The 56143-nt window shown below is 37.6% G+C and overlaps 5 protein-coding genes across 7 annotated transcripts; 3 read left to right on the top strand and 2 right to left on the bottom strand.

Annotated features, from left to right (window-relative positions):
* Positions 1–6688: 6688 nt before the first annotated feature.
* Positions 6689–22014, bottom strand: LOC115973825 (dicer-like protein 4). Its single transcript, XM_031094066.1, has 12 exons — positions 21840–22014; positions 16496–16577; positions 16095–16360; positions 15720–15994; positions 15233–15642; positions 14869–14969; positions 11094–11311; positions 10740–10949; positions 9542–10003; positions 9189–9461; positions 8046–8372; positions 6689–7008 (listed from the first exon to the last, which is right to left on the bottom strand). The coding sequence occupies exons 1-12, from the start codon at positions 22012–22014 to the stop codon at positions 6871–6873; spliced, it is 2937 nt and encodes a 978-aa protein (XP_030949926.1). The 3' UTR covers positions 6689–6870.
* On the top strand, positions 21214–28910 carry LOC115977184 (phosphatidylinositol N-acetylglucosaminyltransferase subunit A-like). Of its 2 annotated transcripts, XM_031098885.1 has the most exons (9): positions 21215–21393; positions 23786–23922; positions 24452–25024; positions 25886–26040; positions 27172–27262; positions 27399–27515; positions 27766–27869; positions 28309–28399; positions 28484–28910. In XM_031098885.1, exons 2-9 carry the CDS (start codon positions 23803–23805, stop codon positions 28589–28591), a joined length of 1359 nt encoding a protein of 452 aa, XP_030954745.1. In that variant the 5' UTR covers positions 21215–21393; positions 23786–23802; the 3' UTR covers positions 28592–28910. The 2 variants fall into 2 exon arrangements, with proteins under 2 accessions (XP_030954746.1, XP_030954745.1); XM_031098886.1 differs by lacking the exons at positions 27766–27869; positions 28309–28399; positions 28484–28910 and adding an exon at positions 27620–27758 and having other exon boundaries at positions 21214–21393.
* Positions 28911–30870: 1960 nt separating this feature from the next.
* Positions 30871–33617, top strand: LOC115977183. 2 transcript variants are annotated; one of them, XM_031098883.1, is made up of 2 exons: positions 30871–31759; positions 32757–33617. In XM_031098883.1, exons 1-2 carry the CDS (start codon positions 30908–30910, stop codon positions 32859–32861), a joined length of 957 nt encoding a protein of 318 aa, XP_030954743.1. In that variant the 5' UTR covers positions 30871–30907; the 3' UTR covers positions 32862–33617. The 2 variants fall into 2 exon arrangements, with proteins under 2 accessions (XP_030954743.1, XP_030954744.1); XM_031098884.1 differs by having other exon boundaries at positions 30872–31759; positions 32752–33617.
* A 77-nt stretch (positions 33618–33694) lies between these two features.
* On the bottom strand, positions 33695–37576 carry LOC115977182 (leucine-rich repeat receptor-like protein kinase TDR). Its single transcript, XM_031098882.1, has 2 exons — positions 34757–37576; positions 33695–34266 (listed from the first exon to the last, which is right to left on the bottom strand). Exons 1-2 carry the CDS (start codon positions 37311–37313, stop codon positions 33950–33952), a joined length of 2874 nt encoding a protein of 957 aa, XP_030954742.1. The 5' UTR covers positions 37314–37576; the 3' UTR covers positions 33695–33949.
* A 5403-nt stretch (positions 37577–42979) lies between these two features.
* LOC115973824 lies at positions 42980–43654 on the top strand. Its single transcript, XM_031094065.1, has one exon. The coding sequence runs from the start codon at positions 42980–42982 to the stop codon at positions 43652–43654; it is 675 nt and encodes a 224-aa protein (XP_030949925.1).
* The last annotated feature ends 12489 nt before the right edge of the window (positions 43655–56143 follow it).

The raw sequence follows: 56143 nt of genomic DNA, 5'->3' as shown, positions 1-56143 counted from the left end.
CTGAAAAAAGTTTCTTTGGCAACCAAGAACCCAGCTCATGGGAAACTGGGACCTAATTAGGAGGGACCCTACAAAGTTATCAATTACAAAAGATAAGGATCCTACTACTTGGAAACTTTGGACGGGAGGAAGTTGGAGCACCCCTGGCATGTTGAACACCTGAGAAGGTATTACCAGTAAAGTCCCAGCCTGGACGAGCGTTACCTAGGACAAGCAGCTAAAAGTTTGTTTCGAAGTCTGTTTAAATATAAGCTTTGTGCATGTGTTAATTTCTTAAAACTATATTTAGTCTTTAAAGTTGTGTGTCGTGAGCTATGGACGAGATTATGGAGTTTGTATTTATTAAATTCCTTAATGGCATTAGCTTCTAAGCACATGCCTCACCTATGAACAATGTTTATGCTATATACATAATGTTGTGTGAATTTTTAGTATTTATATTGTTTTTATTCAAAATAATCAACAAGAAGGCTAAAAGCCCAAGACGAGTAAAATCTCTGGACGCGGAGATGTAACGTCTATAAACTTCCCCAAGGGTAAATCAAGGAAAAACAAGGCATATTCGTCCAGATAATGGACGAAGTAAAGCCCTTAATACATTTGTCCTACCCATGGACGAGGAAGTGCATACATGAATATTTCATGTCAAGCAGGACGGCAACTATAACAATCCAATTATTTGGACGAGGAAAAGTTAGGCTTATGGATAGAATGCAAAACCAGCTACCAAGTCAAAGGACGAATAAAGCTGAGGAAAAAAGTGTTGTCATCCCCAAAGACGAGCTATACTTAAAAATAACTTGCAAAATTCAAAAGGATGAATGAATACTTCTATCATGGACGAGTCAAGAGTGAAACCAATTGTTAAAAAAAAATTGTCCACATAATGATAGAAAGGAAACAAACTTTATAAAGTCCAAAAAACCCTTGTTAAAATAAAAAGCCCAAAAGGCAATTGTTTAGAAGCCCGTCCTAAAACCATGGACGAGATAAAATGTACTTGGGTTACAATAAAAAGATCCAAAACAATGGATCAAAGCAAAAAAAGAAAAAGAAATACTAAGGATAACCTAAATGTAAAGGTCTTGTCTTTAAGAAGAAGGGGCATTAGCATTGGGGTTATCTTGAGGTGGCTGATAACGCCTTAAAATGTATACTTGTTATATATTTATATGGGTGTTATCTCCTTATTATTATACTTAATTTGTATAATTAAGTCATGATTTGCATTAATCCCTATTATTTATCTTTACATAATTTCTTGAATAAAATGCTATTCATTGTGTGTAATTTTATACTTTCAGGAAATTATGTGAGAAAGATGAGTTTACAGGAATTTGTGAAAGAATGGAGGCCAAACTAGAATTAAAGTGGAGCTAAAGGACCATGCTTAAATTTCTAAGGAGGTGTAGCTGGAGTGCTTGGATCGTCTACCATGATTGGAAGCTTCAAATAAGGAAAGAAATCAAAGAATCAGAATCTGAAAAGGAAAAATCTGATTTGAGCACTGATCAGTATTTTGGGCGTATCTCTCTCCTCAAAAATCCAATTTACACAAGGCCAGATGGGTTGGAACTGTGACTTAAATATCTACAACTTTCCAATTTTGAGTTTTTCAAAATTCTCAATTTTTGAAGGCCGAAATTAACTCACAAGTTACCGTTGTAAACCTGGACAGAAATTAAAATAGTAAATGTTTTATTTTCTTTGGACACTTTTTACATTAGGGTTTAGAAGGGAGGTTGGGCAGAACGAATTTTACAGAGCAAACCTTGTATTTTTCCTTCTCTAATGGCAGCCTAAACTCTTTGCTAGGGCTAGGGGTTATGTTTCTTCTATACGGTATGAATATTTAATGTGATTCTTTCTAGGATTTTATCAACGACATATTTGATTGTTCAATTAGATTTCTTTTGATGTATTAGTTCTTCCATGCTTTCAATAAGTTCAATCATGTTTTTCTTATTGTTTAGATGAATTTCTAATAGTTTCAAATAGAAATCAGGATTTAAAGTGAATGGGTTTTTCGGAAAACTTTTCTAACCGCATTATCAATCGAGGTTATCATGCGTTCTTGAATTGTCTCAGTTCAACCGAATTATAAGTTTTTAATTGTATAAGAACAATCAATTATGAAATAGATATTTTCTTAGATCACAAAGAATTTCATATCGATATAGGGAAACACCCCGATGCCCTAGTATTTACATTATTGATTTAAATAAGTTATCATTGTTATCCTTGTTTACAATTACCAGACAAAAATTATTCTTCATCTTCACCAAAAGTTTTTTTTTTTTTTTAAATTACATTGTCTTTGAATTTACCCCGCTCCTTGTGGTTCGACCTCGGTACTCCGAGAATTATATTGCTACGATCTCCTGCACTTGGGAGTAAGCAAGCAATGGCTGAGTGGTAGCATCGTCTTCCACATTGACATCCTCGGAGCTAGTTTGTAGAAGAGAGTTGGTAGCAGCAACCAGGTTAAGCTTAATGGAGCTAAAGTCCACTTCAGGGAAATTTTCCATAGCATCCATTCTAAAATCCTCAAAGCCTGCTGCATAATTGGTGTCTAGAAGATCAGTGTATTGCTTGGACGCCTTGAATTCAGTCACTGCATCTTCCTTTGCCTTGGAAAGAAGAGTACTCAGCTCATTGTTCTTCTTCTGTAGATGATCAAAACTAGTATCTTTTTCCACCACATCAGTTTTTAGCTCCTCAATTAAGTTTTGTAGCTCAGTTGCCTTTTCCTTAGCCTTGGCAGTTACGTCAGCCCACTTCTTGGATTCTTCTTTCACCTCCTGAATCCTCGTCTCTAACAAGACCCTCGTCTTGTCTAATCCTGTGGCCTGCCTGGACGCTGCAATAAATTTTGACATAGCCTAAAAAAAAAATGATGAAAATGAAAGTTAGATGAAAATATATATAAATATATATATTTTTCAAAAAAAGAAAAAAAAAGAAAAAAGGAAGAAACGATTACATACCTTAAAAAGATCATGAACACCAGAATGTTCAAAATCCTTTAGAGACATGTCATAGCAAGTGTTTATGTCCTCATTTGAAACAGCTTTCTGAAAATGTTCCCAAGCCAGGTCTTCATTTTCAATAATGTTTGAAGGGAGCCGTTGTGAAAGTTGGGATGTGGATGGCACAGGACTCTTGGGCGGAGGAGTCTTAGACGGAGTGGTCTCAATTGGAGTGGACGAGTCCACATCATATATTTTGACGGGTGGTTGAGACATAGAAAGGTTGGACTTGACTGTTTGGGACAACCCGTGCTTAGCCTTTTTGCCTCGTCGGTTGGGGAGATTTCCCAGATCAAGGTTTTTAGATAAAGACCTCTTTTTGTCCCCAACCAACGGACGAGCTTGAGATTGAGCCTCAGGACGACTCTCCTCACCTATAACTTCTTTTTCTTTATTTTCTTTCATTGTTGACATTCCTAAAGCAAAAGGCAATAACAATAAGTGACAAATTATAAATATATCAGGAAATATGACAAGATGTTCAAACGACCATTAGATGGAAACTTACTTCTTCGCACTATAACCTTGTGAGCAATAGCCTCATCTGATGGTTCAAGACCAAGTCCCCACTTGGCAAGACATCGTAAGGTAACCAAAGAATGAAAATCCCTATCGACGTAAAGACAAGCCCTGTGGACGCGGTCACGGTGAAATTTACTTAAGGAAGGTCGTTTAACACCTGTAAAACAAATAATAAACAAAGGTTAGAAGCAAATTAAAAAAAAAAAAAAAAGATAAAAGAAAGAAAAATGTGAAAAAGGGGAGGGACGTACCTTCAGGATGAAAGTTCCCTAAGTCCCCAGAATAAGGGGCAAAGGGTCCCTGCCAACGTCCACAGGGTTCCTTGCCCAAAAACCGGAGACAAAGATAAACTCTATCTTCCAATTCCTGTCAGACGAGGTTAGGGACTTGATTAATCTACAATCTTTACCCCTAGCTGTGAATTGGTAAAAGCCTAGAGATTGATTTATCTCTGAAGGTTTGTAACAAAAGAGGAACTCGTCCATAGTAAGAGGACGGTCCCTTCCAAAGACTTCCCTCCACAAAATTTGCATAGAGATAACTAATCTCCACGCGTTAGAGTTGAATTGACATATACCTAAACCTAACCTAACCAATAACTCTCTAGCAAATGCATTCAAAGGCAACCTAAAACCCCCCAAGAAATAAGCCTCATAGACACCTACTCCAAAACGAGGATTGTAGCACCATTCTCCACGGACGGGCAACTTAGGGTTAAGCTCATCCGGGATTTGGTACCATGTCCTAAGATTGTTAAGCCTTTGCTCATTCGTTTTGGAATGAATACCTACTACACAACTATAGACGGTCTCCTCTTCGTCCAAAGGACTAGACGGAGGGACACTGGACGGGGTACCAACTTGGGAACCAGAGGCTTTCCTAAGTTGCTCTTGGATTACTTCTAAAGGAAGCCTAGGGACACCAGAAGTATATCCCTCATTCGTAGAACTCTCCTCACTACTATGGCTACTATTACTAGAATTACTATCACCGGTTGTATCATAATACTCGTCTATAGCTTTTTCTGTACTATTGCTAGACGAAGAAATAACAGTTTCAGACATTTTTTGGAAACCAAAAACCTAAAGACAAGAAGGAAGAGAATACCTGGCTCTAGACGAAAGAGGACTATGGACGTGGAGAGACTTCTAGATGAAGGAAAATTTTAGAAATGTAAAGGGTAGAGGAGGAATTCCACTATTTATAGACAGCTGACTTGGGTATTCGAAACGACACAACCAACTAGGATATGACATGTGACTTACCCCTCAAAAAATAAACGACGAGGCTGATCACCGATAAAATTATGACACGTGGCACATCTAACTGTAGACATTAAATACACACGTCCAAGGAAATGATGCCAAACTACACATTCCTTTAGACGATCCATATGGACGAGGGGGCAACTGATGGTGTTATAAAATATACCAACTCTTAAACTCGTCCATATGGCTCGTCCTAAAGAAATGTTGGATGGCATACGGCATAATCGTCTAAGGTAAGCTCATCCATCCGCAAAGTCGGTTGGACGAGCGCCTTGTGTCTTGAACATGTTGAAGCTACTTCTGTTTTCTTGTCAGGCTACAACCCATTCCCCCAATAAACGGTTATGGAAAACAAACCCCAAATAATGTTACTTCCATGGTGGTTATGGAAGTTACCTTTGAATCCTCCGAACTCCACAACAGTAGGAGAAGTAACTGTCTCAGACAAGCACTATATAAGGGCTCTTCTACGGGAAGGTAAGGCATTGAGACACTTCCACACAAATTGGAATTTCAAAAATACTGACTTTACCATCGGAGGATTCTTGACTGGTCCTCCCTGGTCTCCTCTGATTTTGTGTTTATCTTTTCAGGACATTCTAAGTAACATTGAGATCATCAACGCCCGAGACATTCAGCTTATTGATTTCCTTGTGTTCATCAGTAGTAATCCTAAATTATAATGGATTTAAATTATTAACCTTTACATAAAAAATAGAAGATTATTAGAAGGCTAGTTATATATAATTAAAAAAGCATCTAGGACCTTGTGTAATGGACATTTAAGTGTCTTTCATGTATTAGCTTCAAAAGACTATTATTCCATATAGAATATCTATTCCCTCAATTATATATATATAAACCTGTTCAGGATCTGACCGGCATTGATGAAACCGGCCGGCGCCGAATCGATCTGACCACTTCCAAGCAGTTAGTAATAAGTTCTTCTTGTTCCTCTTCAAAACTATATATATATATAGTTTTGAAGAGGAACAAGAAGAACTTATTACTAACTGCTTGGAAGTGGTCAGATCGATTCGGCGCCGGCCGGTTTCATCAGTGCCGGTCAGATATATATAGGGTCCAATTAATATGTGCCTTAAGGGCACACATTGACAAATCCATTTTCAAAAAAGTTTTATTAGGAATTGAAAAAGTAGTCAAAACTTTTTCAATTTCCGATAAACTTTTTCTAAAATTGGTTTACTATTGTGTGTCCTTAAGGCACACATCAGTAAAATCCATATATATATATATATATATATATATATACACACACACACACACACATAAAAGTTACAACCTATACATATGATAGATTTTTGTCTCCTTCCTATCGAACATGCATGTTTTATTTCATTTGAACGTAGGGGAATAAATTTAATTGTTTTCTCACAACTTTTATATATATATATATATATATATATTTCATTAAGTGTTAAAAAAAAATATAAAACAAAAGTAATCACATGGGTATAAAAGTTGGCAGAGAAAAGGCATGATACAAATAATTTTCATTTTCTATTGATTTTAAATTTTCTATAGATGTAATTTTGTCAGTTGGATTTTTATTTTTTATTTTATGTAATGGGTTTGGTTATGTATTGTCAAAGTTATAACTATTGTACCCTAGCAAAAAAAAAAAAAAAGTTATAACTATTGTACGGTTAATTGAAGATATCTCCTAGCCAAGTAAATCTTGATTTAATGGTGATCAATTAGTCATGCACAGAATACAATTAATAGTAGTTTAAAAACTTTCTCAAAAAAAAAAAAAAAATAGTAGTTAAAAAAAAGAAAAGATAAGAAGAAGAAGAAGTACTCATTTATACCATAATCAATCTTAATAACTTATTAATTTAACCGAATATCTTAACATTTAAATAGTCTCCTACTTTCTTCTCCAAAAAAAAAAAAGTCTCCTACTTTCAAGCCAAAAAAAAGCTGTCTCTTAATAAAATCTTACTTTCATAATATTAAACAAATGCTTGGTTTTGCTTTGTATACATTTTTTTTTATACTAAAAACTTGATTTTTGTAGCAGCAGTATTTCATTTCCAGTTTGGTAATTTGGCATCAGGAGTAGTTACATCTATAGGTGTTTCATCATATCCAATTAGTTTGGCTTCCATCTTGCAGCTTGACTTCAAAACTTCCTCCAAAGATGACTTGAGCTTGTAGCCTTGAGCCTGCAAATCCACATCCACAGTTAAAGAGCTCCAGAAAATGAAGTATCATAAAAGAAAGAGTGATGGGGTAGAAGGGGGAGGAGGGTTTCTTTTGGGGGACAGGGAATTTAAGTATTAAAACTCTTCTTGAGTTGGTTAGAATATGCCTAACAAAGCAAATAAATGATAAATACGCAACAATAAAGCATGCGTGCCTGTTTCATGAGCAATATATATATGGAGTTCCTGGACAAATAAAAAAAATTGATACTTTATACTGCCACTTTATCAATTCAAAAGTATAAACAAAACAAGACAATCTGAAAAGACAAAGGGGACACAAATTGAAAAGAAAAAAAAATGAAATGAAAAAGAAGTCATTCTAGAACATCAAGGGCCATTTGTGCTAAATGAGAAAAAGGCAAGATCCCGATCTTGCTTTTAATAATCCCATTATTAGAGAAAGAATTAATTGAGAAAGAGATTTTTAAACAACAATAAGCTCCTTACTACCACTTCATACCCCAGAAACAAATTAATTGATTAATAAACTAAGCTAGTTCAGCATCCAAATGATGACACTACCAAAGCCAAGTGGGCTACATGAATCTATATAACAATTATATGGTTAAAAGGCCCGAAAAGTTCCAGCTTTAATGCATGAAAAAACATAATGGCAAGAAAACGGGTCAGCATTCACCTGATATATTAACTTTTAGAGAAGACAATCTCCACAAACAGAAAGAGAGAGAGCAGATAATTTTTTGACAAGTAAAAAATTATCTGCTCTCTCTACTACTGTGTGGAAATGGTCTTCTTTAAAATCATCTGCTCTCTCTCATTCTGCTGTAGCACATTGGCAATTCTTGATGAGAGAGAGCACATAAGCCAAATAATGATATTTAGTTTACCTGAGGTAGAGCTGTAGTCCCTACTTAGATAACAACTGATATTCAGTTCTTACAGAGTTGAAGTCAAGTAAAAAATGGAAAAAAGATAATTTAATAAACTTGAGACAACAGGAGAGAAAAGGCATAAAGTAAGCATAAAGGATTTACCTTCAACTTTGCAAATATTCTTTGTGAAGCAATTCTAATAGCTTCTTTCTTGTTCAGGTTGGTTGCAGAATCAGTTACACAAACATCTTCTCCGATCACCTGTACTTCAACTGAAAATATTCTATCCTTCTTTGATGCTGAAGTTCGTAGGACCCAATTATGAGATTGGCAAAGTTCTTTCAGTTCTCTAATAGGACTAAGCTGAAAACTGGAGAACCTCATTATTGGATCCAAAAAGGAAAGCATTATCTTCCACACAAGGTTCAAGTTAAACCCTGTATCAAGAAGAATGGCACCCACACAAGACTCTACCAAGTCACCCAAAGCCTGAGGCAATAAGTGAATCGTTAGAAACTTCACATGTAATGTTTACGGTGTAGACACCAAAACTGCTCTATTAATGATCACTGATTTTGTAGGACCTAATTGATCATGATTGATGCTGATGGATGCTGAGATTTTTAAAGATTTAATTCTCTTTTATTTTCCCATTTAATATAATAGATTAGAAGTTATTTCCTTTCCTAACACCTGTTAGGTTAAAATTTATTTCCTTTCCTTCTATCAGTTCTATGATGTAATTTGGGAGTCCTATTTAAGGGGCCCCAAATGCAAATATTGTAAGCAGTTGATTATGGATTTATAACATTTGTGTTGGGAGTTTTATTCCAGTGTTTGGTGCTGATTCTTAGGTTCATATCATGCATGTTGTTGACTCCAAACAGCTCTAGGAGCTGATACCAAGGTTCCATCTATTTTTCTGTTTTATTTGTTTGATGCTGGCTTCAAGCAAATCCTAAGTGCTAATTTCTAGGTCCTATTCCTCTGTTTTGTTCTTTTGTTTCCCAAACAAAATCCCCCTCCTAGAGTTTATCATCCCGCATCAATTTATATTCTTTCTTTTCTTTTCAATCATTAGAAATTAGACAGAACATTGATTTACATATAATGTTTACAATATTTCATTTCTTTTTAATTTTTTCTTACTTATCAAAAAAAAATTTCATTTCTTTTTAATTTGATAATTGTAGCAACATTGATATACTAGGAACTAGAAATACTTTTCAAGATATTACCATGTAAAACCCATTAGGGACACCTCCACCCCAAAAATAAAATAAAAACAAGAGTTTCAACGTTTACCTTAGGATATTTTGGCCCCTCATGAGGATTTCCTTCTGGTGCAGGATTTTTAACAGAGTCCACATAAATTTTGATGGCCTCAGTAAGGCCACTGGAATCACAGATGAGAAATTGGTGGAAGGATCTATCTACTGCAACATTTGCAAAGGCCTTGTTGTTCACAAATACCGATCTCAAATCTGTCAATTGACCAGGCTTCAACTTTGGATAAACTGAATACAGATATGATGTGATTAAGTAATCCAACACAGCATCTCCAAGAAACTCCAATCTCTGGTCAAAACCATCAAATCATTAAGCAAAGAGGAATGCCTGTTGCTTAACACCAGAAGTAGAAAAGAAGCAGTGCATACCTGATAGCTGCCTCCTCCATGCTGGTTGTAAGAAGGATGTACAAATGCCTGTAGAAGCAGACCTCTATGGAGAAACTGATGCCCTAACAAATTTTCAAGGGCACCAATGTCCATACGAGCTCTAAGTGGCATGTATCTAGTGCTTGCAATGCAGACATTTGAAACTTGTGAGGCTTCAAAGTCCACTTGTATGCCAATCCATCGAAGAAAGCTAGTTGCGGCTTTGAAGCCACTGTCAACTATGAATGCTCCAACAAGAGCTTCAACCACATCAGCAATTGTTTTCTTATCTAACCAGTGGTGACCTTTACTGCACCTGACTTCATTAAAACTTGCACGATCCGCTAGATTACTTGACCGGGAATGAGTAGAACCTTCATTTTGCTTGTTACAAATTATTGGGCAAGGGCGACCGAAAGCATAGAATTTCAAGGGATCAAATGACTGATCACGTATGTATACCTGAAATAAGAGAGCAAATACTATACACTTAGATATTAAAACCAATTAAAAGAAAATATCAGTAACGTAGAAGGTACTAATTTTCCTAACTGAAATTTATCCGTTCAGCAGTACCTGACAGGAAGCATTGGGTAGTGGGAATAATATAAGCCAAAAAACTTTCTCAAATATCAGACAAGTTGAGTGTTTTCCAGGCCAGAGAGAGAGAGAGAGAGCACTACATTTACAGAAAGAAAAGAAGTGCCATGTGATACCCCAAATTGTGTGGATATGATAGGATTGGATTGTTTGAGTGTGTGCTGTCTAGGTGTGTGTTGAGTCCCACATCGAGTGTTTACTAGGTGGATCTTGGGTTTATAAATGATTCCAAAGAGCCCCAATTATAGCTTGACTAGTCCTTTGAGGGTATAAGCACAAATGTGGCTATCGTTTTCCTCAGGTCATTACATGCCATATCAAATTGTTACTTTCATTTGACCATCAACAATCACATTAGTTTTTCAGTTTTTGAAGGTGCCATGTTAATCACCTTCAAACCATGTTGGAAAGGAACACTTATATTTTGCACTTCATCACTAGGATGATTGGTTGAATTTTCTCGGTTAACTAATTCAAAAGCAAATGAAAAGAAAAATCAAGATAGAATGACAGATAAGTTCATATTTGGGAAGTAAAAAGCATATCCTTTTTTTTTTTATAATAAGTAGATGAGAATCATATCCTAAAATTCATTTACCTGTAACTTGCTCCTAGTTGCTAGTTTGCACAAATTGGAGTTGTTTACAACATTAGAACGTTTCCTTGTAAGTTCTCCTTCATCAAGGGTATCATGCAAAAGAAATAGGCGCCGTCCAACTGCAAACTTGAGAAAAGCATCACCTAGTACTTCAAGCCTTTCAAGGGAAAAGCCCTCCTGGCACTTCTCAGTGGTGAGTGCTTCTAGGACCTAATAAAAAATTCATAACTTTAGTAGCGATTGGGGTCCACAAAAATATTGATCATGTGCAATTAAAGTCATGCAACAATAAAGTTAAGTTAGCATTTCTCCTCAAAGCCAATTATGTTAATACTATACATGAGAAAGCCTTACTCTATCACAAGTAATTTCAGCTCCTTCTGGGAATGCAGCAGAAAATGTCTTCTTCAGTTCAATGGCCAAAAGAAAGTTTTCCAGACGATGCATGATTGATGGTAATAAAGATATCGAACTACCAATATCTTTAGAAAAGCCTATTATCTTCAACTGACAAAGCTCGGGAGGCAAATCAGTAAAGTACTCCTCCAGTTTACGTGATTCTGTTTTTGACACTGAGATGAGCATATTCAAAAAAGAAGATTATTCTTATTTAAAGAAAACAAAAACAAGATAAAACAGTAATGGCTCCAAGGGAGACTGAGGTACAACAAAAGCACCTATGCCCACACATATTTCATTTTATATCAACATCATGTTCATTTCTAAACTCTCAATTTTTTTTAATAAAATAACTTGTTACTCAATTTCTCTCTTTCACATTAACCATTTCAATATGGGAGGCAGGGGCCGAAATATAATTTTGGTCCCTAAAGTTTAACAGCTGAGCGCTTTTGGTCCTTGAAATTTTAAATTAGCACTGTCCCAAAAGTTTCAAAAATGAGCACTATTCCCTTTGTCAACTTCCATTAGTTTCCTTGTTTATGTGTCTAACGGAACAATGACGTGACAATTTTTTTACTATTAACAAATTACACAAAAGCTTGGGTCTAATAAAGCAACCTGTTTTTATCTGGGTCTCTTTCTCTTTCCCCCATTTAAACCCAGTAATCTAATTGAAACGAGAGAGAGAGAGAGAGAGAGAGAGTTTTTGAGCTCTAACCCCCACGCGACACCGTCCTCCCCCTCCGTAGACTAATCAAAACTTTGGCCTCTCTATGCTATTCTATATTTGTTAATTTCTTAGATGCAAAGCATTTACTTCCATTGCTGAATCACATTTTAGTTGAGAAAGTCATCCCTCCATCCTAGACCAATGCCAAAACCTTGCTCCCTAAGAAGGCCACCATGGTCAAAATTTTTAAAGTACCCAATATCCACTTTTTTTTCAGTAAACATTTTATCTTTGTCTTGTGACTTGACTGGTTGGCACTTTTTCGAATTTTCAATGAAGATATTTAAGGTTCAAATTCCCTCTCCCCTGTTATAACTATCAAATTATTACAAATATTTAATCTTTTAATGATTTCTCTAACCGAAGTGTAGGTTTGTTGAGAAACCTAATGAAAATTAAATAAACCCATGAATAATTTTTTTTAGTCATGCATTTTTTGGTTTATGTTAATCCAAAAAATGGGGAAAAAAAATAATTTTGGGTACAGTGTTTTACCATTTCTGCAGTTCTGCTTAAGTCAAGGACGCGTATTAGGCTGAATTGGGTATAAGATTCACGATTTTGTTCTTTTTTCTTTTCTTTTTTTCCCATTGTTTTCACAGCAAGCAAATGGAAGCCGACCCGAAGGACCAAAGAGCAAGCACAGCCACAAGAGTGCCGGAGGGAGGACGATGCCATCACATGGGGGGCAGGACAGCATCGCGTGGGCTCAAACGTATTTCTCTCTCTTTTCAACATAGTTACTGGGTTTGAATTAGGGAAAGACCCAAATAGAAACGGGTTGCTCCATTAGACCCAAGCTGGTTTGTAATTTTTAATTTAAAAAAGTTGTCGGGTCATTGCTCTATTGGACACATAGGTAAGGAAACTAATGGAAGTGGACGGAGAGACAAATAACATTCATTTGAAACTCCAAGAACCAAAACTGCTCAGTGGCCTATCAGGATACAACGTACCCCAGTAACTTTGGAGCATCCATTAAGATCCAACAAAAACAACAACCAAGCCTTAGTCTCATATTTGGAGCATCCATTAAGATATCACTTTTATCAGCTAGACCATTTATTTTAGATTAAGGAGTTAACTTATTTTTTTAATTGATAAGTTACAGATGCTCGGTGGATTTTGAACCCATGTCCTCACCCTCCAACTTCTTTTACAAATGGAGGAAGTGCCACCTCAATGAGAGCTCATTTAAGCATCCATTAAGATATTACTTATATTTGCTAGCCCCCTTATTTGTTCTTTTTACCTTTAATTCAACTTACCGCAGCACATGTATCTTGTACACCACAAAAGCAGTGAACAAATTATGGTTTTGCCATTTTAAGTTCTCGTTTGTGATATGACCTATTCTACGTCTAGTATTCAATGTATGCTAGAATTTCTAGCATATAAATAGTTCTGATTTCCTTCTTTGAGGTATGGAAGATTATTTATGCTTTAATTCTAAATCTAGGATTCAATATTATATTTCTCTTTTATTTTTATTTTTATTTTATAAGTAATAAGTTTTATTGATATCAAAAAAGGAACACCCTAGTACACAGGGAGTGTACAAGGGGTCAACAATCAACTACAAAAATTACAAGAATCAAGGAAATCAAGAAAAGAGGAGAATGATTGGTTTCGCATAGCAACCACCAATCCAATAAAGTTCTAAAGAAAAATAACTTGAGGTCTGGTATGGATCTATCATTATCTTCAAAACATCTACTATTTCTCTCCCTCCAAAGACACCACATTAAGCAATGGGGAACAATTAACCATATATGACCATTTCGATGACAACCAAACTTGCCTTGCCAACAAGCTAGTAGCCCTAAAATGGATTGCAGCATAACCCAGCTTACTCCAAATAAACCCAAAACCATAGACTACATATCCATAGCAACCAGACAATGAAGAAAGAGATGGTTAATCGATTCACCATTACACTTGCACATGTAGCACCAATCCAATATCCAAACCTTTCTTTTTCATAAATTGTCAATCATCAAGTATTTCTCTAAAGCAGCAGTCCAAACAAAGAAAGCTACATGGGAAGGAATCTTCTATTTCCAACTCTTTCTTTCATATTATCCTGTCTTTCTCAAACTCCAATTACTATTCCTGATTTTTTATTCTAAAATCCCCTGACCCTAAACCATCTACTACAAAAGCTAACACTAATCTTAAGAGTTTTATCTTTTGTAGATTCTAGTTGTTGTCTAGCAATGAAAGTGGGTCACACCCTACCTGATAAATTACTTGTTGTCTCAAGAGCTTATAGCTATCAGCATACCATGGATTTCATCTACTTCAAGAATCCCTCATGTATAAGCTCCCATGCATGAGCCTAACACACAGAATTTTTCAAACCAGCTGGGAGCTTGTCTTGGGGTTCAACCACAAAATCCCCCGCTAATAAAATACCATACCAAAAATTTAAGTTATCTATGTCAACACTGCCATTTAATTTCCACCAAGTAGATAAACCCCACTGAGCTCAAAATAGTTATCCAATTGAATATGGATTACGAACAATGCAGCAACTTCAATACAGTGGATTGTTTCTTTTAATTGTGTTAGCCAACAATGAACTCTATCTGGCACCACCTCCCCTGTAAGACCAGGTGAAGGGTGAGGTCATGGGTTTCAAGACCCACGAGGTTCGCATTTAGTTACCAGTGTTAAAAAAAGGCTTTAGTCGCATAGAAGTTCTTATTGCTTTTAGTACCAAATGGAAATATCATTAGGACTACGAAAGTATTCAACTCAACAAACACCAAATCTTTGCAGCAAAAGCTTAATTATACACTGAATTTTAAATACATGTGTGTGTGCGCGCGCAAATGAGGGGGATGGCGGTATACAGAGGATGCAACCAGACAAAACATACAGGAAAAAATGGTTGAGATGCAACACACTCCAAAATTAATAGAATTGCAACTCAAGCAGGAATCACTTAATGCAATTAACCCCAACAAAGTATGACAAACCAAATAAAATAATTACCTGAATCTTCTGGCTTTCGGTTATGTAGCAAGTTACGCAAGCCAAAAAGCGGTTTTGCTTGTAAAAGTGGTTGTTCAGGGTATTTGAGTTGAACGCGAAACCTGACTTCCAACATTTAAGAAAAAATGATTTAATAAATTAATAAAAGAGAAGCAACAGAAGTTACAGTATATTTTGTATACATATATAAAACTTAGATATTTACTACTATGCTTTTAAGTTCATTATATATTAACAAATTCCCTTTCAATAAGCAGAAATTAGGCATAACATGTGTTTCAAAAGCAATCCAAAATGGTACAAATAGTCAAACGAAGTGTCAAGAAGCCTAGTTGCATACTTCTCATACAAGTGCTCTGCATACCTTGAAGTTTCTGAATGAGGGCTGTATCCGCTCTTTCCATCAACTATGCCAGTGATGAAGAAAAAACCCTGTTTGTATGGAGTGGCATACACTAAACTATCCTTAACCTCACTTATGCTTCTGCAACCATTGGCAAGTAGCAAATTATCACCCAAAGGGAAATTTTCCTTTTCCACGGCATCTTCTGGGGTCCTAAAAATAGGGGATGATAAACATCTTCTAATAATCTTCCAATCTACGGTAATTTTTTTATCACTATCATGCAAAATTACTGGAAGCAACAGGTAGAAGGTCAATGAATTTGATTCACAAGTATTGCTCTTTCCCAAGGAAACAGATTCAGGAACAAATTTTGATCGGTCAAGGATGACCTTGAGGTACATTTCTTGAAAATTCTGTGCCAGCACAATCTGTAAAAATATAAATCGGACAATGTGAGAAAATTAGTTTACCATCATAAACTTTTTGTCCAACAAATACCATCTACCTCATCTTTATCAAATTCTGCAACTCCCGATGGCACAAACTTGGTCATCACAGATCTACCACGAGCCAGATGAAGTTTAAGTTCCATTCTCTCGGCCTCTTCAGGCAGGGCTGCTTTGACAAATAGACCAAATTTTTTGTAGTCCCTATCCTCAGGATGTGGAATAAATTCTATGTAGTAAGAGTAAAAATGGACAGGATTCTCCAAGTTAGTCCACGGTTCTTTTAGCACAGCAGGAACTTGCATCTCATGCAGTTCACCTCGTGGATCCTCACCTGACAACATGCAAAATCAAAGACAATTGATATGACATAATGACAAAAAAGAAGAGAAGAAACATTAATAAGCAAAATTGCTTTGGCTCAATGCTTCAACCTTCACAGCTATCTGAGTCAGAAGAATCCAGCCCCATTCCGTCTACATCTACATCATCTTGCCCAACCAGGAGATAGTCATTCAAGGCACCCTTTTTATGTAACATTTCAATTGCTTTCAGACAGGCGTCTTTTTTAGCTGCTTCAAGTGAAGATTGTGGTGTGCCAATAACACGACGTAGTGGAGCACTGGGAGGTAAATTTATGTGGCAGACAGTACCTCCTAAGTCATCAAAATAAAAGAATTCTGGCTTGGGATAAAAAAACCTGCCAAGAAAAGAAACCATACATTACATCTCAAAATATAGATATGATCAGTTATACAAAGTTCACAAAGTTTTTAAGTGGTTAAACTCATAATTTTCAAGTGAAATGATGATCATAATTAGTAAAAGGGCATACTCATCACAGGGAAGTTTTGAACAATATTCATGAAGTAATGAGATGCTATATCCAGAGCTGATAGAAGCACCAGATGAATCAACTTTTTGTCAGTAATCTCTGTTTGTGTGTGTATGTGCGAGAGAAAGAGAGAGAGCGCGAGTTTGTATATGTATCAGTGTATGTGCGGGAGAGAGAGAGAGAGAAGACCAATGGACCGACCAACAACAAAAGTCTTTGCGTGAGCATATAATTCATACACTGATACATGTACCACTGACCAATTTAGTCCTTAAAAGCCAACTTAGTTTTTAAACACTCTATTTTTTTCAACTATCTTAGAAACTAAGTTAAATTTAAATACCGAATTAGTAAGTTTCAACTTAGTTTTTAAACAAGTGTTTTTTTTTTCAACTATCTTAGAAACCAAGTTGAATTTAAATACCAAATTAGTAAGTTTTTAAATGCATTAAACCTGAGTACCTAACTGGTAGTAGCACAATTTTTATTTTTATTTTTTTCGAGAATTGTAGTAGCACAAATTTCGGATATGTTAGTCTCTACGTGTAATGTTACCGGTACAAATTATTTTATAATATTTTTACAAATAACCAGTTTCTTACTAGTTCTCATCTGAGTCCATTAATAACATCACATTTTTACTTATCAATAATCGCTTATCAGAAATTTGTAAATTTTTATTTTTTAAGTTTTTATTTCTAGCATTTTTTATATTATTTGTTTGTTTGGTTGTCTGTCTAGTGAGTAGAGAGAGAGAGGTTTCCGTACTGGTTTGTTGCGTGGGGGCCTCGAAATGAACGACTTTACTTGCGAATGCTCTAAGGTCCGCGATTCGATCGCAGTTGAAGTATGGTGCTTTTTGTGAAGCATCTTCCAGGTTCATCGCTCTTTACAAAGGCCACAGGCCCACACGGCTACGTCATTGAGTCATTGGTTGTTCTTATTAGATTTTTATTAATTAAGATTTAAGAGTACTTTTTTTATTTTTTATTTATTTTGTTGATAGATTGTGATTATTTTTATTTTGATTCTTTGAGTCTGAAATTTTTCATTTGATTCGTCCATGCCTGTAACTAATGTGACCCATCAGTAAATATAAGACATGAAAAAATAAATTTGAAAATGAAACCAATTAGAGAGTGGGGTATTTTCATTATGGTCTATCAATTTTGAAAATTTTATTTTGGTGATCCATCAAATTTGATTTCATTTTCAAAATTGTTATTTCATCTGTGGGCCCGAGAGGTCTGCAACCCAGCCCAAACTCTACCTGGGCCCAGAACCCGTGCCGAGGGGGTATCTTGCCGAGGACGAATGGTCAGTGGCCGACATGGCGAAGGGAACGGCCGAGGACTTACCCTGTCCTCGGCATTCCGGAGCTGTAATAGAAAGGCCCACACTGCGGTGTAGGCAATCCCCAAACAGCCCTCTCCAGGGGATGTGAACGAAATGGGGCCCATAGGGAAGCAGGGTGTGAAAGTTGGACTAAAGAAAACGCGTCATTTCTTCAGTAAATGCACCTGCCAATACCCAGAGATGGTTGAAAAGAAAAGACGTTTGGACAGTGTGAACCTTGATCCATGCAACTAATAGAAAGTTAGATGGGACGGCTGACGGGACGGATACAGAGATAAGCTCCCGCCTGACCTACAAGTGGAGGGTCAGGATCAACCAGGCCGGACTATATAATAAAAAGGAAGGTGCGCCAAAAAGGGGGCTGGGAAAAATGGCAAAAAACGAGAGCCTCCCAGCCCACCTCCAGGAGAAGTACTCTAGGGGTGACGATCGTTTAACCTTGTATGAACGCCATGAAAAACCCATCGCCTATCGATCAAGGCCTAGCCTTTCAAACCCACGCTCTACAAATGATATTGTTAGGGCCGTTTTACGTGCGAACCCGACACTGTTACGGTCCGCCACGAATCGTGACCCTACATTAAGATATTCGGTTAAATTAATATGTTATTAAGATTGATTATAGTATAAATGAGTACTTCTTCTTCTTCTTCTTTTTTTCTTTTTTTTTTTAACTACTATTAATTGTATTATGTGCATGACTAATTGATCACTATTAAATCAAGATTTACTTGGCTAGGAGATATCTTCAATTAACCGTACAATAGTTATAACTTTGACAATACATAACCAAACCCATTACATAAAAATAAAATCCAATTGACAAAATTACATCTATAGAAAATGGTCTACTTAAAATCAATAGAAAATGAATAAATAAACTCTAATTATTTGTATCATGCCTTTTCTCTGCCAACTTTTACACCCATGTGATTACTTTTGTTTTATGTTTTTTTTATTAAAAAAAAAAAAAAAAAAAACTCAATGAAATATATATATAAACCTGTTCAAGTGGGTTCCAGTTAACTCAACTGGTAAAGTCTCTGATAGTTGTATAAGAGATCTGGGGTTCAATTCCCGCCTACACCAAAAACTGATTGGTGTCTTAGTCTGATGAGAAAGAGCTATCATCAGGAGCGGACGCCATAGGTTAAAAACTCTCTAAAAAAAAAAATAAATAAACCTGTTCAGAATCTGATCGACGCCGATGAAACCGGCCAACGCTGAATTGATCCGACCACTTCCAAGCAGTTAGTAATATATATATATATATATATATATATATGGGAATAGATATTCTATATGGAATAATAGTCATTTGAAGCTTTTCTTTTTTTTTGGAGGGGAATAGTCATTTGAATCTAATACGTGTAATTGGATGTGATCAACTATACAGATAATCATATCTTGGCCAAAGTGGTGGAGGATGATGGGTTTGACTGGTTTTTAACCAGTTTCTATGGGTGGCCTAGGACTGATCAAAAAACAAAATCATGGGCTTTGTTAGCTCATCTTGCTACTTTTGTGGATGGTCCTTGGTGTTGCATCAGAGACTTCAATGCCATTTTATATGCAGTTGAGAAACAAAGCTCCTATCCGCCGTCGTACAAGCAAATGGAGGAATTTGGCATAGTTTTGGATTCTTGTGGCTTACTGGACATGGGCGGCTCTACTTGGAGCCCAGGGGGTTCAAATGAACCCCCTGCTGGCCACCAAATATATATATATATATGTAGGGTCACGATTCGTGGCGGACCGTAACAGTGTCGGGTTCGCACGTAAAACGGCCCTAACAATATCATTTGTAGAGCGTGGGTTTGAAAGGCTAGGCCTTGATCGATAGGCGATGGGTTTTTCATGGCGTTCATACAAGGTTAAACGATCGTCACCCCTAGAGTACTTCTCCTGGAGGTGGGCTGGGAGGCTCTCGTTTTTTGCCATTTTTCCCAGCCCCCTTTTTGGCGCACCTTCCTTTTTATTATATAGTCCGGCCTGGTTGATCCTGACCCTCCACTTGTAGGTCAGGCGGGAGCTTATCTCTGTATCCGTCCCGTCAGCCGTCCCATCTAACTTTCTATTAGTTGCATGGATCAAGGTTCACACTGTCCAAACATCTTTTCTTTTCAACCATCTCTGGGTATTGGCAGGTGCATTTACTGAAGAAAGGACGCGTTTTCTTTAGTCCAACTTTCACACCCTGCTTCCCTATGGGCCCCATTTCGTTCACATCCCCTGGAGGGGGCTGTTTGGGGATTGCCTACACCGCAGTGTGGGCCTTTCTATTACAGCTCCGGAATGCCGAGGACAGGGTAAGTCCTCGGCCGTTCCCTTCGCCATGTCGGCCACTGACCATTCGTCCTCGGCAAGATACCCCCTCGGCACGGGTTCTGGGCCCAGGTAGAGTTTGGGCTAGGTTGCAGACCTCTCGGGCCCACACTTAACATTTAAATAGTCTCCTACTTTCTTCTCAAAAAAAAAATAGTCTCCTACTTTCAAGCAAAAAAAAAGTTGTTTCCTACTTACTTCCATATATTTTATCAAGCAAATAAAATCTTACTTTCATAATATTAAACAAATACTTGGTTTTGCTTTATAAACATTTTTTATATTAAAAACTGGATTTTCGTGGCAATAGTATTTCATTTCCAGTTTGGTAATTTGGCTATCAAAATCTACTTTTTGAAGATTTATTACTTTTCTAAGAAAACTGCCACAGTGCCACTTTTATCAATTTTAAAAACTTTCTTAGGCCGTATATCAAAGATCATCACTAATGTTTTCAATTTCAATATCTTCATATTCTCGAGTTTTTTTTTTTAACGAAAATAATTATTTATCAAGTAATAGCAAACTGCAAACTTGAAAGAGGTTTCTTTAAAATTATGGAATCATATACAAATTATAATTTTATAATTATAAAATTATTTCATATGAAAATATTTATAAATAAAAAATTCAAGTGTTTAATTGCAATACTAAAAATACTACAAAAAATCAACGACAATAGAGAATGACGACCGAAGACTAGAGACATTAGTAGGTACTACAAAATATCAGCGATAATGGAGAATGATGTCCGAAGATCGGGGATGTTAGTAGGGGTAGTGGTTGGGTAGTTGATAGTGGGGGTAGAGGGTTTTTTTTTTTTTAATTTTTTTATATTTTAAGAATACTAAGTATTTTTAATATATATTAAAAGATTTAGTTGATAAGTTTTGACTTTTGAGGTTTAATTGATGAGTTTTAGCGGGAGCAACTTACATACAATCTTATTTATTATTTGTTTAGGTAATAGATTAAAAAAAAGCAAAAAAAAAAAAAAAAACTGTAAATCTATGTTTCTTTTATTTATTTATTTAATTTTTATACCAAAGGCACCAAGACCGTTGTTTCGTTTAATCACCATTCGTTTCCCACACCATTCTCTCAGGTCACATTTCTCTCTCTCCCTCGACTTCCGAGCTCACCCATCGCCGCCACCTTGAAGGGTTGAGGATCCGCCCATCGCCGCCGTGGGGGTCGGTTTCTTGTTTATATGGCAGGTAATTTCATTCTCATTCTTTCTAATGGCTTCCGATTGATTGAGATGTTGAGCGTTGAGTAATGGCCCCTGACCCATTGATTCATGCTTGTCAACTTGATGTAGTTTTTTTTTTTTTTTAGGTTTCTTATTCAGACATTTCTGCAATTTGAGATGGGGTTTATCTTGTCAATTTTGTTTTCTTGTTCTTCTTAGAATATGTGAGTTTGATACTTTGATTTGATATTATTTCTGTGAGCACTTTGAGCTGTTGATTCATCCTAAATTTAATTTTCTTGATTTGGTATTTGAAATTTGGTCCCATTAGGCTAAGCTATTGATTGATTCATGGTTGTTAGCTGAACACCACTGAGGATGTTTAGAAATTAGAAGCCACTTTGAAATTTGGTGGTTCTGTTTTGGTATAATAAATGGTGGCCTGGTAACACAGCTTAGGTTTGGTAATACCATGGTTGGACCTGGTTTGCATAAGATGCACATTGACAACAGGAAGTGGAGGTTGAGACTGAGTAGTTGGTAAGACTTCTGAAGGAGGAACAGAATCTGGAACAGCAAAGGAGGGAAGAGCGACGGAATTAGGAATTGGGTCTAGAGAAGAAATAGGAGTAGAGTGAATGAGCATTGGTAGAATGAAGATGTAGTAAGTTTGACAGCTGTAAAGGATCAATGGAAGAAGAAGAAGCAGGAGAAACAGAAGAGGAAGTATGAGATGTATTAGGAGAAGCAAAAGGAAATAAACTTTCATCGAGCAAGACATGTCTGGAGGTATAAATGGTTTGAGTGGATCTGCCATGACACAAATAACCTTTGGATTGAACAGAATAGCCTATAAAAGTGCATTCCTTGGTTCTGGGTTCAAGTTTGTGAGAAGTGTAAGGTCTAAGATATGGATAACAGGCACAAGCAAAGACTTTAAGTTGAGAAAGGGTTGGTTTAGAGTGATACAACTTAGACCAAGGAGAACGAGACTGAAGTACAGATGTGGGGTGAAGATTAATGAGAAAAATAGCAAGAAAAATAGCTGTCTGAACAACATAGAACCAGAAAGAGTAAGGAAGAGAAGCATGAGACATATTTTACCATGAAGACATATCTTGCAGTTCAAATCATGCTCTTAACATGGATTTAATTTAGTTATGAAATTAGATGTGATGAAGACTTAAGTTATATTTAGCCGTAAATCTGAAATGGTATGCTGGAATAGACTGATACCAAAATATTCTTCCAATGGACAAGGAATTGCAAACTTTGCTTTCGAGCATGTGACATTGTAGCAGTACTAGCATATGCAGTCTCATTTTGACAATCTTTCAAGTCTCAGCACCTGACCAGACCAGCCTCAAAACTGTCACCCTCTCTTTGGAATCTTCAGTTCTTCACTATCTCTCGTTTCTGCCATGGGCTGGAATTGATCCAAAATAATTGTATATCCCTCTCTTGAATTCTTACCAATATATCCTCATGTGACATCTAGTTGCAGCCACATAAACAATAATACTAGTACTATTTTAGTTACCATTTACCACCTAACGCTGAGTGCTTCCCTCTTGAGGAAGGGGTGGCGTGGTATTTCCACTGGAGAGGTTTATCATGGTGCACTATCATGATGATATGATATCGATAGTGTGATAGGCCCACATTACCAAAACTATTTTGAGGGATTCCATGGCTGCTCTGCTGCTCTAGTTTTTGCAGCCTGAGCAAAGGATTGTCCCTACATTTTTCTTTTAAAAAAAGCAATAGTACACTACATTCAATGTCTCAACTGCTGGGTAAAAAACAAAATCCATCTGCCTTCTGTTTATCTTATGTGTAATTTGAAATTTATATTTGCATTTTGGTATTCATGTATCACCGCCCTGAAACATGAAAAATTGTTTGGCATTATCTTCAACGACAATAATCTCAATTTTAGACATCAACCACTGTGCTGCTTTCTTGCCCATAAACACAGATCTCATGAAAATGTTTGCCATATTTGAAAATCTGTAAGAAAAAAAAACTTCCCCCCTCTAATACCAATTGGATTAACTTAGATTCGATAAAGAAACTGCGAATTCCCCCCGTAACAATTTCCTTTGAAGTCACGAAAGCAATTTCTGACTAATTTGAGGTAGCTGGGCCTCTCTCTCTCTTACCGTTTTCACAATTTCACCTTCTTCTTTTCTCCGCTAGAAGGTTTCCTTGGATTAATATATATTTATTCTAATTTTACTAGAAATAACCTGAAACATAATATAAAAAGTTCCCTACTAGTTGACACTGCTTATCATAGCTCTTCCTCTACTCTTTTGATGATGTGATTTGCTGGTAGTTTTTAACTTTCTCATCAAGCTATTACATCTTGAATAAATAATATCTATCTCATAAATAGAAGATTATCTTTGTTGCAGATGATTGAGATGACATTATGGGTGACTCAAAAAGGCATAGGATTCTGATGGTCTCTGATTTTTTCTATCCCAACTTTGGTGGTGTGGAGAATCACATATATTTACTGTCACAATGCCTACTAAAGCTTGGTCACAAGGTTAGAGATTGTTATTTGCTTTGGAGGTTCAACTCCTTGCTATTTCATTTGAACATTGCTAGAGGCAATGAGGAAGAAATTTTACAAAGGGTCTATTCTGTTTGATTGGGAAGGAAATAAAGAGAAGAGTTGGAGGAATATACAAATGGAAAGTTTTTTTTTTTCTGGTGGTCGTATTTTCCCCATTTTTTAATGAAGTTGAAGATTCTCTCTCTAAAAATATTTTTTGAACAAGCTTTTGATCTCTATAACTTGCTTGCTATTTATCTCTTCATAAATTTATAGAAGAACATTTTAAATAGATTTTTTGACAACTAAAAGAAAATTTAAATTGTCCATTTTATTATCATTATTTTTCTTTCTATCGCCTTACCATTTCCTTTCTCTCTCTCTCTCTCTTTATTTTAATTTTACTTTCTTGGAAATCGATTGTGATGTCAAGAGCCTGCTGTCTACTGAATAGCTGCTGCATTGAGTTTTAGTTTTAGTTGTCCTTGATGAAAAAAACTTTTTTTATTTCATTGTTCAGGTGGTGGTTATGACTCATGCCTATGGAAATCGTTCTGGAGTGAGATATATGACAGGTGGTCTGAAAGTCTACTATGTGCCATGGAAACCATTTCTTTTGCAGAATACATTACCAACCTTCTACGGGACACTTCCTATTATAAGGACTATCCTTATTCGAGAACAAATATCATTGGTTCATGGACATCAAGCCTTCTCAACTCTTTGTCATGAAGCTCTGATGCATGCCCGCACTATGGGGTACAAGGTGGTATTTACTGATCATTCACTCTATGGTTTTGCTGATGTGGGAAGCATCCACATGAATAAGGTATTGCAGTTTACTTTAGCAGATGTAAGTCAGGCCATTTGTGTTTCTCACACAAGCAAAGAAAACACTGTGCTACGTTCAGGACTGCCACCAGAAAAGGTTTATGTTATACCTAATGCTGTTGACACAGCTATGTTCAAGCCTGCTGCAGAGCGACCCAGTGGTAATGAAATTATTATTGTTGTGATAAGTAGATTGGTTTATCGGAAGGGTGCGGATCTGCTGGTTGAAGTCATTCCCGAAGTATGCCGTATGTATCCTAACGTGAGTTAAAAGACATTATTTTATATTGGGTTCATTTCATGATCGTTGGCATTTATACTTCATTTTATTTTTTTCCTTGATAAGGCAGTAACATGAACTATGGCCTGATTCTATGTTCACCTAAATGGCTAAAGTTATATATATGACTACAATGCTTTGGAGGCTTCAATGTAAGCCAACTCAGCCATGAAAGTCACACCCCCCTCCCCCTTCAAATCCCTAAAGGAAATAAGAGGTGATTCTTTGATATGCCTCTTCTACTATGCTGTTGCTTGACCTTTCTCTCCCACAGGAGAAAAAATAAAGGAAAAACACCCGAGGTGTTCGCACTGGTGTTAGAGTCATTCACTTCATTCCTTCAAATAGAATATGACAACAGCACAATGTATACTGATGCTTTAGATGATGTTTCTAGCATCCCTTGTACACTTCCTATGTGCATGGTTTGTGATGTTCTATATTTCCAATATAACCTTTCAGTTATATATATATATATACTGATGCTTATAATTCAGAGGTCTAACTATGAATTTCAAAGAATTTTGTGATTGACGAATAGCATGAATTAGCTATTCCTTTTGAATCCTGTTGTACTTTCTCTTGAATCTAAGGGGAGTTTCAGTCCTTGTTATAAGGAAATCCTTATGTCAAAAAGATTTAAGGCAGGATAGTTGAATACATAACATCATTGATTGTATTATTAGCATTTTTTTTTTTTTTTAATTTTCTAAATAATGTATAGATATTAAGGGCTCACCTTGTTGTTCGGTGGGGGTGTATGGGATTAGGATTTTTGTTAAATTTTTTTGGGGGAAAATGAGAAGAGATCACCGCTTATTTTTTTTTTAACTGTATTTTAAGGTTCGTTTTATTGTTGGAGGAGATGGACCTAAGCGGGTACGGTTGGAAGAGATGAGGGAGAAGCATTCTCTTCAAGATCGAGTAGAAATGTTGGGTGCTGTACCGCATGCTCAAGTACGGTCTGTCTTAATTTCTGGCCATATTTTCTTAAATAGGTAGGTATTCATGGAAGATCTTATTCCACTTACTATACTTTCATTTCAATTGTGTAGATAAGTAATTTACTTTCATTTGGTATCTAGATGAACTTACTTGAAAGTATGGTTGTTGGTAAAATTCAAAATATCTGTTCATCTTACAATTAGATGTAACCAATTATGAATTTGGTAATTTATTTTGCTAGTAAAACTGAGGAATATTTGTTCATCTTACAATTGTATACGAGTTGTACAATGTTGCTTTCTTATGGTTTACATTCTACAGTTTTTTTTGTTTACTTTCTTTTGAAGTAGTCTACATTCTACAATTGTTTTTATACTTTTGAAATATATCTTTTGAAGTTGCCTAATTTATTTCAAATAGTTTTTATACTTTTGAGATTAAAAAAAAAAAAAAAGTGAAAAAGAAAAGTAGGTGACAAGAAGGCCTAAATGAAAAGCAAGTATAAGAGAGCAACAGCAACTACATAATGACTCGTACAATGTTAGTCTTGAGGCACCATTAAAAGAAAGTAAAATTGATGCCAAGGACTGAAAGGCATGCTGATGTGGTTTTCCTGCATCACATGCTTAAGTTTTCAATCATGACAAGGAGTTCCGCAGTTTTCCCTTCAAAGTGCTGTCATTTATTTCTCTTGCACGCATCCCTGTACTAAGATTGCTCCCCTTTTTGTTATTTTTTCTTTTTTTTTTCTCTTTTTTTTAAATAAATTAATTTCTTATAAAAAGACTCCATAAAAAAGGCTGGAGAAGATTAATTCATTTCAGATAAAACACATGCACAGAAATAGGCAAAAGAGGGCATGATATAGATAATTCTTGCTAAACAGAAAGCAATAGTGACACAAGACACACCCAGCTATGCCTTGGGTTGTTAGATTTATGATGAGGCTCTCTTTAATTTTTCCTCAGGTTCAACTTTAAGGTGATTGTGAACTGCCAATCTTGAGATGAGCCACAAAAACTATTGAAGGTCCTGAAACATAAATAATACTTACTCTGTTTAGCATGCATAGTATGTAAATCTGCAGCATTGCAATTGTAATAAAATTGGCATTACTTTTATTGTAGCCAAAAAAGATATATTTTTCTTCTATTTGTCTGATCTAATTTGTGCCCTTTTGGCAGTTCGTTAACAGAAGCTTTTTGCATAGCCATATTAGAAGCTGCTAGTTGTGGATTATTAACAGTCAGTACACGCGTAGGAGGTGTCCCAGAGGCATGTATATGAGATGTTTCTTCTGTACCTGGTTGATATAATAGTCTCTTGTAAATTACATCTTTGTTGGAATAGATGAGTTTCCAGATTTTTTAAAGTAATATTTTAGTTTAGCTAACCCCTTCTATCCTAATAGGTTCTGCCAGATGACATGATTGTTCTTGCGGAGCCAGATCCTACTGATATGGTACAAGCAATCAAGAAGGCGATATCTATACTTCCTATGATTGACCCCCAAGATATGCACAATCGCGTGAGTGCATTCTTTAAAATATACTTTAGTTTTTACGAATATACACTTATCAAAAAAAGGTTTTTACGAATATATATATTTGGATAATTCAATAATTACAACAGGGGAGGGCGGATTTGAACCTTAGATATCTTCAGTGGAAACATCTGGAGGTGCCAACCAGTTGAGCTATAAGGCTCATGGCTTTATAAATATTTAATTAATTGTACCATGGCCAATCTGGTCCTCTTGTTTCATTATTTGTTGATAGATGAAGAAGCTCTATGATTGGCATGATGTTGCAAAAAGGACAGAGATTGTGTATGACCATGCTCTGAATTGCTCTAATCAAAGTCTTCTAGAACGGCTGTCACGGTATGATATTAAAAGTTTACGTTTTATTTGATGCTCACGTGTTCCATTAAAGCAAGTCAAGCAAGTACCACTAAAATAAATTTGTTGTACATACAGTATCAATCATCAATTATTATGATTAACTGTGCAAATGAAAAACAAATCTTCATTAGGTGAACATAAAATTTAAATTAAGATTGTTTGTCTGGTACCATCAATATTGGTTAAATTGGCTACCAACAGCCATGATGCTTCTTGTACTAATACAACACGACATACTTGATTCAGAAATTTTATAAAATAATTTGTTCAATAGTTTTTCCCCCCATTTTTGTCTATGGGGGGTGTAGAACTTAAAATTTTGTAGTTTTGTTTAGGTCTAGATGTGTGAAAAATTGAGGGAAATTAGTTTGCATTAAGGCAATTCAAGGGTTGCTGATGGGCTTAATTTGTTTATCAGGTACCTCACATGTGGAGCTTGGGCAGGCAAGCTGTTTTGCTTGGTTATGATCATCGATTTTATATTATGGCGACTATTGCAACTATGGAAGGTAGCGCTTCTTGTATCCTTTTGCGATTTCTGCATTATCTTGTTTTCTGTGTGGCACTCATCTTCCATTCACATTCCATTATAGCCTGCAGAGGATATTGAGGTGGTACCTGATATTGTTCTATCCCATGATGAAGATAGAGGGATATCACAGGACTTCCAAGCCTTCAACGAGGACAACAGTTTGAGATGATTATTTCCAAGCGTTCGGTTCCTTTACATGTATACATTTTACGAGAATATTTTTACATACATAACATACATGCCTGTATGTAATGTACAATATGTAATTGTGCTTATAAAATAGGGCAATTTTCCTCATTCATCAAACAGAGCTACAAGGGTCTCTAGTCACCAGGTCCAACTGTAAATCAAAATGGCCATGATGCAAGTTGGACATTGAGGCAAACCTAGATATTAGTTTGATGTAGTGACAGCACCAAGGTGTAAGTGGATCGGATGGTATGATCCAGTAACGCTAATTTAAATGTTGCCTTTGTTAATTTGTACAATCCCTCTCTCAAAACGATACCAAAATAAATTTTGTAGGCAAACGAAAGAAATTCTAGCATCCTACCATATTTCAAGTGAATATCTTCACACGCATGAATAAAAAAAAAAAAAAAAAAAAAAAAAAAAAAAAAAAAAAAAACAGAAAACAAAAAAAAAAGTGGAAAGTAAAAATTAAGGCAGATGAGTATATAGCACAATTGGCATCTCATGATGTTTTTAATAGAGGTATCTAGAATTTAATTTCTTTTATCAAATTATATATATATATATATATAAGAAAATAAAAGAAATCTTTTTATTTATGTAATATCTAAAAGTTAAAACCTAATATTTATTGTTATTGTGGTCTTGTTGAGCCACCTGCGTAGCATTTCGGTCCATTACTTTTGCCAGTTCGTTCATTTTGGTTAACTTTGGTTTATGTGGTTTATTTTAGTTCATTTGGTCCACTTTAGTCTATTTTGATTCACTTCGATCATTTTTTTTCATCTATTTTGGTTCATTTTACGAGCTCAGTTTATTTTGATAGTATTTTGATCTACAAGTGTGTAAAAGGGTTTTTTACCTAATATAAATGGATGAGAGAGATTTAAATATTTGTTTTTTAGTGAGCTCAGTTCATATTGGTAGTGTACCGTTTTTCTTAATTTTAATGGGTGATAGAGATTTGAACCTCTATTTTCTAATAAAGGGAAGTAAACTATTATGGTTTACTAATTGGAATAACTTAGGTAATTTATCTTTGTGCATAATTTATCCTTTTCGATTGAATTCAAATATCTAATTACATTTCATCAAAAAAAAAAAACTCTAATTACATTGAATTAATTATCTTTGAAAAAGGTAATGTAGGGGTAAGGACCCAAGATCGTATATTGGGTCTTAGGCTTTATCCGAGGATATAGATAGGTTCAAGGAGGAGCAAATAATTATTAGATATTTGTAGTTCTGGTCCCATAAGTAGAGAGCAAATGAAAGGTTGTCCAAGGAGGAGCTCCTCCTCGGACTTGATGAATATAATTCAAAGTATGTAATCCAGCAATTAAAATAATCTTCCAAGAAACTCCAATGATAGGGACATGTCTCATGAACATACGAGAAGGAAGGAGACCTAGAAATATCTAAGGGAAAGCTGCCACCACTGCATTAAATGCATTGCAGCTGCTTTTCTGGCCGCATTTATGTGGAAAAGATCTCTGAATAGTACTACCTTGGCTACCACAACTCACAGAGAACTAGAAAGGGTGTCTAATGAGACATGTACTCAAGTAAAGGCTTGGATGATCAACAGGTGTAGGATGAGGATGGTCTAAAGGAGGATATATAATGTGAAGGACTCTTCGTGAAGGGGGGATCAGAAAAAGAGAATGATCAACAGGTGTAGGATGAGGATGGTCCAAAAGAGGATATATAATGTGAAGGACTCTTCGTGAAGGAGGGATCGGAAAAAGAGAATGATTAACAGGTGTAGGATGAGGATGGTCCAAAGGAGGATATATAATGTGAAGGACTCTTCGTGAAGGGGGATCAGAAAAAGAGAGGGAGAACACGATAACAATCTAAATTGTCTCTGTATCCAACTGTGATCAATATATATAATTGTGACCTCCTCAGACTGAAAGTCCATCGACATCAATACCTCTTATTTGTGCTTGATTGTCATTTAATTTAATACTAGCCACTGTTCAACTCATTAGGGCCTAGTTTTTTGACAAACTTTCTACAAATTTATTGTATTGGACTAATTGAACCAAGATCTCATACACTTTGGGCTTGGACCACAAATCGAGATCCTATAAATAACAATACTTTTTTTTATTGGTCAATATAATCAATATTTAAATTTAATTGATTTTAAAAAAAAAAAAAAACAAAAAAAGAAGCTAATGTTTTTAAATTAATAATAGTGTATAGAATTGAAAAAAAAAAAAAAAAAAAAGGGCCGGTATATATTATTCTGCGTTAGATGAATGAATGAATTGACGTGACCAAAGAAATGATGACCATGCAAAATCCAACGTATCCTTTTCCGGGCCCACTATCCCCCACCACCGCCGCCACCACCACTTGCTCCTACCCCACCGTAGCTTTCACAACGCCACCAAACTACGCGGCGCGTCTGTGTCACTTGCTCACCATCAAGGGCTTCAATCCCCTGTGGTGCCCCACACTAGTCACCCACCCAACCCCACACTCCCTCAAACCCTACCTCTCTCCCCCTCCAACTCTCGAATCCTTCTCCGCCATCGCCTTCACCTCACGCGCCGCCATCACATCCCTCTCAACCGCCATAGCCGACTTCACCGAACCCCTCTTATCCCCACACGGCCACACCTTCATCCTCGCCGCTCTCGGCAAAGACTCGGAACTCATCGTCAACGACGATTCCTTCATCGCCAAGTTTTGCCAAAACCCTAACCGAATCAGAGTCTTAGTCCCTCCAATCGCGACCCCGAGCGGTTTAGTCCACGCGCTAGGGCTAGGGCTCGGACGGAGACTCATGTGTCTGGTACCAACCGTGGTGGGGCTCGACGAGCCGGCGGTGGTGCCGAATTTTGTGAAGGAGCTGGAGGAGAAGGGGTGGGATCCGGTGAGGGTGAGCGCGTACGAGACACGGTGGAAGGGGCGCGAGTGTGGGAAGGAACTGGTGGAGAAGTGCGAGAGAGGGGAATTGGGTGCGGTGGTGTTCACGAGCACTGCTGAGGTGGATGGGCTGTTGAAGAGTTTGAGGGAAATGGTTGGTTGGGATTGGAAGATGGTGAGGAAAACGTGTCCTGATTTGGTTGTGGCGGCCCATGGGCCTGTCACTGCTGCTGGGGCCGAGAGTTTGGGTGTCAAAGTTGATTTGGTGAGTGATAAGTTTGATAGCTTTGATGGTGTTGTTAATGCTCTTGCTTTGAGATTTGGTACGGCTTAGAATTTGAGCAAGTTTTGTAATTGTAATTGTAATTGTAATTGTAATTTAGTTTTGGTTGGTAGAGATTTTATGATGAGTTTTGTGTTGTTTATTCAAAATGTAGATTGGTCATTTGTCCATTATGTTGTTAATGCTTGTTGTGGCAATTGAATTGGTTTTAGTATGGCTAATTCTAGTACAGAGCAATATGATTTTCAGGACTGTGTTTTCTTTGCTACTACAGGCACTGACTAAAACCAGGTAATAGTTTTTAATAGAGATTTGAAATCTATGACGTTTTCTTTCTAGTGTAGGCGAAGTTCAAATTCAAGTTTTTTATTTGAGGACAAGAGACATCATCAATTGAACTAACTAGAATTTGCAATCAAATACTAGTTAAGAGCAGGCACTGGATTTTAGAATTTCATCAAATTGTTTCAGGAAAGAAAATAAGCATGCACTGGTTAATAACACATACCAAACCAAAGGAATGGAAAGAAGAAAGAAGAGCTGGTCCCCAACTCTCTTAACCCCCCTAACACACAGCTAGGAATGTCTGAGAATCTGAGATGGTGAAAGGACCAGTTCTGTTACAAAATACTAACCATTGGGTGAGAATTGAGATTAATGTTTATGGAGAGATACATAATGCATTAGCTTCCCTTATTACAATTGAAATAGAGTAGTTAAAATTTCCAACAGTAGAAGAACATTGGCAGCATCCCCTTCAGTTATGATATTTACTGGGCATAGGGACTGATCACAGATCGCAGCAAAAAGGGCAGCCATAGCTTCTCCCCTTAGTGCATTCCCTGGATATTCTCTTTTTGTCCTAGCTTTTCTTAATTAAACCTTCTTTATCTTTGCAAATGACTCCCAGGCTCCCAGCATGACCTCTGATTCCCTAACAGTTGCATCAAAGTTTAATTTTAACCAACCTGCAGTGCAGGTGGAGGATGCCACTTCCGAAGAGCTTCTGAGGCTTCGGATGGCAACCATGCTTTCCAACAATCTTGGAAGCTCCGTTTGCTTTGATAGATCGGGCCAGCTCTAAACCCTTCAAAAACCATCTTGTTTCTGTTCATCCAGAGGAGATCACATAGTAGTACACTGAATCAAAGTAAACTGACCTGCCTCCCATACCTCTAACTTGAAGAATTCAGCTGGGCATCTTAACCCAATGATCAATGATTTAATGGATGAAACAAGGAGATTCTCCAGTTCAATTGGCAATAACAAGTTTGCCCAGACATAGATGGTAAAAGGGCATTTGATAAAGATATGCAGTGCAGTTTCATAAGGACATCCACAAAAAGTGCACACATCTGTTGAGGATATTCTAACTAGTTTGTAGCACATCTTTGGTAGGTAAGATATCTCACTCCATTTTCCACAGTAATAACTTCAATCTTTCATGTATTATGAGTTTCCACAATGGCACCTAGTTTCTGTTCTGTTTATAATGTTAAAAACAACTTTGATCATCTTAAATTATTTTAATTAGATTATTTTAGCTAAAATGATTATTACAGCACAACTGCATCTAGAAAAAAAAAGTGTTAACTTTAAAAATTTGTACCTAAAAATAAGCTTTTCACTGTAATGCTATAGTACTAGAGTTTTTCTGTTGATCCCTTTTCTGATATTGCTGTTTTCTTTTAAATTTTAATAGACTTTTTGTAATTTACTGAAGTCTAAAACCCTATCAAGTACCCCTATAACCCTACGAACTTTTCATAAATACTCTAATTTGCTTGTTTGTCCTGGGAATACTGAAGTTTCATCTTTTCTTTCGAAATGGACCTGTAACAGAGAATGTATGGCCTAGTAGAAAGTAACTAGCAGAGATTATATGACCTAGCATAAAATGAAAAACAAAAACAGATATTGAAAGTTGAACAAATATGTATATATATATAGTCCACCACCACCCCTCAAGATGGGGTGAAGGGTACACAACCTCATAGGTACAGCAGTGCCACTTTTATAGTGCAAAACAGTTCTAATAATTATGATAAAAGCAAGCTATGGACCAGATTAACTACAGACAGGCACTCTTATCATCTAACTATTCTTTATATCTGTTATGTCCAATAATATATGGAAATGTGTAATTGAAATTATAACTTGGAGCCCTCCTGCTTAAGTTCTGTTATTATCTTGTGGCTTCAACCCTGATAAAAACTTGAGTGCATCTTCTATGGATGGACGATCAGATGCCCTACTTCTAGTGCAGATGAAAGCAACATCAATAACCAATTTTATCTCCTCTTGCAACGAGGTTTTACAATCAACTTCATTTTCATTGTAAATGTCTTTTAAAAGAACCTCCTTTGGTTTGTTGTGAATGCTTGCTCCTGCATTTGTCAACTTGCCATTAGTTAAAATTTCCAGAATGATCTCTCCGAAGTTGTAAACGTCCGTGTAAAGCTCCTCTTTAATGGCATTGTTGAATTCACCTGTCCAAAGATAAGAAACAAACCTTAAAGGACTGCTTCTAGTTCTTTGAATAGAGACTGCAAATAAGTAGAATCAATAAAGGCTGAGGTGCAAAAAGATGTCAGACTGTGGGAATATTGTCTCTTCCAAATGTCTTTCATTGTCTCTGTCGGCAAATTAGACTGGCTTTGAATTTTGATGCTCTCTTTCAAAATAGTAGTGCTAATATGCTATTCCTGATTGTATGCTAAGATTGCCAAGGAATATTTATTCTCTGACTAAACAAGCGATAACTTTCTTGGTTGGACCTATAGTGATTTTTTAAAAGCTTATAAAGTATATGTACAGCCTGTTCAGACATTCTCTCAACTTTGCTAGTCTTGGAATGTTTGATGAAAGCTTTAATTTGTTTGTTTGACATAAGTGAGTAAGCTGTTGAAAGACAAGAATCCTCATAACAGCTAACATATACTACATGAAAGAATATAAAACATATATAGTCATTCATACCTGTTTCCTTCTTGGAAGTTGCTGGATATAAACCTTTATTCAACTGTACCAGATACTTGAAGCCAAATTCTGCCAAATGGGGTTCCATGTTTTCATCAAATACTATGTTACTTGACTTCAGATCTCCATGAGGAATTGCTGGATAACAGTCGTGGTGAAGGAAGCAAAGTCCCTTTGCAATCCCAACTATAATTTTGTATTTGGTTGCCCAATCCATCTTCATTCTTATTTTCTCAGCTAAATTCCCATTAGGCAAGTAATCATACAAAAGATAAGCCAAATGCTTGTTATAGCAAAATCCCAACAATCTAATCAAATTCTTGTGCCTTGAATTTCCCAAGGTTGTTATAAATTCTGACATGACCCCTATTCTCTTGGCTTCCCATTCAATTTTCTTCACCAGAACTGTTATACCTGTAGGCAGGACTGCCTTACAAACTGAAGCCGATGGTGCTTGTACAGCTTCTGCTGATTCTGTAGAACCGAGGCTCTTCAAAACATCCTTGGCAGTGAATCGAGGGATTCCATTAAACGAGACCATCTTCCATCGGCCTTTAAATCCTCTTTGGAAGTAAATTATCCCAAGAATTAATGCTACAATTAATATGACCACCCCTGCACACAGTACCAGGACCCATCTTAGCTTCCTTGTGCCCTTGCTTCCCAATATTGTATCTGAACCAGAACATGGTCGCAGAGGTGCTCCACATAGCTGAGGATTTCCAACAAATGCAGTGCTACCCATTAATCTAAATGAATTTTCTGAGGGAATGGAACCGGAGATATCATTGAAAGACACATTCAATAGTAGTAAACTTGAAGAACTACCAAACTTTGCTGGTATTGGGCCGTTGAAACTATTGTGTGATAGGTCCAAGACACTAAGAGCAGGAAGATTTGCAAGCTCTTCAGGTATATGACCTGACAAATTATTGTTTGCCAAATCCATCCTCTCAATAGCCTGGCAATTAGAAACACTTTTTGGGACAATTCCTGACAAATTGTTCATGCTCAATTCAATTACAGAAATGGATTTGCAAGACTGGAATGGAGGAAGATTGCCTGAGATACTACAAGAGGATGCTGAGAAGTTTTGAAGAGGTGGCAAAGACCATGTCTCTGCAGGGATCATGCCTCCTAATTCTGGATTGTTAGAGATGTTGAAGTACTGAAGCTTGGCAGCTTGGGATATGTCTGTGGGAATCCCACCTGTCAAATTGTTCCTTGACAAGTCCACATATGTGATATCAGAAAGATGGCTGAATTTTAAAGGAACCTCACCTGAGAATGAATTGTCTTCAAGTCTAAGACGAACAAGTGAAGAACAATTTGAGAGCGATGGTGAAAGACTGCCCGAAAAATTATTGGAAAACAAGATCAACTTATATAGCATACCTCCTGAACATATATCAGGTGGAATGCTACCAATGAAATTGTTTGTGGAAACATCCACCCACTTGATTTTTGAGTTTCTGCCTAAGCTCCGTGGAAGTGAACCAGAGAAGAAATTGTTCCATATAAGAAGAGTTTCCAGTGATGGGAGTTCTGCAATGTCTTCGGGGACAGTGCTATTCATCTCATTGTACATAAGACTGAGGAGTCTCAGGTTCTTCAACTCTACAAAGCTCTCAGGTATAGGCCCTGAAATTTGGTTATCAGAAAGGTCCAAGTTTGTGAGAGCCATGATTCTGCTGAACTCCCGTGGTATCAATCCAGTGAGCTGGTTTCTGAAGAGAAAAAGTGATTGCAACTTGGTGAGGTTGGAGAGTTGCTCTGGTATTGGGCCAGAGAGATTTGCACCAGCAATATCAAGATACTGAAGTTCACTCATGTTTCCCAATTGCCATGGAATACTTCCTTGGTAAGTGTTGTAGCCAATCTCCATATGGGTCACTGTTTTGAGTTTACCCAGTTCTGGTGGTATGTTACCACTCAGAAAATTTCCTCCTAGGTGAAGAAACTCAAGGCTCTTGAAAGATCCATATTCTGGTGGAATTGGTCCATTGAAGTAACTCCCAGCAAAGTTAAGAACCTTGAGAGAGTCAAGCTGTGGAACTTCAACAGGCAATGGCCCTGAAAAACTGTTGCTGAAGGCATCAAACACAACCAGGTTCTTTAGACCAGATATCCCACCAGGAAAGTGGCCGGAAAAATTGTTTCTGCTGATATCTAAGACGTTTAGATTGGAAAGGTTAAAAATCTCCACAGGAAGCTGCCCAGAGAAAGAGTTGAAGCTGAGGTTGAGATCAACAAGCTTAGTGAAGACACCGAGTTGCTTCCCAGTCATTACACCAGAAAGATTCTTCATTGACAGGTCTAAACCAATAACAATGGTTTTGTTGCTGTTGCAAGTGATGCCAGACCAAGAACATGCAGATACTTCTCCAGGTGCATTCTTTCCAGGAGGTACAAGCCAGTCACTCAAACTGTGATCATCATCTACAAGCTCAGATTTTAAACCCAGAAGTGCCTCTGAGTAGGGATCAATGGCTGAGACCACTAAGATGAACATCAAAGAAAGTAAAAGCTTGTAAGCCAAGCACCGGAAAATCTCCATTGGAACTCGCAGTGCATGAGAAAGATGGACAAATGAAGGTACCCCAGAAAGAAAACTGTGTCAGTTTATAATAAGATATGTAGAATTTGTTTTTTTAGGGTAAAAGAAATTCATTGGGACTAGTGAAAGGAAGCAACTGTGCTTAAAAGGAGTGAGATTGATATGAGAATATTATTGGTTTACCTTTGGGAACAAGAGGGGACCTTTGTGTGTTTGTATATTTGGATGGTGTTGGCCACTAGGGAATAAAGCTTATATATATCTAATAAGAGCATCTTTTTCTTACTAGAGTATCCAATAAGCTAACTTTGAATTGGTGCCTGGACACTGTGGGACTCGAAACAAAATCATCAATATCCAGGTTTTAGCTTTTATAAAAATAAAAATGAGAAAAAGTGTCTAGCATGGTCTATTTTGGTTGGACAGATTGAACTGAATTTTAAGTAAAGTGGTTTATCATGTAAGAAAGGCATATAAGAATTGAAAATGATGGACATTAATTTGTTATTCAGATATTACCATAGCTTCTGTGGAAAAATTATTCTATTGTTACCAATTTTCTTTTCCATGTCAATTATTTTGGTGATCATTGTGCATACTAATGCATGGGGATAAAGAACGTGAAGGGAATATTATGGCATAATTGTGTCACCACCACTGAAAAAAGTTTGGTAAAATCGTGGCAACTTAGTCTAAACGGCTATAATATATAATCATCCTTTTTGTTGTTTCCTTGGTAGTGAAAAGGAATGCTCCTATTTATATCCCTTTTACAGGATTTTAGAAAACAGCTAGATTTTACTTGAGGAGGAATGGCATCCTGATTGCACGTGTTAAAGAAAGAGCTGATTGATTGTAAAGTTAATAAATCAATATCTTTTAATTGAATGTTGTGCGAGTTCTTAGAAAAAGTTGATCAATTGTAATAAATAAATAAAAAACAAAAAAAAAAACTAATTTAGCCAATGCATTTCAGCATTTGTTAATTCGAAAGTTAAAAAAGAAATTAGGATTTTAACATTTTAGGCAAAAGATTTTTATTTTTAAATTTATGTATAACATTTTAAAACTTTTTTTATAGATATAACTATACTTTTAAAAAAAAGATCAATAAACAAACTTCATGTACAAAACTATATCCAAAGGCAGTAATGTAATGGTCAAGATAAATTAGGATTTTAACATATTATCTTACATATTGTTTTAAACTGGTTTTGTGTACCCAAACTAATTACAGTTTGCAGCAAATAAAAGATTGAACATATGAAGTAAAATAATTTGCAGAGAGTGAAAAGGAAAAAGAAAAAAAAAATGCAGCATATATGAATGAGTTTAGAGATGGATTTTTGTACCAAAGTCCTAATAGGGTTGATTATGAATGAAGAAAATTAATAAAGTAAATGATTGTTTAATTAATTATAGCTGACCATTTCTCAATAAACTATGGTAACAAATAATGTGATCCTAGACCTAGTCAATTTTTTTTGAGAATCTACCTAGTCAATTAAAACTGATTGAATAATAAGGAGGAAGATAATGATAGGGGAGGGGGTGTATTGGCCCAGGTATTATAATGTATGTCATTGCATATATGGACAAGGATAAGTCTTTACTTGGATTCACTAATTCAAGCTTTTGAAATGACAGTACCAGGTGCAGGGAAATAAAGATGGAAAAGGACAAGGGGTTGTGATAAAAGTGGTTGCCTTTTTTCTTGATTTATGATCAGCTTGCACTTTTGTGCTCCTGAAGGACATAAAAGGTTTACCCTTTCTTGACATCTGTGAAGTTTGCCAGTTGCCCCTCATTCCTCTCTCTTTATGCCGTGGTACAAACTCCCAGACCGAGTTTAAATGTTTAATGTTAGCAAAGAAAAAAAAAGAAAAAGAAAAAGAATGATACTAAAAATCACAAAATTTTACACAACTTTAACTACAGCGTGTTATGTGACAAGCGGTAAATATGTGAACTTATCACTATGGTTTTACAGCTCACAACTCGGCGTGCGACTAGTTGCAGCCAAAATTATGTGATCTTATCATTTTTTAATGAAAAATGATCAAATGGGATGCCTTTAGCATGAATATTTGGATTGATTAAGGATCTATTGGGTCCCTTATTATATGATCAAACTCTCGTGACAAATTCAGGTTTTTTAATGACTTTATTTTGCAGAATGTAATGCTCTTTTTTATTTATAATTAAAGCGTGCAATCAATGATCAAATTACGTGAGCATCTGATTGATTAGTAGTGTTTATACTCTGCTTTTTTTCTTTTTCTGGTATATAATTTTTTTTTTGTACGTAGCATGGCATGTACGTAAGTTATTTGATTGGTGTTTATAGTTTATACTCTACAATATTCAATATCATCTTAAAAAAACAGTATTCAATACAATAGTTCTAGCTTATAACTTTTTAAAAAGTGTATCCCAAACGTACACTTATTCATCTCGATATTCTTTCTCGTTCATAAATAAAGTTATAGTACTGCACTGATAATCGCTTCCATTTGCCATTGGCGCAAAATATATCCTTTTGGGTGTACTGTTATAGATTCTTTGCTAATACAAAAGTTTAATCTAAAGAGATACAAAGTGCATTTATTTGTGAAAGTGTCAAAATTGAACCAGGTTGTTCTTGCCTAGCTGTTTATATATCTGGGTCAATAAAAGTTTAAATAGTATAAAGGAGAGTAAATAATAAGTGTCGAGTTTATTCCAGAAGTCAAAATACTCCTTTTGAGTTTGACTCTAAAACATGCTCTCATGATTCTCGGAGTTAAAAAAAAAAAAAAAAAAATACTCTTTTGGAGTATTATTAGAAGTGTATTGAATTTTCTTACATATGTATTATACTTTTAAATATAAATTGAAAGAATAATTAATAAATTTATTTACTATATTGTTAGCTGAAGTTGTGTAATTAGGTCTTATAATGAAATTGATGACTCTTTTGATTTTTGAACATATTTCAATTATTTCATGAAGAAAAAGTTGATTTTTTTTATTGGATTAAATAAAAATAATAATACCTTCTCATTAAAAAAAAAAAAAAAAAAAGTAGTACAAAGACACAATGGACGCAAGAAGCTTTGTCCTCGGTAATTCAATTTATCGTCCTTTGCTTTCATTGAGCTGTGAAGTTGCTGGTCCAAAAAGCTGTCATTGATTGCATGTATGCAAAAAAGAAAAAAACAAAGGGTACAAGTGTACAACAAGGTAATTAATATTTTGGTACTCATCATCACGAGAGGGACCGCAATTCTTCAGTGTTCTCCCGTGACAATTTTATTGCACTTGCATGTCAAAATTCATGTATCGTTATATCATTCATGTCTAGCACAATTGAACAAACAACTAAAATTCATATAAACTTCCTTTTATGCAAGTATTTTATAAAAAAATGTTTAAAGAATAATAATTGTGGGGCCCAAACGATTTATGGGCCAGGCCCATCTACCCGGGGAGAATCCAAAGGCCCAAGCCAAGGAGGGCTATGACCCAAGCTCGACAAGATAGCCTATGGATACCGCCGGGGAGAACCCGAAGGCCCAAGCCAAGGAAGGTTATGGCCCAAACTCGACAAGATAGCCTTTGGATACCGTCGAGGGCAGTTCAGTTCTCGGCAGACCCAAAGTCCCCCCTGAAAGAGGGGTAAAAACGGTATAGGACTGAAACTTGGAAGAAAGATCTAAAATATCCAGGGAAAGCTGCCCTTATTGCCATTCAATGCTCTGAACCTGACAGAGCCGCATTCTTTGACTTTTACAGCCACCCCCAACGACTTTGAGTATAGGCTGATGGGACAAGTATCAATCTTGGAAAGGTTGACCCTATATGTGGACGAAGGACAATGAACGCAGGCAAATATAAAAGGAAAAATAAGTAACATAAAGAGAAGGCTGGGAAAAATGGCCAAAAACCAGAGCCTCCCAGCCCACCTCCAGGAGAAAGACTCCATGGGTGAAGATAACCTAGACACGCACGAATACCACGAAAAACCCACCACCTGGTGACTAAGGCCTAGCCTTCTAAACCCACGCTCTACAAATGATATTGTTTTGGGCCTTTTTACGTGCGAACCCCACACCGCTACAGTTCGTTACGAATCGTGTCCTTACAATAATAATTATATATATATATTTTTTTGACTAAGAGTGAGTCTAGTTCAGCTTTTTAAAAATAGGTTTTTTGAAAAAGTAGTGGTTTTAAAAAAATATGGTATGAAATTAGGTTTTTTAATTTTTTTTTTTTTTTTAATAAAAAGCATAGTGTAGGGATAAGGGCCCAAAATTATATATTAGGCCTTGTGCCTTGTCCAAGGACGTTGATCGGTCCGAGGAAGAATAAACAGTGATGAGGGTGTTAAGTTCAGAGTTCCATGAGTAAGTTACAAATGAGAAGGCATGTTGAGGAGGAATATCTCATCGGATAAGCAAAGCACGAGCCAGATGTGTATCATAGTATTCAAGGTGACGGGTAACCTTTCAAGAAGTTTCAGTGATGGGGACGATCATCGTGAACGTAAAAGAGGGAGGGGAGCTCAGAAATATGTAAGGGAAAGCTGCTGCCACCGCATTGAATGCTCTGCAGCTAACTTTCTAGCTGCATTTATGTGGAGAAGACCCCTGAACAGTATTGTCTTGGCCATCTCAACTCATAAGGGGCCAGAGAGGATGTCCGATGGGACAAGCACTCAAGTAGTAGCTTAGATGATCAACAAGTGTAGGGTCAAGATCATCAAAAGGGGATTATATAATGTAAGAGACCTTCAATGGAAAGGAGATCGGAAAAAAGAAAAGAAAAAGAGAAACACTATAGCAATTAGGAATCAAACTTGTAACAGAGTTTCAAAAGCAATTTATAGGAATTAGTCTCCTCGGACATTGCCGAGGATATTTTTCCTTAGTGTATATTTGTTATCTTCCTTTCTTTGTCATCAAGATCTGTTTACTTACTGCTTAATTCATTAAAACTTTTCCAACTCATTCTCTACAAATTTATTGTTTTGGACTTTTTGGGCCTAAGTCCATATACCTTTTGGGCTAGGAGTTTAAATCTGGTCTTTACAATTGGCGCCGTCTGTGGGGAGATTACTTGGGTGATAGTGAGTGCAGCGTTCAACCATGGTAGGTTCAGGTCCACACTAGACAGAATCCATAGGATCCCAACGTGAAAATCCTTTTGTCAACCTCGAGCGAAGAAAGGATCGGAAGGGGAGTGTGCATACCGTCCAGTCCGATAGGAGTCAGCCTCGGGATAAGAGCCATCTCTCTCGTAAGGAGAATACCAAAGCCCTGCAACTGGAGGTTGACCATCTGAAGAGAAAGCTGTGCCGTGCACAGCCAAAGCGAACCCCCTCCAACTCCGACGTTTCCTCTGATGATGGAGAGGATGCCAGTTATAGACGAAGGTCAAGGACCCCACCCAGTGAATCTTTCTACTACGATAAGGAGCACCATCACAAACGTAGGTATAAGAGCCCGCCTTGTAAAGGCCTAGGAAATGAGGCTATGAGCAAGGTGTTGAACCAAGTTTCCAGATCACCCTTCACGCGTAGGATTGAAAGGGTAAAACTTCGTCGGCGGTTCAACTAACCAACGTTCACCATCTACAATGGTCGAACAGATCCTGTGGAGCATGTGAACCATTTCAACCAAAGAATGGTTGTCCATTCCAAGGACGAAACCTTGATGTGCAAGGTGTTCCCTTCTAGTCTGGGACCCGTGGCAATGAGATGGTTCGATGGCTTAAGGGCGGGTTCCATTGGTTCATTCAAGGAGCTCACCCAGGCATTTGACTCTCGTTTTATCACTTGTAGCAGGGTTCCTTGGCTCTTAGATTCCCTACTGTCTTTGTTCATGCGAGAAGGGGAGACCTTGAAAACGTACTTGAGCAGATACTGGGAGATGTACAATGAGATAGATGGTGAGTTTGATGACATGGCCATCAGTACTTTTAAGGTTGGCCTCCCAACCAAGCACGGTTTAAGGAAGTCTTTAACAGGAAAGCCTGTCACCAGCTTGCGCCAACTTATGGATTGGATTGACAAGTATAAGAGGGTTGAGGAAGACCAGCAGCAGGGGAAAGGAAAGGATAAGGTTATCCTTCAGGAGATGAGGGATTTCAGGTCGGACCGATACAACAACAACCGGCCTCGAAGAGACTTTGCTGGGCAGTCAGGGTCTGCCAATACTCAGGCGATTAACGCGGTGTTCCGGGAACCGGTGCATCAAATTCTTGAGAAGATTAAGAATGAGTCATTCTTCAAATGGCCAAATAAGATGGCAGGAAACCCCATGAGGCGTAATCAGAACCTTTATTGCCAATATCACTAGGACCAGGGACATACTACAGAAGACTGTAGAAATTTGTGGGACCATTTGGACTAGCTAGTCCAAGAAGGAAAGTTGAAGTAGCTCTTGCATCATTCCAGTGGCCAGGGGAGCCAGACTGGCTCAGAACCCAGAAGAGATGCTTCTTCAAGACCCTTTTTGGGCATGATAAATGTCATTTTTGCTGCTCCAAGGAGGACTGGTTCTTGCCCCTTCAGAGTGATGTCTGTGGCTCGGCTGTTCGCCGAGGACACCGGTCCAAAGTCGAAGATGGCTAAAGTGAACATCCAGCCGGCATTAAGCTTTTCGGATAAGGATAAGGTTGGAACCATACAGCCCCACGATGACGCTTTAGTGGTCACGCTCACGATTGGGGGATATGATGTGAAGATGGTGATGGTGGACCAAGGTAGTGGTGTTGAGATTATGTACCCTGACTTATACAAGGGGCTAAATTTGAGACCCGAGGACTTAACAGCCTATGATTCTCCTTTGGTGAGTTTTGATGGGAATGTTGTCATTCCAAGGGGCCAGATTATACTACCCGTGTAGGCTAGTTCAGAAGTAGTGGAGGGGGACTTCATCGTGGTGGATGCTTATTCCCCCTACACGGCCAATGTGGCTAGGCCCTAGTTCCATGCCCTAGGAGTCTTCTCTTCTACTCTACACCAGAAGGTGAAATATCCATCGAGCAACCAAATTGAAGAGATTGTTGGGAGTCAATCCACGACTAGGCAGTGCCTGGTGGCCGTAATCTTACATCAGCCTGAAGCTGAGTTCTCAGCCTCTGCTGAAAGTGGCTTATAGTAATTAAGAGCTCCGATGTTGCTTGTCAATGGATCAGCCGAGGAGGCGAAATGTGAAGATTTGGAAACGATCGTTGTTGGTGAGGATTTGGAGAAGTTCTTTCAGACTGGGGCTTAGCTGCCTTCTCTAGAGAAGGAAGAGCTGATAGAGTTTCTTAGAAAAAATGTTGATGTGTTCGCATGGAGCGCTTATGAAGCCCCGAGGGTGAATTCGAGCTTCATCTGCCATCATTTAAATGTTAATCCATCCATCACTCCCAAGAAGCAACCGCCTCGGCGCTCGTCCAAGGATCACTCTGATGAGGTGAAAAAGCCCAAGCAGGTAGGGACTATCAAGGAGGTTTTCTATCCTGAGTGGCTAACCAATATTGTGGTGGTAAAGAATAAGAGTGGGAAATGGCGAGTATGTGTAGACTTCACAGATCTAAATAAGGCTTGCCCAAAAAATCTCTTCTCTATGCCTGGGATCGACCAGCTGGTGGATGCAACTGTAGGCCATCCTCAGATGAGTTTCTTAGATGTCTTTCAAGGGTACCACCAAATACCATTAACCCTGGATGATCAGGAAAAAATGGCTTTCGTCACTCCCACTAGAAACTACCATTACAAAGTGATGCCCTTTGGTTTGAAAAATGCAAGGTCTACCTATCAAAGGATGATGATTAGGATGTTTGAACCATAGTTGGGCAAGAGTATTGAGGTCTATATAGACGACCTAGTGGTGAAGAGTAAGGTAGTGTCCGAGCATATGGGAGATTTCGGGAACATTTTTATATTTTGAGGAAGCACAAGTTGCGCCTTAACACTTCCAAATGCTCTTTTGGTGTGGGATCAGACAAATTTTTGGGCTACATGGTTACTCATCACAGAATTGAAGTTAACCCTGATTAGATTAAGGCAATCAACAGTTTACAACCACCTCGGAATCCCAAGGAAGTTCAGAAGCTGATCGGAATGACTGCTGCCTTAAACCGATTTATCTCTTAATCAGTAGATAGGTGTAGATCCTTCTTCCTATTGATGAATAAGTGGAAGGGATTTGAGTGGACCGAGGAGTGTGCCTTAGCCTTCCAACAGTTTAAGGATTATCTCTCTCGGCCACCTATCATGTCCAGTCCTGAGATGGATGAGGTCCTGTTTGCTTATATTGTTGTGGCCTTCCATGCCATAAGCTTGGTCTTGATACGAGTTGATAGCAGCATACAAAGGCTTATTATGTGAGCAAGTCACTACATGAGGCCAATGTCCGTTATTTGCCACTAGAGAAAGCCATTTTAGTGGTGGTACATGCTACATGTAAACTCTCCCATTACTTCCAGGCACATACGGTAGTTGTCCTAACCCAGCTCCCGCTCAGAGCTCTACTTTGAAGCACTGATTACACGGGGAGGATTGCTAAATGGGGGACGATCCTAGGGGCTTTTGACATCAAATACATGTCTTGTACCTCTATTAAGGGTCAAGTCCTCGCGGATCTGGTAGCTAAGTTTGCTGAATCCCTGTTGGAAGTAAGAGCAGAGAAGCAAAACATGGATGAAAAATCGGTTGGCATGATCTCCAAACAAGATCCCTTATTCTGGAAAGTATACGTTAATGGTGCAGCAAATCAGAAGGGGTCTAGAGTGGGGTTAGTTCTAGTATCCCCTAAAAAGATCACTATTGAGAAGTCATTGAGGCTAGACTTCTCAGCCACAAATAACAAAGATGAATATAAAACTCTACTGATGGGAATGGCCATGGTTCAAAGAATGGGCGAAAAGGTAGTAGAGATGTTCTTAGACTTAAGATTAGTCGTTGGCCAAGTGAAAGGAGAATTTGAAGTGAGAGATGAAAGAATGCAAGGGTACTTGAATCGGGTTAGACACTTGCAATTAGAGTTCAAATCTTTCAACCTATTGCATATCCTTAGAAGTGGAAACACACATGCTGATTCCCTAGCCACACTTGCCACCTCCTCGGCGCAGAGCCTACCCCAGGTCATCCTTGTAGAGGATTTGTACAAGCCCATAGAGATGAAGAGAGAGGTGGTCCATGTTCACCAAGTTAGAGTAGGGCCTAGCTGGATGGACCCCGTGGTACTATTCCTGAAGAAGGATATCCTGCTCGAGGGGAAATCAAAAGCAGACAAGGTACGGAGAAAGGCTCCTCAGTTCTAGCTGTTTGAGGACCAAAAATTATATAAACGTTCATTTTCTGGGCCATACTTGCTATGCATACACCCCGAGGCAACAGAATTACTCTTTGAGGAGTTACATGAGGGGATTTGCGGAAGCTACACTGTAGGTAGATCTTTGGCGCATAGAGCCATCACTCAAGACTATTGGTGGCCAAACATGCAAAAGGAGGCACAGGAATATGTAAGGAAGTGCGACCAGTGATAAAGGTTTGCACCAAACATACACCAACCGGGAGGAGTCCTTAATCCTTTGTCCAGCCCTTGGCCATTCACTCAATGGGGCTTAGACATTGTAGGCCCTTTCCCTAAGCCAGCAAGAAATAAAAGATACTTGCTAGTCGGTATGGACTACTTCACTAAATGGGTTGAAACTGAGCTCTTGGAAAATATCAGGGACGTGGATGCTAAGAAATTTGTTTGGAAAAATATTGTCACACGATTTAAGGTCCCTCGTACCCTTATCTCGGACAACGACCTTCAGTTTGATAGCAAATCTTTCAGGAGATACTGTTGTGACCTAGGAATTACAAATAGGTATTCTACCCTAGCTTACCCCTAAGGTAATGGATAAGCCGAGGCTGTTAACAATGTCATAGTGAATGGACTCAAGAAGAGATTGGATGATGCGGAGGAAAAATGGGTGGAAGAACTGTCACATGTCCTGTGAACGTACCAAACCACACCTCGCAGGTCAACGGGGGAGACTCCCTTCTCAATGACTTATGGAGTCGAAGCTGTTATCCTTTTAGAGACTAGCTTCCCGACGCTGAGAACAAGTTCTTTTAATCTGAGCAATAACAACGGATTGCTAGAAAAAATCCTAGACCTGATTAAAGAGAGGAGAGAGAATGCAATGGTCCAATTGGCATATTACCAACACAAGCTCAAGCAAGGTTATGATACCAATGTGAAGTTGAGACCATTGGTACCTGGTGACTTGGTGTTGAGAAAGGTTCTAGGTACTGTAAAGAACCCGGCATGAGGAAAGCTGGGGCCCAACTGGGAGGGGTCATACCGCATCACTTCGGTAGCCGGTATAAGTGCATATTTCCTCGAAGACCTAGACGAACATGTAATACCACAACCTTGGAATGTAAACAACCTGAAAATGTATTATTATTAATGAAAATTTCTTTTTTCATATGCTCATTTATTGTGTGAACACATCGTACTTCCCATTATCATCTTTATAAGTGATTAAATAGAACCTTAGTCATGCCTGGCTCCTCGGACTGGATGCTTTAGGGAAATTAACACTCTATGACATCTTTATAAGTGATTAAACAGAACCTTGGTCATGCCTGGCTCCTTGGACCAGATACTTTGGGGAAATTAACATTCTATGACATCTTTATAAGTGATTAAACAGAATCTTAGTCATGTCTGGCTCCTCGGACGGATCGGATGCTTTGGGGAAATTAACACTCTATGACATCTTTATAAGTGATTAAATAGAACTTTAGTCATGCATGGCTCCTCGGACCGGATGCTTTAGGGAAATTAACACTCTATGACATCTTTATAAGTGTTTAAACAGAACCTTAGTCATGCCTAGCTCCTCGGACCGGATGCTTTGGGGAAATTAACACTCTATGACATCTTTATAAGTGATTAAACAGAATCTTAGTTATGCCTGGCTCCTCGGATCGGATGTTTTGGGAAAATTAACACTCTGTGACATCTTTATAAGTGACTGGTCCCTCAAATCACATACTTGGAGAAAATTAGCATTGTGATGTCTATTGGTCTTTTACTAAATGTCAAAACAGATCCAGGGTTATGCCCAACTCCTTAGATTGGTGGCTTTGAATAAGTTAAAGTTCTTAGTTATTTATCTAAGTGATAAGCAAGATGACAGTTGTCTGTCCCTTTTTATTTTTTACAAAGTATATTATGTATCTCCATTATGTTCAACTTTCATTACAAAGGGTTCCATTCTCAATGCAGATATATGGTAAACCTCTTTATTACTGATTTGGTACTTGATTAAATTGCTTAAATTGTTAGCAGTGTATTATTGTTATTTGTTATTAAAGACACAGTGGTAACTGTTCAAGGCTATTTATAGTAATAAGGTTCAAGGCACATAAAGTAAAAGTGCAAGAAACAAAAAGAAAGGCATTTCCATTAAATGAAATAAAGAGAACGTTATATACAATGACAGATCGTCATTACAAAAACAAAAACAACAAACAATATAACAAAAGAAAATACAGGATGAATCCTGAGAGCTACTTCTTGGCCTTGGGGGGTCTTCCTTTTGGCTCGGCTTGGAGGAAGGGACATCCTTGGCCTTGGGATCAATCTCTTTGGTCTTGTCCTCAATCTCCTGTGCTTTGGCCTTAGCATCGTCCTTGGCTTCAGTAGGGGGCTTAGTCTCCTTACCCTTACCCTTGTCCTTGGCACCCTCAGCCCCTTGGCCTTGATCACTAGCTTGGCTGGGTCCTTTCAATACCTTGGGAAGGGGGAGATCAGCCTGGACAGTCAGGGGCTGCTTTGAGGATTCAGGAGCAGTGGCAGAGGGAGATGGGAGAGCAACCGGGACTTCACGAATCTTCGTGGGGTAGTAAACTTTCTCCAGTTGCCTCCATTCCGAGTCCGCAAGGACTCTTACAAGGTTAAGGGCTTTTGCCCATGTTACCCTACAGTACTCCCTGCATACTTCGGCAAGCTCCTCAGTGAGCCTAACTTGTGTTTCTTCTACGCCAAGCAAATAGGACGCTTACTTCTCAGCCTCGGTTGCCTCCTTGGCCAGTTGAGTCGCCTCCTTAGCCTTCTGCAGCTCTGCCCTCAAATCCAGCACAAGTTGCCTTCAAGTCACTAGCTCTATCTCCGTCTGATAAAGCAACTTGTGCTGGTCCTCACCTTGAGTCTCGAGGCTCTTCAACCCTGCCTATGCACTCTTTCCATCCCTCTACTCGGCAGTCAGCTTGATGAACAGCTCCTTACTCTCCTCCTTCGCGACCCCCAAGGCCTTTTCAATCTCGAGGCGGAGGTGGATCTCGTTCTTGACATTATTTCGGGCCTCCTTAACCCATTCCTTGGCCACAAAGACCTCCTGGGTGATCTACATAAGAATAACATAGCAACCCCATGTGAGTAGAAGAGATACAAAAAAAAAGGGGGGAAAACATAGTAATACTTAAAAGAAAAATGCCAGACAGTATACTTACCAGGGCAAAGTCCTTTTTTAAGGACAAAAACAGGTCTTGCTGCCTCATCTTCCTGGCAACATCCATGTCCTTGGGAAGGAGGAGGGGCTGCTCTAAGGCTTCAACTATATGAGCAGCATGCCCCCTTTGGAAGTCCCTGACTAAGGCGTTCCAAGGGATGGTAGCCTTATCCACTTCCAACCTGGGAGACGGGGTGCGTTGCTAAAGGCACACCTTGGCCTCATTGTGCTCCTCCATGCTGTTCGCGGAAGGTCGCCCTCTTGTCTTTAAGGCCCTTGGTCGTTTTTTGCTATTTGGCACCTTTTTGAGGGACCACCTCCCCTTCCTCCAACTCTTGCACTGGTCTCTTCTTCTTCAAGTTTGGATTGACGTAGTCCGAAGCCGGGGGGGGTAGAGGGGGAGGAGGGGGTAAGGTGGGAGGAGGTTTAGATTTGGGAACTTCTTTGGAAGTTCCTGTGTTTCTCCCTGCCAGCAACTCCTTTAGGCCTTTGTTCCCCCGATTCAAGGCATTTCGTCCTCTTCTTCCACGGATGAGCTGTCTGGACGGGCAACTACTAAGATCGGAGTGTGGACACCTAAATGCCTATCAGGCTCGTCCTCAGCGTCTGAGATGGGAATTACTTGCATTCCTTGAGTCTCCCCCTTTTCAAAACGAAACTTGTCAATTTCTTCTTCGAGCAAGGAATTTGAGAAGGCAATCTCTTCCCTTGGTGTTGCTGCTGATGCTTCAAGCAGAACCTGTTGGAATGGTTGTTTGACCAGTGGAAGGTTCTGTTGGAGTGGCAGTACGACCAATGGAAGGTCGTCTCGGGCTAGGAAATTTGGTTGTGATACGTCAATCCGGGCCAGCCGTGGGTCACCTGCTCTTATGGCGTGGCCGATTTCTTGGTATATCTCTGAGATAGGCTCGAAGTCCAGAATCAAGTGGATGGCTTGCAGCTGTCTGTCCTCACTTACAAAGATTTCAGATCTTAGCAAGTAGTTGAGAGCTGCGATGTTGGTTAGACTGAGCCTCGGCGCTACGTGACTTTTGTCTGCAAAAGTAGTTGAGGAGCAAAACATAGTTAAAAAGTTAAAATCTGTCATCAAAGGGGGTGGAACGAAAGAAAAATAATTACATGGTTAAGGTCAAAAGATCAAAATCTATTACTAAGGAACCTAACTTTAAGGTATCCCACCTAACTCTCCCTCTCGGACGAGGCAGTGAAGGCCATCATGCCACGCTCTCGAAGCTATCAGATAGTTGTCTTTCATACCCTTATTAGATTTGGGGAGGCATGGGATGAGCCTAATGATAGGCGATTTGGACTTAAGGTAAAACCCCGCATCAGCAAGTGAGTGGTACTTGTACATATGGACCATATCATACCAGGTGAGCCCCAAACCCAAATACTCGTTTAGAGCATCGATGCTGCCTAAGACCCTAAAAAGGTTGGGTGCGCACTGATGAGAACACAACTTATGGTTAAAAAGGTAGTATCGGGTTATTCTACCCATAAGGAGCGTCATTCCTCCTATAAAAGCTATCATGGGAATGATGACTTCTCCCTCCTTTCTATGTGTTAATAGTTGGTCTGGGGCACAATATCGCAGAGCAACCTCCTGTGGTATGTGATATCTGGCCTTAAAGGCCTCTATTTTCGCGAGGGAATCTACAAGGTGCTTAAACCTACCCATTTGGACAAACTACAAGCAAATTAATGAAGTTTCAAGGGAAAGAATATGAATTGGAGGGCCGAGGAGATTAGCCGAGAAGAAAACAACCTAGGAAAGAAATAAAAACGTACGGGAAGGTTAACAAGTGATGCTGTGGGAAATTCTTGAAAGATTGAGAGTGCTTGAAAGATTAAGAGCTCTTGAGAATTTGAGAATCTTTGTAAAGTAATAAAAAGTAAGCCCTTCAGGCGCCTTAATAGGAAGGGGAAATGAGTGAGAGTTATCCCGCTCAAAATTCGAAGAAAAACATCCACCATAGGATCTGCTCCTTATCGTTGGATGCAGGGAACAGAGCGCTGCCTGGAGCAATTAATGACACATCGCAGGCCCTGAAGCGTTTGTAGCAATTATGGGACGCGTAAAACAGTAATCCCATGCGTGTGAACCAAAGAAATGAATGGTTTTAATTCTCAAAAATCAAAACCCCACTTTTTCTCCTTGGATGAGAAGGAAAAACCGGAGTTTTGAGGGGCTATTGTAGGAATAAGGGCCTAAAATCATATATTGGGCCTTGCACTTTGTCCGAGGACGCTAATCGGTTCGAGGAAGAATAAATAGTAATGAGGGTATTAAGTTCAGAGTTCCATGAGTAAGTTACAAATGGAAAGGCATGCCGAGGAGGAATATCTCCTCGGATAAGCCAAGCACAAGCCAGATGTGTATCATAGTATTCAAGGTGACCTTTCAAGAAGTTTCAGTGATGGGGACGATCATCGTGAACGTACAAGAGGGAGGGAGCTCAAAAATATCTAAGGGAAAGCTGTTGCCACCGCATTGAATGCTCTGCAGCTAACTTTATAACTACATTTATGTGAAGAAGACCCCTAAACAGTACTGCCTTGGCCATCCCAACTCACAGAGGGTCAGAGAGGATGTCCGATGAGACAAGTACTCAAGTAGTGACTTAGATGATCAATAAGTATAGAGCCAAGATCGTCAAAAGGGGATTATATAATGTAAGAGACCCTCAATGAAAAGGGGATCAGAAAAAAGAAGAGAAACACTGTAACAATTAGGAATCAAACTTTTAATAAAGTTTCAAAAGCAATTTATAGGAATCACTCTCCTCGGACATTACCGAGGATATTTTTCCTTAGTGTAAATTTGTTATCTTCCTTTCTTTGTCATCAAAATTTGTTTACTTGCTGCTTAATTCATTAAAACCCAGTTTTCTAACCCATTCTCTACAAATTTATTGTTTTGGGCTTTTTGGGCCTAAGTCCATATACCTTTTGAGTTAGGAGTTTAAATCTGGTCCTTACACATAGTATTTGGTAAAAGCGGTCAATTTTTGTTTAAAATGAATATTTGACTATCACTTATAAAAGTGGCGATTTGATATGTAAATTATCAAAAAGGTAAAAAAAAAAATATATAATTATTCTCGTTTCACCTTCTTATTAGAAATGAAATAAAACTTATGCTTTCACCTTCTTGTTAAAAATAATAACAATAATAAAATAAATAAATAAATTATTATTGGTATTATTATTATAATTTTTGTTTTATTTAATTTTTTTAATATTACCAGGTGTGTTCTATCCCTTTGACAGTTTAGAGGAGTTAACGTGTGGCAAATGTGAGATGTGTTGAAATTAAAAGGGTAAAGTTGGGTTTTACATTAAAAATTGAGGTTAAGTTTAGAAGAAGCAGACAATTTTTCCACGATAGTACTTATGGTCCGTTTAGGAACAACTTATTTAGTTGAAACTGAAATTTTTTTACTGAAATTACGATAGATACAAGTAAAAACTAATTGAAATAGTATAGTTAGACTTATGAATAGTACCAAAAAAAGCAATGAGACCCATGAATAATAGCATAAATAAGTTGAATAGTAGCAAAAATAAGTTAAATAAGATGACTTTAACTTTAATCCCAAATGCAACTTTATTTTCAGCTAAAGAAATTGTTGTGTTTTGCAATTGCACCTCAACAGATGCCATGTTGAAACATAGGAGACTAATAAGCCCCTTTTCATGCAAGAGTGTATATAATGCAATGGATATATGAAATCATCCTCTCACATAGGGGTTCATACTACATACCATGCCTGTGGTATCTACCTCATATGAGACGGTAGTTACATATTCTTGATACATAATGGTGTAATGGATATATGAAACTATCCTCTCACATAGGAGTTGATTCCATGCTTGTGGAACCCACTCTATATAAGAAGGTAACATATTCTTGAAACACAATTTCTGCATGCTTGAATTTCAAGGTTATATATTTGGTCGAAGTCTCAAGGACAACCACAAGTATTTCTAGTAATAAATTCATTAGGCTTTTAACCTAAATACATGGTTATTATATTGATCCATGCAAAATCAATAGTGTTATCTTCTTCAAGGGTAATTAAATTTAACCATGTGGTTTATTAGTTAGTGTCAATGTGTTAAAGACGGGATCATTCAAAGAATCGTAAAAATTTAAATACTATCATGTGTATTTTATGTGTAATAAGTAGTGTGTAATAAACACTTCTATTTTTTTTTTCCTAATTACCTCTTTATTAAAATGTCTCTTATTTCCATAAAAAGAAAAAAAAAATCTGTTATTCTAAAGCAATTATGAAGTGGATAGCTTCTTTTTTTGGGTATACCGTTGGGGTTAAAACAAAAGTAGAATTCCAAATGGACCAAACCCCACGTGTGATTATCATTACAACTAGATACACTTAGGAGTCTCTCGACCGTTTTAAAAAAGCAATATACACTATATTTCTCATTATAAATTTTACAAATGTTTTTTCTATAAGATAAACTTCACCATTGTTAAAGTTTCAACTTGTTATTGGTTCTTATTTAGGTTTATTACCGACTCCGACATTACTTTATTGTCTATCATTTGCAATTTTGCTGCCTCAAGGATTGTTAAAAGTTGTGTGGAAAATATAATGACTAGACTTATAATTGGTACTATTAAAAAACCACCAATTGGTTGAACTTCACGCAAAGAGCTCGCTAACTATTTCAACATGCTCTTTTGTGAAGATAGCATTTTGAGTAGACAATGGTTCTACTGTCTATTTACTTGCCTTATTCTTTTTTTTGATGAATTTTACTTGCCTTATTCAGAGCAGTCAAAGCATTATGAAGAAAAAAAAGTACAGAAGAATTCTGAAAGAAATTTCCCTAAGACACGGTTTGAAAAAGACACCGCACCAACCGTGCGTCCATGGGCACAAGACAGAGAGGAACACATCTTTTTAGGAAAAAAGAAAAGAAGAATTCACTAAAGAATTGGATTCCCATATGGAGTCAAAAGAGTAGGAGCTTATGTTCGATTTGATATCTTTTAGTTTAATCATAAGAAAAGGTACCACAAAAATTATATAAGAAGTCACCACCAAAAAAAAAAAAAAAAAAGTAGTAAAGCATCTCTATTTTACTTTCTATCCTTCTTTTACTTTTTTTTAATTTTTATATTTTTAACATGTGGGCACCCCTTAGAAAATCAAAAAAGACCCTTGAAAACCTTAAATTAGGTGCTGCTATGGAGAAAATGTAGGCAAAATTGGCCTTTCTCACTTCCAGGGCCATATAAATAAAAGAGGTGTGAAACACGTAGTCAATATATTGGTGGTGCAGAAACTAATGAAACACAATGGATATACATTCTACAAACAAAGACATCAATCATGCAGAAGAGTGGGTGGAGTTAGCAAAGTGATTGAAGGAAGGGACCCTCTTCATTTCTTTCACTTCATTAAAAATACTTTCAGATTACTGTTTTTGTTTTTGCTTCAAGCACCAAAAATGACAAAACCAAGGTGGCAAATGCAGGGTCAAGATCTTTGATTCATGATTAAAGATTAAAAAAAATTTAATGCAACTTAATCAGTGTCATTAACAACTTAATATCTCCATTCCCAAATCATTGAATTGAGAAACTGGTGAAATAAGGCATCACCAAATGCATCCATGTCAGAATGGAAACATCAAATTGCTCTTAACATTTATTTAGAACTTAAGTATTGTACGAGTCCAGGAATGAATTTCTGCCATACTTACAAGTATCAGACATACAGAATACGTAAGTTCAAGAATTCTGAACCAAAAATATGTACTGTATGAGTCTAAACATGTAATAGGGCAGCCATATGCCCAAATCTATTGTCAAAATATTCATTAAACTAAAAGGGAATGAGTTTGTAAAAACATAATATCTTCTTTATGCAAATTGAAATAGAAGCTGATCAATATGATTTCACAGGACCAGGCCTGTTGATGCCCCAGGAGAATACTAATAATGAGATTAGTGCATTAATATCAGCAACAGTGTATAATAAGAGGAAACTGGTTTCCCTCCCCATTAACAAGAATCGTTTTCTTTGTTATTCTCTAGGTGATTGACTTCCTTTTCTATTACGTTAATCTTGTAGTACTACAAAGGCCATTAAGAACAAAAGATGCCAGTGCTTGGGTGGGGAAAAATTCTCCACTCACCAAAAGGCAGATATTCCATACAGTCGAACCTAATGGAAAGAAAGGGCTAAAACTATATACAGTCATATCTAAGCGAGGGAAGGCTAACATTGTTTCTTCTGGTGAGATTATGAAAAAAAATACTTTACTTTGATCAGTAGGGAATGAACATCTTCATAAGACTACGC

The sequence above is a fragment of the Quercus lobata genome, chromosome 2, assembly GCF_001633185.2.
Source record: "Quercus lobata isolate SW786 chromosome 2, ValleyOak3.0 Primary Assembly, whole genome shotgun sequence".
NCBI lineage: Eukaryota > Viridiplantae > Streptophyta > Magnoliopsida > Fagales > Fagaceae > Quercus > Quercus lobata.
The sequence above is the reverse complement of the archived record's forward strand: the minus strand, read 5'-3'. Positions and strand labels throughout refer to the sequence as shown.

Coding starts and splice junctions, on each gene's coding strand:
- LOC115973825 (XM_031094066.1), bottom strand. CDS start 22,014: ATGCTCATTCACTCTACTCCTATTTCTTCTCTAGACCCAATTCCTAAT. Junction 16,361..16,495: donor TCAAAACTTCCCTGTGATGA/GTATGCCCTTTT, acceptor TTTTCTTGGCAG/GTTTTTTTATCCCAAGCCAG. Junction 15,995..16,094: donor TGACTCAGATAGCTGTGAAG/GTTGAAGCATTG, acceptor GCATGTTGTCAG/GTGAGGATCCACGAGGTGAA.
- LOC115977184 (XM_031098885.1), top strand. CDS start 23,803: ATGGGTGACTCAAAAAGGCATAGGATTCTGATGGTCTCTGATTTTTTC. Junction 23,923..24,451: donor TACTAAAGCTTGGTCACAAG/GTTAGAGATTGT, acceptor TTCATTGTTCAG/GTGGTGGTTATGACTCATGC. Junction 27,870..28,308: donor CTTCTAGAACGGCTGTCACG/GTATGATATTAA, acceptor TTTGTTTATCAG/GTACCTCACATGTGGAGCTT.
- LOC115977183 (XM_031098883.1), top strand. CDS start 30,908: ATGATGACCATGCAAAATCCAACGTATCCTTTTCCGGGCCCACTATCC. Junction 31,760..32,756: donor TGGGTGTCAAAGTTGATTTG/GTGAGTGATAAG, acceptor CCTGCAGTGCAG/GTGGAGGATGCCACTTCCGA.
- LOC115977182 (XM_031098882.1), bottom strand. CDS start 37,313: ATGGAGATTTTCCGGTGCTTGGCTTACAAGCTTTTACTTTCTTTGATG. Junction 34,267..34,756: donor AACTTCCAAGAAGGAAACAG/GTATGAATGACT, acceptor ATCTTTGGACAG/GTGAATTCAACAATGCCATT.
- LOC115973824 (XM_031094065.1), top strand. CDS start 42,980: ATGGTTGTCCATTCCAAGGACGAAACCTTGATGTGCAAGGTGTTCCCT.